General features: G+C 38.0%; 4 protein-coding genes across 4 annotated transcripts; all 4 read right to left on the bottom strand.

The window, feature by feature from the left end:
- Nucleotides 1–461: 461 nt before the first annotated feature.
- On the bottom strand, nt 462–6,654 carry rrm2b (ribonucleotide reductase M2 b). The gene is made up of 9 exons (XM_088328736.1): nt 6,114–6,654; nt 4,871–5,020; nt 4,687–4,803; nt 3,093–3,226; nt 2,896–2,990; nt 2,397–2,530; nt 2,222–2,326; nt 2,030–2,143; nt 462–975 (listed from the first exon to the last, which is right to left on the bottom strand). Exons 1-9 carry the CDS (start codon nt 6,180–6,182, stop codon nt 823–825), a joined length of 1,071 nt encoding a protein of 356 aa, XP_088184862.1. The 5' UTR covers nt 6,183–6,654; the 3' UTR covers nt 462–822.
- A 3,964-nt stretch (nt 6,655–10,618) lies between these two features.
- LOC148370924 (nuclear transport factor 2-like) lies at nt 10,619–13,865 on the bottom strand. The gene is made up of 5 exons (XM_088328738.1): nt 13,709–13,865; nt 12,457–12,577; nt 12,314–12,385; nt 12,003–12,101; nt 10,619–10,922 (listed from the first exon to the last, which is right to left on the bottom strand). Exons 2-5 carry the CDS (start codon nt 12,571–12,573, stop codon nt 10,797–10,799), a joined length of 414 nt encoding a protein of 137 aa, XP_088184864.1. The 5' UTR covers nt 12,574–12,577; nt 13,709–13,865; the 3' UTR covers nt 10,619–10,796.
- A 362-nt stretch (nt 13,866–14,227) lies between these two features.
- bloc1s4 (biogenesis of lysosomal organelles complex 1 subunit 4) lies at nt 14,228–20,207 on the bottom strand. Its single transcript, XM_088328737.1, has 5 exons — nt 19,789–20,207; nt 17,006–17,077; nt 16,834–16,935; nt 16,533–16,667; nt 14,228–15,050 (listed from the first exon to the last, which is right to left on the bottom strand). The coding sequence occupies exons 1-5, from the start codon at nt 20,107–20,109 to the stop codon at nt 14,946–14,948; spliced, it is 735 nt and encodes a 244-aa protein (XP_088184863.1). The 5' UTR covers nt 20,110–20,207; the 3' UTR covers nt 14,228–14,945.
- Nucleotides 20,208–21,623: 1,416 nt separating this feature from the next.
- Nucleotides 21,624–54,238, bottom strand: pard6gb (par-6 family cell polarity regulator gamma b). Its single transcript, XM_088328735.1, has 3 exons — nt 53,921–54,238; nt 48,407–48,629; nt 21,624–22,959 (listed from the first exon to the last, which is right to left on the bottom strand). The coding sequence occupies exons 1-3, from the start codon at nt 53,990–53,992 to the stop codon at nt 21,971–21,973; spliced, it is 1,284 nt and encodes a 427-aa protein (XP_088184861.1). The 5' UTR covers nt 53,993–54,238; the 3' UTR covers nt 21,624–21,970.
- Between the last annotated feature and the right edge of the window lie 6,591 nt (nt 54,239–60,829).

The following is a 60,829-nucleotide window of genomic DNA, read 5'->3' as shown; positions in this document are numbered from 1 at the left end:
GTGCAGCTAATGAGATGAGATATATATATATATAATATAGTGTCCCCTGCCCGATGATTGCTGGGATGGGCTCCAGCACCCCCGCGACCCTACTGAGGATAAGCCTAATGAGATGAGATATCTATTTATATATGTGTGTGTATGTATGTCATTATTACCACATTTTCTTTCTTAAAGTTTATATATATATATATATATATATACACGGACACACAATTATTTTTTATATAGAAAGGACATTTTTCAACTCAAAGTTTGCAGTTTAATTCTGAAATACAGTGTTTGAAAGTCTATTGTTTGAAAAAGTATTATTTTAATGAAACTTTTTCATAAGTATGTATAAAGTCATTAAATGTTTTCAACCTCTATTGTTTTATCTTAATTGTCATTAAAACATTGATCTTTTTGTATAAAGTGCTAAAGTATTTCAAGTTTTGGAGCAAGTATTAAAAAAACATGGATCTTGTTTCACAAAATATTTTTATTTGCAGAAAATAGATTGACCCAATACAATTTTAGAGGTACAAGCTGTTGTTGCCATTTCTTTGGATAGAAGACAGTAAAATAGTAACAACAGTCAATATGGTCTTGGCTAAACAACGGACACATTGTTAGCATATAAGCAAAGCAGGGAAAAAAAAGGAATCCCCAAAACATCTAAGAGCTTTTGAAAATAAATTAATGCGGTCACACACAAATCAGATTTGTTGTAATTTTGTAACATTTTGTAACACTAAAAGTTCATTGATGTGTTTATTTTCCTGTTTACAAGTCGGACTGCATAAATAAGTTAAATATTTCTTTTTAAAAGGCTTTTTTTTTTTAGAAGTCTGCATCCAGAGTGAACTGGCAGTCCTTGTTGCTGGACATGACCCCAAATCTTTGGTACTCGCCCACTCGTTTCTCAAAGAAATTGGTCTTCCCTTCCAGGGAAATGGACTCCATGAAGTCGAAGGGGTTCTCGGATAAGTAAACCTGTAAATAAATAAATACATAAATAGAAGATTATTTATGCTTGCAAACCATCAGGAATTATTGTGTTTGTTACATAGCCCATTAGAATTATTCTGCTAACCAAAACAGTAGCACCTACTTAATTACAGAAAATAACCTTTATTGGTTGCAAGGGTCATTAGCAGTCCAGACATTTGCAATATTTGCAACATATTAAATTTGCATAATTTGGGTATTTACAATCAAATTGGCGTAAATGTTACACCAAATCAGAGGTGTCCACTCTGAAGCTGAGAACTACTATTTTTTTACCGATTCAGCAAAGGTAAACCAATTTGATATGCAATTCAACTGTTTTTATGTTATCACTATGTCACTACTATGTCATTACCATTTTACAATGCTGGTAATTTTCTTCTTATCAATTCTCCCTTTTTTTACTAAGAATTAGTCATACAATAGAAAATAATTGTCTTCGTTAGACGTGGCACTCCAGGATAACATAATAAAACACAATCAAGAATTTGTTTTTTGTCACAGTTTGTTTTCCTGTATGTATTTAAGGGTGAGGATGAGACAAATGGCCTAATTCATCCAGGTGGGGTTTGGGTGGAATGGTCTTTATTGTCATTGCTAACACTTTAGTGGACATTGTTAAGACATGGCACTTTAAGATAAAATGTAAGAAAAAACTTTGAAGAAAAAAAAACAAGATTGAAAATAGTAATAGGATTGATAGATAATAATAGGTAGAAATATTACTTATAAGTTAGCGCTTGCTAGGTTTTCTTCCGGTAAGGGGTCTTTTTGGGGTGAGGAACAGGCAGAAATGGTAGGATCAATCCAGGTGGGGTGGGAGGTAGTGCTCGCTGTGTTAGTTCAGGTCAGGTCAGGTATGGGAGCACGCACCGCTAAGGCACTTCGCCGCGCTCACCCTACCACTCAACTCCGCCGGCCTTCTCCAGGCCATCGCCCAGGCAGACGCCCGGCTCATGCATGTTAAATGTTGCTATACGCATTGTATCGAATGATTTTACAGAGTACTTGGATGTGAAGACACCTGTTAAATGATTACCTTGGCCATTCCAAGGTCAACAAGAAGGCGGTCAGCCACAAACTCAATGTACTGCTTCATTAGGGAAGAGTTGATTCCAATTAGATCCACAGATAAGGCCTCGGTGAGAAATTCCTGATTCGGCAAAAAAAAATCCTTGTTATTTATAAGTGCATATTGGGCCCTGGGGAAAATTGGCGTTTATTGGCCAACCTGCTCAATGCTAACAGCCTTGGTGATGATGTCCCTCACCCGGTCCACGGAAGGCTTCTTTACCAGGTAGCTGTACAGCAGGCAGGCAAAATTGCAGTGTAGTCCCTTTAGAGATATCACAAACTGCTACGTTAACGACTCGCCTTAACGACAAATCTTCACTCGTTTCTTTGACCTCATCTCGGCTGATGAGCTCGTTAGAGTAGGTGAGGCCCGGCATGAGGCCTCTTTTCTTCAACCAGTAGATGGCGGCGAAGGAGCCGGAGAAAAAGATGCCCTCCACCGCCACAAAGGCCACTAGACGCTCGCCTGTCACAATAAACCACGTTCGGTCATTAATTTTCATTGGTGGGAATTTAACTCCTTAATGTTCCCAAAAAGTTCTTAAATTAATCATTGATTTCAATGGAGAAAGATGAGATGGGTAAACGCAAAAACAGGCCCAAAACATAGGATTTTTTGTGTGTGCAGATTTTTCCCTTAAGATAAAGTATCCTTCTGTATATTGTGTTTACATTTCTTTAGTATTAAATACCCTTTGGCAATTTTCCATGTTTGCACTTTTTTTTTAATAATATGTATCCTTATGTGTACTTTATTTACATTTTGTTCAATAATAAGCATTTTTTAAACTGAGAAGACTGATTGAAACCCAATTGAAAGTTAAATCTCACCAAAGGTGGCGCTACTGTCACTGATCCATTGCAGCGCCCAATCGGCCTTGCGGCGTACACACGGCAACGTCTCGATGGCGTTAAAGAGATAATCCCTGCAAACAAAACCAAAAAACACGTATTGGACGAATTAGCTCCAAAAAACATGTTTATCAACGTTGTTACTGTTTAGAAGACAAAAAAAAATTGTACGGGACCTTTCCTTGGGGTCTCGAACGTAGGTGTTAATGAGCATGCTGTACATCTCCGAGTGCACGGTCTCCATCAAGATCTGGAAGCTGTAGAAAGAGCGAGCCTCTGCAACCTGGACCTCCTGGCAGAACCTTTGCACCTGGTGGAAAAGAAAAAGGAAAAGCAAGGAGAGTTGTTTACATTTTATTAAATAAAAAATATATAAAATGGAAAATTTGATTTTGGGTGTGCAAATTTTCCTTCTTAAAGATAATTTATCCTTTTACATAATGCATTAACATTTAAACAGGTATATTTAAAAGTTCCATACCTAGGTGTCTATACTTTTTGGGAATATTAAGAATACTCTGGGGAGCCAAGGGGGGCCCAAGCCTGCAAAAGTTTGGGAACCATTGTAGTAGAGCATGGTGGCTGGACGTCGGAAGAACATATCGTCGTTCCAAAAGGGGATTCCACGGTGAAAAGGAAATACGAATTTCTAGACCTATGATTTTTTTTTAATAAAAAATTAACATTGGTATGATAGTTCATGTAAATTTCCCCAGTATTCAAATCAATGCTTTTTTGATTGGATTAAAGTTTTTTTGTACCACTGGGAGGCATTAAGTATTACACGCTGTTCCGTTACAGAAAAAACAGCCATGTTTTTTTAAAATTTTAGAGTAGTCTACCAATCACAGGAAAATCCAACTGTTTCAAATTCTTATCTTCAACACTTTAGAAAAACTAGAGTAATACTAAGTATAAATATAATTAGTAACAAAATAATAATTTAAGTAAATAATGGGACAGTTGTAATACTTGAATCATGATTATGTTCATTTTTAGTATATCAATCATGGGTAAATAAGTATTTTTTTAATCTTAGCTTTATACGCTACACAAAAAAATAATATGTATGAATATGAGTGAAAAAAATGACTCAAATTAAGTCAATATTAGACAGATCTAAATCAAAACACATTTTCAGGATTGTTCTTTTAAAGGACTTAATTCTGGAGTGATTTTTTTTCTCTCCTCGTCAACATGTTTACCCATTTTATAAAATAAATAGTTCAAACTAAAATATGTTTAACTAAATTTTCTTCTTTTGCAAGCTGTTCGAAAACAAATAAATGATTTTAATAGTACTTTTTGCAAAGTATAACCCCAAAAAAGGAACTGAATACTCAAAATAGTGAATTAGTCAATTTTTTACAAATTTTTCTTTTTGTGTGTGCATGTGATATAACTGTTTTTAGAGTTTGTAAAGGTGATAATTTCACACCAAAAACATAATAAATACAACTTTCTCTTTTTTAATCAATAGGGTTTTAAATCAAGTATTGTTTTTTAGGCAGTTTGAAAAATGGCCCTTATGCCATAGTTTGGACACCACTGTTCTGTACATTGCCCAACCATAAAGATAATCTTCTACACACGACATGGATGAACATGAAGTTCTTCATGGAATTATCATTTTTGACAACACACTTATCTTAAAACAATAAAAGATTACCAGGTAAGCTAATAAAAAACTGGTTTAGTCAGAACACTGTGTTCTTTCGGTAAACGGATTCAGAATTATTGAATTAACGCTGATTAACAGTCCAAACTCACCAGGTTCTCATTGACGATGCCGTCGCTGGCCGCAAAGAAGGCAAGAACGTGCGAAATGAAATGTTTCTCCTCAGGCTTGAGTCCGTCCCAATGCACCAGGTCTTTGGAGAGATCCACCTGAAAGATGCGTAATGTTTAATACGTTAAGGTTGGCAGGTTCTAGCATCAAATACAGGTTGTGCACCTCTTCCACAGTCCAGAAGGATGCTTGGGCCTGTTTGTACATTTTCCACATGTCGGGGAACTGGATGGGGAAGATGACGAAACGACTGGGGTTCTCTCTGAGAAGTGGTTCGTTCTCCTGGCAGTCCTCCGCTTTGTCTTTGACGCCGTTCTAGAGGAAGAAAACATAATACAGAGTCTTTCCGGAAAAAAAAAGTGGATAGCATCCTGGTATATGGCATCACGGTAGCAAAAGGAAAAACCATAGAGCGTTATCGAGACAGCCCAGAAAATATTGGCTGCTCTCTGCCCAGTCTGGAGAACATTGCATTTTTTATTTTTTTTTGAAGCACTTAGAACTCAGGTCAGACTACAAGCACTGGCTTGTAAATATTGCCTTTCTTACCCACTATTTTAAATGTGTTGATTCTTTTATGTCGTTTATCCGGGAATGCCACGATGAATCTTTTTGTATACAATCTACACTACGTTGATATCTAAGACAATAAATACTATTCTAATGTATTCAATTCCACAATGATTATTCAAAATATGATCAGAGGGCCAGGAAGAGCAAGCCTCCTAGACAGTAAATAAAAATAGATTTTTGGTAGCTTTCAAATTTAAAATTTTTGGTTTGTTTTTTTAAAACAAGAACTTTCTTCTCCAAAAAAAGTGTGCATAGAAAAAAATCAGACGTAATTAATTAGGTATGTTAAATTTATTATGGAAAAATATCCTTTTTAGAGCTTGACAAAAAAAAAAACATTGTAAAAGTACTACTAACATTAAAAATGACAATTATTTTATGAAAATGACATAACAATTGATGTACTGTAGCTGTCAAGTGAAAAAAAAACGTGTTTTACGAGGATGGGAAAAAATACTTATTCTGCCCAAAATGTATTTTTGTTTGCATGAAAGAAACCATAAATTTAATGTCACCTGATTAAGAATAATAACTACTCTTTAAATAATAAACAACTGAAGGGTGATTTAGAAAAAAAATCGGTGATTTATTTTTACGACAGTATTTCGTTTTTTTTTGTAAATTGAGACCTTATTACGTAGCTACTAGTACTTAGATATTACAACATAAAAAAGACAAGAATAACCAAACCCTTTAAATCTAAATTGATGATTAATTGTTGAAATTTGAGTTACGAAACATTTTCATCGTTTGTACCGGAATCTGTCATCTTTGTGTGTAGCTAACGTTAGCACGCTAAGCTAGCCCGAACCAATGATGACTTTTATGGTCTTACCAGTTCTCCGCAGAGGTCGTCACTCAATTGATCCATGTCTTGAGAGCTTCTAGTCGGCGTAGGTGACATCCTGGCCGCATAGAGCCAACTCCGCTGTTTCACGGAGGTTTTATTTGCTTTTGTTTGTTTTATTAAGCCATTTAAAGGGACGTCTTCTGCCTGATGATTGGAAGGGAACACTGTTGACCCCAAGAGGTAAGATACTACATTGCATGGATGGAATTAACATTAGTCGAGTTTATTTTTATAGCCCTTAATCACAAGGAGTAACAAAGGGATGCACATACCACTGATCATTGCAAACTACAGACTATAATTAAGCCATCCGTTGTTCTCTGAGATAGATCGATATATAAAAACTTTATTCATCCCCATAGGGAAATTCACATTTCCAGCAGTATCCTTGTGTTAAAAAATAAAATATGGGATATAGAATATAAAAATACCCAATGTAACATGTAGAATAAAGAGCATTTAAATAATGTTCCCAAAAATAGACACTAATAAAAATAGGGTAAAATATGAAAATGTGGGGTTGGGGTTTAATATGGGCTTTCACTCCCCCGGGTGGAGTTAAAGAGCCTCGTGGCATGAGGGAGAAATGATCTCTTCAGTCTGTCCGTGGAACAAGACAGTGACAGCAGTCTGTCACTGAAGCTGCTCTTCTGTCCGGAGATGATGTTGTCTAGGGGATGTAGTGAATTCTCCATGATTGACCGCAGCTTGTTCAGTGCCCATCTCTCAGCTATAGTTGTCAGGCTGTCCAGCTCTGTGCCCACAACAGAACCTGCCTTTCTCACCAGTTTGGATACAGGGTGATTCAAAAGTCCTGGGCACATTTGAACTCCCCACATCTCCTTAACTATGAATGGTAGTAAGATAGTGCCATATTAAAGGCAATAGCATTAAGTTTTTTGTAAGGCTATTGTTTTATTTCTTTTCAGACCCATTAATGGCGTTTACTCTACCCAAAAATGCATCTTGTGTGCTTCAATTTGCATTAACTGAAACATGGACTGTTGTCAATCGTGTATTTGCAGAACATTAAGAGAGGAAATCCATAGTGAGATGGCATGGTATATTTATAACGGATAGGTGCTTAGACAACAGGACAACCCTCAACTTCAGAAGATGTGATTGAACAAGTAGGAACTGCTTTCTTGCGGATCCCCCGTAAATCAATAACAAGAACCACAAGGAAAGTGTCCTACAACAATTTAAGAAAATGACTGCACATGACGCCTTACAAGCTTCAGTTAATCCTACTGTTGATAGACACTGATAAACCAGCTCATCGTGACCTTTGGATTGCAATGCAACAGAAAATGGAAGATGTCTTTTGCAATGAGGCTATCTTTCTGCATAAATGACAAAAGTGTTTTGTGCTATGTTAAAGAACAAGAGTCAACGGTGAGACCTACTTTAAAATGCTGTAAACTGGTCAATGGGTAAATTGAGTGAAAGTATGGTTACTTGATTTTCCAACAGGGTGGGGCTCCACCACACTGGGGCTTCAGGGTTAGAGTTTCTGTAAATCTACACTGCCAGACAGATGGATTGGACAATCTGGGCAGAATGATCATGTCCTGGCCATCCAGATCTCCATATCTCACACAATGCAATTTCATTTTGTGGGGATTTGTGTAAAGATTGGTCTATTTGCCCGTTATTCCAAGAGACGTGGCTGAGGTGAAGGCACGAATAACAGAAGCTGTTGCAACCACTGGCAATGCTGGGACACGTTTAGCAAGTATTTGACTATCAACCTGGTGTGTGTTATGTGACCAAATGGGGCTTATATTGAACATATTTGAACATTTCATGCAAAAAATAAGATTACAAGATTCTGAATTTACCATATGTGTTTTTATATCCCTTAAAGATTACAAAATATTCAAAGCCAAAATGTGCCTAAGACCTTTGGAACACCCTATATTATGTGATCACATAAAAAAAATGCGCCAAGTCCCCACCAATGCCAAGACCAAAGCTAGGCCCGTGGTAGTGTAAAGAAAGAGGCAGTTTATTTAGCAGTAATGTGGAAACAGGTCCTTGCTTTAACAGATTTTAACATCACATTTATTGAGAGCGCTGCTTATGTTGGTGTCTCTCTGAGCTTTCAACGTTTTACTTTGTATTTTTAAAGCACGCATCAACCATGAATCTAGCGACACCTGTCACATGGATCAATTGGCACGGTTTGACAAAGAGCCGTGGCGAATAAATTAACTTTTAACAGGGATGTGATTGAGAAGAGGAGAAAAAGTCTGAAACCTAGCCGGGGTTTGGGGAGAGCCCAGTGGGGGCACTGGGGGGCGATGCCCCCCCAAAGCTCCTGGGTTTTAAGCAATTTACTTGTCCAAAACCATGCTTAAATTAACAATTTAACATCTTTAGAAGATTTAAATAACAAAATAATTTGCCCACATACCTGATTTTTTTTGTAAATACTGCAAGGTCAGTTCAAATGCAGTTCAGACCCTGCAGCTTGTGCAACGATGTGGCCAATTTATGCAATTTTTCTAACGGCCACCAGGGTGCGCCAGAGCAATAAAGGAAAGAGTGAGACAGTCGGATTTGTTTGCTACGCAAGTGAAAAAGTCAGAATTCCGACTATAGTCGGAAAAATCACATCCCTGTTTTAATGGCTCAAAACCTTTTTTGGCTTAGACTTAGTCCTTTAAAATAGCCAAGACTGTATTCACCCAGGGCAGCACGGCAGCACAGTGGTTAGTGCGTGTGGGGCACAGTACTGAGATCGAACCTTCCTGTGTGGAGTTTGCATGTTTCCCCCGTGCTTGCGTGGGTTTCCCCCGGGCACTCCGGTTTCCTCCCACCTTTCAAAAATATGCATATCAGAATTATTGGACGGTTTAAATTGTCCTTAGGTGTGAATGAGCGAGTAAACTGTCTGTTTGCCCTGCAACTGGGTAGCAACCAGTTCAGGGTGTCCCCTGCCCACTGCCCGAAAATGGCTGGGATGGACTCCAGCACCCCCGCGACCCTACTGAAGATAAGCGGTGTAGTTAATGGATGTATTCACTCATACATGTCTACATAACATCACCACATCTTCATTTAAAATATGCAGACTAATTGGCCCAACCCTTAAATTAAGCAGCCAGTCAAATGTGCCCTTATAAGTAGTCTCATTTGAGATAATTTTCCTAAAACAATTCTGACATGGTATCAACTCAAGCACATCTGAGATGCATTTACAAAATGATTAAAAATACTGTAAAACTACTTCCTTACATGCATTATCTAGCCACTATTTGAAATGGAATATGTAATTGAAATGAAAAGCATGTGTGATTGAGTACATACTAGTGGTTATTTACATAATAGGATACAATAAATAGTAGTGACAGGAATTATTTACTTTCAGATACATTTACACAACTAAACTACTAGAAACAAAACACTCGAGTTACTTTTAAGGTAATAAAAAAAGGAGAAAATCATTTGGAAAACAAACAAACATGGTGATCTGCATTTAAATGGAATTCAGACTGAACGGTCATGTTTCAATGGTAAAATAAACATTTTTTATGATAAAATAATATAACAGTTTGCATGTATGTAAAAAAATATAGTTTCTATTTTATATCAAAGTGTTTGCCATGTAAATCCAGTTTTTCTTTATTAATTACAGGCTATGGGAAGGATATTATTACAAATAAAAATTAAAACTAAGATGATTATATTGTTTTAAAAAAATCTTCACCACCGATTTTTCTCAGACTAATACTGTATATATACTATATATTTAGTAGTCAGCAATGCCACATAGTAATACCATTAGATTGCCTTCTATCTGCAGAATATATTTGTAAAGAGATACATTAGAAACAAACATATTTTTTCTCAATAGTTAAAAAAAAGAAAAAAAAAGAAAGAAAATGAATACTTTTTTTATACAATATTTGGGCGACACGGCGAATAAGTGGTTAGCGCGCAGCCCCTTGATGCAGAGGTTCAGGGTTCAAGTCCAGCTACCGCAGCCTCCCTGTGTGGAATTAGCATGTGCCCGCGTCGGTTTCCTCCGGTTATTCCAGTTTCCTCCCACATTCGCGAAAACATGCATGTCAGGTTGATTGGCAGATCCAAATTGTCCCTAGGTGTGAACGAGCGAGTGTCTCGGTGTGCCATGCGACTGGCTGGCAACCAGTTCAAGGTGTCCCCTGCACCACTGCCCGAAGATAGGTGGAATGGGCTCCAGCATCCCCATTCATAAAAAAAATTTAAAGGCTATTAGAAAGTAACAACTTCAAAGATTATTATATATACTAAAATTCTATTCACTCTGCAAAAAAGATGACATCTATATTGAATAGACATATATTCGAATCCCATTTTAATTAGTTTTTCATATAGTCAATGGCTATTTTCCATTTATTGAATTTCAGGTTCCCGATCCTGGTATCAAGTACCATTGCAAGTACCGATGCCTTGGTGCTTGCCTTCCCTTGTTTTTGTGATCTTATTTGTTCGCATAACCGAGCTGTAAATTACCCAATTTTATTCAGAAAAATTCAAGCAAATTAACAAAGAAAACAAGAGATATCAGCAGTCGGATTTTTCTTTTGTTTTTAAACCTTTTGGGGTAAACTGAGACACGACATAGGGGGGCGTGAGGAACCATTGGGAGTGCGGGGATCTCTCAAGTACTCATCCTGGCATCTATTGGGTCTCCACGGGTATGTTGTGTATACCCAGGCGAAAAACGTCATTCGTGCACACCCAAGTGCAGTTCTGCGGCTTCAGCATGAACACTTGGTGGAAGGCCAGAGGCGGATCATTGTCGGTCTGTTAGAAGATTAAATACAAATATGTCAGGAGAAAAAGAAAAGCAAATATTTTGAGCAGAGAAATTCAAATTTAATTTATGCTAACCTCTGCTCTACTTTGAAAACTATTATTTTCAACCTGTTTTCTAATAGCTGCATCCCAACAGTGATGTATGGAATAATAATGTGCATTTTTAAAGAGGTAGAGGAGAGCTCATTTTTTTTTGAGTGATAGAGATGAAAGTTGCTAGACCTATTTTTTAGAGAGGATCTGTACAGACTGTTTCAATTATTTTGCATTTTGAGATCTTTAATTATTTCACATCTCTCGGAAAGAATAATACTGGATGGATCAGACACAATTGACATTTTTTTTCTAGGTTTCATTAACAGCTGCAAAAAAAAAAAAAAAAAAACACGGTCTCATCATATGCTGAAATAAAACAGTCCAAACTAAATAAATGAATGTTATAAAATGATATTACAGAAATAGAATTTTAAAATCAAATTCATAAATATTTTATTAAAGAAAAAAATTTGAAATAAATTTAAAAATAAATGTAAAAATACATAAGTATGATTCATCTTTATCTGTAAAAAAGGCGTGGTTCTCAATTGTATTTATTAAAATGTAGGTTAGAAATGTTGCCAGGTAGTTAGTTGCTCAAATTTTTGATTAAAAAATAGCAATTAAAAATATAAAACGATTTTTTTTCTTTATTTTTGTATTTATTTACATCTGTCTGTATTCATACATTGCATGTTATTTTTTCGTTCACGATAAATATTATGTTTATAAATATTATTTTTACGTTTTATGTTTTCTCACCTTGGTTAATTTATGGTTTTGGTATTTATGATCCTCCAAACATTGTGTGCACCTGAGTAATATTTAGTTGAGCACGTCGATGAGCTAATTATTGGCCTAATAGTTTTTATGTAGCATCCAGGACCATCCTTCCTTTTTTAAGATTAAGCAATTGACAAATTCTCAAATTGTTGAGTGATTGGTTGCTCCAGAAATATGCATTTCTGTATATTTAAAAATACTTAAATTTCCAAGACAAACTACTATTATAAAACACAGTAATCGTCTTACCTTTAATTGTCCAAACACCATAATAAGGATGCTGTTGTCTATCGTGGGCTGAATATCTTGTTCTGTGATAACATGCTTAATTTGCTGGAACGGCATCGTCTGTGTAGTTCCAAACACACAATAAGTTGAAATGAATTAAAACCTTGCGATTAAAGTGACCAGACATGCACATTTTTTCCAGAATAAGCAGTCATTGGGGCTACTTCTATAAGGGGTCTAGTACTTTGTGTAGAAGTTTGAATCACTTCAAAGTTAGGGGTTACATAAATAGTGAATCATTCTTCAAGCTTTGCTCTGCATACTATACTTACAGTCAGTTTGCCAGCAATGGCCTCCCTTCCATGGAATAGGGTTCCTTCCCAAGTCAGAGTAGCACCTTCAGCCTAAGACATGACAAAATGACGCGAATAATGCAGTAGTGCAGCTGCAAGCGACACAACCGAAGCAAACTCACATATAAGTTGACGAGTTCCATCCAGTTGGTGTTGTCAAATTGGTTGTAGTACCATTGCACAAATCCTTCACCAACTCTTTGACAGTCAATATCACCCCCCTGCATGACTGACACCATGGATCTGTAACAAGAATAAAGCATGATTATTATTGACAACAAATTTCAGCAACATATAGATGTTGTTGGTATACAGAAGAGATAGGAAGATGTACTCACAAGGCAAGTGAAATATTGCAAGCCTTTTATGAATGTAATATTATGGCTTATTGTTTACTAGTGTACTTTCATTGTTATTTTTCTAAGAGGGTATATTTGAATGTGCACAATAACTTGCATTATTAAAACAATAAAATACTTCAATGGACTTTCAATAAATCCAGAATGTATGCATTTTTTGAAAATTGTATTACAGAAAGTAAAGAACTTCATCACAATATTCCCATTTTCTGAAACAGTCCGGTGCATATTTTGTGGGACTTTTCTTTTATGACTTATGAGTACCAGCTCAGTAGCCTAGATGGTAAGGCGCCCGCTTTGAGACTGGGAGGTCGGTGGTTCGCGCCCCGGCCGAGTCATTCCTAAGACTTAAAAAGTGGTCGGCGGCGCCCTATGTTGGCTGCGGCTGCATCGGCTCGCTACAACGGGTCAGGTGCAATCGACATTTCGTTCTGTGTACATTGTTACACAGAATGACAATACAAGGAAATTATTATTATTATTATTATTATACTATTATTTCTGATAGGTAAAATAAATTCAGACGTCGGGCTTGGAACATAGTAAATTCGAAAGCTTTAGGGACCACTGTGGACCATTCTAGTGAGGATATTACAATTTATGGACACTTTTAATTTATGATATCAGAAGCAAGATAACGACACTGGTTGTTTTTTTTTTATTCAGGTGTGTTGGAGGAGGAATCCCGGAAAGCGTCTGGATAACACATTTCTAAACCTGACTTGGGAGCACACGCCGACCTCATGAGCACTATAACATGTAATAATTTTCTATTGTTACTGTTGCAGGATTTTGAAAAGACAATGGATACATAAACTTTGAGATGATATTAAAATGCTAAAAACATTCCCTTAATATTAGCAACAGATGCTAACTCATGCTTGAAGGCTGCCAAGAGCTTCAACTTTACGTTTATCCCGTTTGGGTCAGAAACTACCACCAGCAACTCACCTCATCTGAAAATATAATTAGATTATTTGAAAAATACGATAAAATAAATTAATATAGTACTTACACGTTTTAAGCCACTTTATTCGATAGCCGGTCAAGTCTACATCGAAATGAGACCGGGTGGGTTGAGGCAAATGGCCGACTCCCGTTCGACCTCTCAACCAAAGACGTCATCAAATTCCTAACCAATGGAGATGCGCGAAGTGCTACGCGCGGGCTTTGTTTATCTCACAGATTTGTCCAATCATGCGTCATCGATGCTTTGATTGGCCAGTGTGTAGTGGCCCCGCTCTTATCAGAGGAAATGAAAGCTGTAAAACTACAAAACCCAGAATCAGTGATCAACGCTCGACCACACGTAGTGGTTTGATTTTCGATATTCCGCCCTTGATTGAGTTTGCTTCCAGGAAAAAAAATAAACAATACATTCGGCTTTACCAAAAACACAAGTTTTATCTCCCGAAGAGAACTGCAAATCAAATAATTGTGTATGTAGACGCTACCATGGCAACAGTTCGACCCACTGGAACATTTCCGACTGTGCTGCCAATATTTTAAAAGTAAATCAAAGAGATATGAATCATGACGTCATAAAAAACCCTTTAATAATTTAGGTTGAAATATGTCAACAAAACCCGTAGCGTCTTATTTTCTTTTGAAACAAGACGTTCTGATAATCGTGATAAATAAGAGGATTGACAACCACCCTTCAGGTTCGCTTTTGGGCGTGCACAACCCAAAATACCACGTAGAACGTTTCTCAGCTAATTTTTCTAAAAGACTCAAAAAAGTGACATTAAACATAATTTCATTAAAAAAACACCAACTCCAAATTTCTATTGAAAACGTGGCAACAAAACCCGCACCTTTTCTTGTTAATACCAAGACGTTGTGATTACGTGATAAACAAAAAGGATGACGTCACACCCTTCATGTCCGCTGTTGATCGAGCCAAAAGAGTTCAGGCACTATTAAGCCAAACATAGACGTCAATATGTTTTTTTACATGTACATATAAAAGTAATATTTTGAAATGGAAGACAGGAAATACTTGAGGTCCATATTGCTTGCTGTGATTGAATCAACATACAACGGCATGCATTTTCTTCAAACAAAGAAAAACAAAACAACAAAAAAAATGCTTTTTTTTCGCAGTAAAAGATGCATCAGGCTAACAACTAGTGGAAAAAAGACAATTTAGGCACTTAACAAAACGATTACATTATTTTCACTTCAGTTCACTTCAGGGACCTCCAGTGACTTGTTGACTATAGCTTGGCTTGTGGATGTTTTCGTAGTCTTCACACGTCAGCCGGCTGCGACGTGACTATGTAGTCGTCCGTTCGGAAAACTTGAGGGATTTCTTGTTGCTGATATGACGCTGTTCTTCGTGGGCTGTTACTTTTCTAGGAGAGGAATTTTAAAAATGGTGAAAGGAAACAAAAACGAGGATGATAAAGGCAGTATGGTTGGTTTGTTGGTTGGGTCCCTTAACCACTAGGGTTGTAGGGGCACCATTCCCTAGGGCAGAGTTTTTCAACCTTTTTTGAGCCAGGGTATGTTTTTTACATTGGAAAAATTTCGAGGCACACCACTAACCATAAATGTTATAAAATGACACTGAACAGTATTTTTAATTACAATATAAATTATAATACACCCAGTTTGTACAGCACAGACACTTGACAATGACATAATATTTGCAGAAAATGATTCATAAATGTTTTATAAAATTTTAAAAAGTGACATTGGACAATTTCTCACGGCACACTAGTGCCGCGCACAGTGGTTGAAAATCACTGCCCTATGGTGTGTCTATGGCAAGTGCTGTGCAAAAAAGCCCTATTGAGTTTACAAATGGGCAGCGGTTCTGGCACCTCCTTCTGTCTATTTGTGCATAACCTTAAACAGTGGACGCCCGCAATACGACATTAATCTGTTTTGAGGTAGGGATCGCAAAGTGTAGTTGCCATATCGTGGGGATAGAAACGTATGGTAATGTGTAATGTGTTCCGAAGCAGTGATACCCAGATAAAAACACTAAAATAACAAAATTGTAAATAAAAAGTAATACATATGTGTAATATACGTGCACATATGCAATACAACTATAAATAAATATACATGTAAAGGAAAAATGAAATTATATTTTCCTTTGGTGTGACTCCACATGAGCTGGTAGAGTGGAGTAGCTGGTGTAGGGGGAGGAGACGGCGGACTAAAACTACAACTGATTTTAAATCTTGCGGGGACGCCCACATTTGATTTCTTTGCTTTAATCACATCCTTATTATCAATGATAATCCCGATCGTCAATTGGTTACGGCAATGAAACTTAGCGAGGGTAGCAATTTTTTAAAACAAAACAAAAAAAAACAACATAATTTGTATTTCTTTATTATCGCAATCTTCGTATTGTATCTCTGGTGAGCCGTTTTTACTGAGCACACATGATTCCAAACTGAATAAAGAGAAAGGCATTGTGGTTCAACCAGTGGCTAGCATAGCATTTACATTTACACGATGCAGTGATGCAAAAATAGCAAAACCGCATTATATGCAACGTCAACAATGGCAGACAAGCATCTTAAAGACGTAACTCATCATACGCACAAACACAATAAAGTTTTAGGGCACATTAAATTAATAGTAGTTGATGTCGTATAATAGGGGAAATTCCATAAAAAGGAGGGAAAAAAAACATCTCATTGCACGGTGTAAAGTCAAAACGACTTAAGGCAGGGTCACGGTATCCCAAGGGTCTACTGTACAGCATTACCTTTACTATCCCCGTAATGCCATATTCAATTCCCCATATGAAATTACAATTAAATGCAGAAATCACAGAATAAGCACAATTGTCTGAGCTGTATTCACAAATTCCTTACATTTAAAAAGCCAGGCACGCTCATTGTGCGGAAGATCTTCTTGAAAGCGCCTGGTATCGTGGCTAGTTCGCCTTCCACCTGCGTCAACTGCTCGTCCATCGCACCAACGTTGGCCCCCACCATCTTGACAAAGCCCTGGTGTCAAATGCAAGGTAATAATAATAAACTGAAAGTCGTGATTTATATCAAGAAAACGCTGACAAATAATAATGAAAACATTTTCAATATTGCAATTAACTCAATTAAAAACAAATATTTTTGTGCCTATTCATAAAGAAACTCCTTCTGACTAGTGTCTTACCTCTAACTTGTCAATGCGTCTATACAGTTGTCTCATTTCCTCAGATTTCTGCTGAATCCGAGGTAGATTTTCATTCACGATTTGTGACGTGTCGCTACGGATCTGCGGTTAAAAATAAAAGAAGTTAACAAAACTCATCAGTGAAAACCAAGCCCTAATACCTTTACCGTACCATATCCAGCATACCCACAAACTCGTCCACTCTGGTCAGCATCTCTTCTAGGCTTTTCTCCAAGCACAGAATCTGGAAAGTGAATAGTAAACATCTGTTAAGTGACAAGGCATGCTTTGGCTGAAATTCAATTATAAGGTTTTGGGGGTTTTCTCCAGGAAGGTGAAAACATTTTAACATGGGACAGGGAACGGATTGTCTTCACTTGCCTACAGCGAGGGCGTTATTACAGGTTGTCAACTATCACGGACACTTACTGAAAGGAACAGTGTTTATGATTTGACAACTGATTGTCACTGTATTAAGTCATGCAGCTGAAAATGAGTGCTAAAAAGCACAAAAAGAATGAACATTTCAGCGACACAACGTGACCAAAATGCACAATTTTTCCTCTCATTTCTTTGCCCAGCAATTCGCAGGATTTTTGCACCCCAGAAAACGTTTTTTTCTCCTATATTCTCCATACATAAGGCACACCAGACTATAAGGCGCTATAGTGGGAACGTCAACAAAACAGACAGATGGTTCAGTCAAACTTATTAGCCCCTTAACATTCCAAAGGCTCGTAAAGAAGGAAATATGTGTCTCGGACACGGTGTCTGTACGATGTCACCAATCACTCAAATGCGTCATTCCACATATCATTAAGACGGTCAAACTCTTGGGATTCAAGAAATGCCAACCATTTCTATTTTCTTTTTCACTGGCAACTTTGTGGACAGCATAGTAAGAATTTCCTTGTGCAGGGAAACGTTGTTCTTTACTCTGCATATGACAATAAACTCTTTGAATTAAATTGAATTTAAAAATAGACTCATCACAGAAACGTCAAGATCAGTCTGAAACAAGATACTGGGAAAATATAAAGCCGGGGTAGCTCACCAAAGTCGTCTTGCAGCCATCACGTTCAATAATAATACGCAACCATGGTCCTCTTACATCAGTGAGTGTAGTAAATCCAACCGTGTAAATAATATTGATCTATATATAAGGCGCACTGTATTATTAGGCACATGGTCAGCTTTTGAAAAAAATAAAAGCTTTAAGGTGCGCCTTATAGTCGTGAAAAAACTGTAATTAGCGCAAAGAGCACAGTTTTATATGCATTTCTAAAATAACTTAGCATGTTATTTCTTTGTTATTACCAGGTAAATTGTTAGAAGTGGGGTAAAATGGACTCAAAAAATTAAGAAAAACCAAAATGACCCAGCACTACAGGTACGTGGGTACCCCAACTGTCTTTAATGGGCACCCCGTTTCCTGCGGGCACCACATTGAAGAACCCTGATCTAAATAAATATTGTTTCTTTTAAAATTAAGTTTATTTACCACTAGCATGTGCTAAATAATGCACACGGTCTCTTTAACATTGAAGATTGAACAAACTCCTCTCCCAAAAACCGACTTCTCCTGGTCTTACTTAGCACAATTTATGGAGTTAAAGTACTGTATTTATTCTTGATTCCTCCAGAGACTTGGAGTGATGCTAAAGGGAGAAGTAAAAACATGATAACCATGGAAGTGTGGGTTGCAAAAGTTACACAAATCATTTACTGTTAAACCAGCCCTCTGCATACTAGGTCAAGTCACTTCACACCAAAGTAAATTTTTTTTTAACTTTTAATAATTATCTATGTTGTTATTTAATCCAATACGTGGATAATGCTCATAAGTAGTTCTTACTATGTACGATTTTGTTATTTGAATGTTTTTATCCAAGGTACCAGAGGTTAAGGACTCATTGAATAAATACCATAGGTTTTTATCACTCGTTGCGTGGCAATTTCACTTTGTAATTCCACCTAAGAACTGATTAATGCCATACCCCAGGGGTCTACTGTCATCGCATCCACTACACAGCATTATCTCCAGACACAAGAGCAGTTTCAGCGACAGACTGCTGTCACTGTCTTGTACTACGGACAGACTGAAGAGATCTTTTCTTCCTCATGCCATGAGGCTCTTTAACTCCACCCAGCAGAGTCAAGGCCCACATTAAACCACACCACCTACATTGGATATTACCGAATCTTACTGCAATATGTATTATGTAGCACTATTTAGTTACTCTATATAACACGCTACAATGGGCATTTGCACGTCACACTGGGTATTTGTATATTGTATTCTTTTGGCTTTATTATTGTACTGTTCTCAGCTCAGGGATGCTGCTGGAAATGTGAATTTCCCTTCGGGGATGAATAAAGTATCTATCTATTTATCTATCTATTGTTTGTTTCTTTAATGTATTTCCTGTTTCATCAATATTGTAGTTTTCAATAGTCTGTGGTATGTGCAGCCCTTTGAGACTTATTGTGATGAAGGGTTGTACAAATAAACATGACTTGAGAGGTCAAGACATTTTTTTTTTTTTACATATCCATACCTAATATTCGCCACCATGTTGACTGACATCTTGCCGCGACGCTGTGCTAATTTCGCACTGATTTTTGTTTGCATCTGGTGATCAAATATTCCACAATGTACCATTAAGCTAACGGAAGCCAATCACCATAATAAATTACCAGTGACAGGGTCGTGCCATTCTGCCTAGCAACAAGTGGCCGGAAAATACTGTCATGTGACCAGAAATAATTCAGCTGAGAACTAACGCTTTGCACATTTACGTAAGCATTATCGAAGATACTTATACAGTACTAAAAAAAATTAACGTTTATTTTTAATATATATCTGTCTTAGTTTTATTTTAGGAATAAATTGAGAAAACGAAAGGTAGCAGTGTTTCCTTACTAATATTTAGGCTAACTTTGTCGAATATTCACCTCTTCTCCAGCCGTTGCCCTCAAGTAGGAGGAGTAGGTAAGGGCTGTATGGACCAGGTCCTCCTCCTGCCGATCCAAAGCGCTCTGGGCCGCCGCCCCCGCGTCTTGGAGACTCGGACCGGGAGACGCGACGACGTTAGCCGCCCCCGCCGCTGCTCCGAAGCTCGGACTCTGCGAAACGGTTCCACTGCTGAGGATGTCGCTGACCATGGACAAGCTGCTAGCGCTTTGTGACACGATGCCGCTGTCCCGGCTGATTTCGGCGCTCGACTCCTCTAAGGGGGAGAGAAGGCCCACCCGGTCCACACGACGGTGGTCCATGTCGCCTGACTGGGGGAAGTGGCTGAGGTGCAGCGGTCGGTACCACCAGAAAACAACGCCAGTGTTTAGCTAGTCAGCTGATTGCGTCACGTGATGAGGAAGTACGGAAAGCCCGAGGGTAGAAAAATAATCAGCATTGAAAAAAGGAGAAACAATTTTTATTTTCGTATTTTGAATCTCTTTTATAATTGAAAAAATAGAAAATACATAGAATTACATCTTTCATTAAAACACAATTGTGTGGAGCAAAGTCACACGAAACAAGTACTGTCCATCACTCAATAAAAACACTGCAGTTTAAATTATGGCCACTGTATGTCCCCCTTGATCCTTATATGGCAAAGTGCAATTGCAGCGGTGGCGCTCAAAAGGACTGTGTGTAAAATTGAGTGCCTTCTAGTGGTACACAAAAGTTTTATCCAGCAAAAAAAAATCCTTGATTCTAATATTAGGCAAAAATACATGAACGATCATAAGAGTGTTAACTTTAATTAAAAAAAAACATGGGTTGAGAAATCCGTAGATCTTTGACACCTAGGAATCCCCACTAAGATCCGCGCCATATTTATCCTGCCGTCCAGCTGTGCCCTGGATCACTGGCCCTCGTTCGTACCAGACAATCCTTTGTCATCTAGGGGTCAAATATTACACATTGGGGCCTCAGAACGCCTCCACTTTGGTTTTTTTTTTTTGTGAAATTAAAAAAATATATATATATGTCATTTTTCTCACCCTCTGTTTTAACAGCTAGTCACCAGGAGATAAAAAAATATAAAATAAAAGTATTGCCTATTTATACCACAAATGCAATTAAATGTGAAGCTTTGTTCACGTGATCGTGTTGTAGGGAGCCCAAAGGTTACAAAAAACAGCAGTGGAAAAAAAAATCTGATTTGTCTTTTATTTCATAGCTCTTTTAACAGAAAACTATAAAACAACTAGAGAGGCGCCTTTATTATTAAAACAAAAAGTGTAATACATTTGCGTAAAAACAACTACAGAAAACGTAAATCAAATGTACGGTATCAAAAAACGATAACATTTCTAGTAATGCCCACCAGATGGTAGCGTTGATCTTTACATGGCAAAGTACTGTATAACTTAAGGTTTGGGTATACCATCGCCACTTTTTTGTGATATTGAAATGATCTAGCTCCAAGAGGTTAAAACAAGGCCTGTCCATATTAATATATAAATATATTTAAAAGTAAATCTCTCATGTGACATGCGTGCAGCCGTTGTAAAATCACATCTGCATGCTTTAAAGATTAAAAACAAAACGACCAGCTTCAAATTTGGGAGTCAAGTGTGAATCGCTGGACGTGAAAGTTGAGTACCTCAGCTACTGTGATGTTTTTAACGTATTAACTGTCTAAGAAAGAAAAAACGGACAAAAAACGCCATAATCTTGTGACAAAAGGGTTCCATTGATAATCAGAGATAAAATCTTCATTAACAAAGAGTTGTGAGAAGGAAACCTTGGTTGTGTCAATGCAAACAAACCACAATCCCGATACGTAAAAATGAAGAATAATTTATTGAAACAGATACAAGAATATCACAACAGTCAAAAAGACTCATTTAAAAGCAAGAATATCGATTTACTCTTTAAAAAACCATGACAGTATTAAAACCCCGGTTTGGTCCCAGTATTAAGAGAATTGAGCTAAAAGTGGTCACTTTGTTTTAAAAAAAAATACATAATTTGTTCAGACGCTTAATACAGACATTTATAGAAAGAAAACATGTATTTACATATTTGATCGTTGATGTGCAACTTTATTACAGTAATCATCTTGGTGAGGAAGTGGGGTAACAAAAGTCCCAATTTGATTTGGCGTTACCGATATATTCGCTGATTTTATAACGTGATGACAGTCCCGTCCTCCTCCACTCCCCCCCTAGGCAGGGTCAGGCTGTGCCTTGGGTCGCTTTTCAGCGAGCTGAGGATTTTGTGCAAGCTGCCGTTGCTGTGACGGAGAGCCGGGTTGCTGCTGTGGTAGCTGGCCTGATTGTGCTGGAGGTCTCTGAGGAGCTGGTAGTGGTGATGATGATGGTGTTGGTGGTGATGTTGCGACCCCCCGTTGAGGCTGGCCTGGGAGTGAAAAGAAGCCGTGGATACGACGGAAGGGGGGCGCGAAGGGGGACTGGGGGGGCCCATGAGGGTTGTTTGCTGCCGTGACGCCAAAGAAGCGTTCGACCTTCGCTTCAGGTTGCTCTCGATGACGATATCGGCTTCGTCGTCGCTTTCTAGCTCGTCCTGATGGGCAGGTGGCGCCGTCTCCCCGGAGGGTGCCGAAAGTGCCGGGTACCCGGTCGACCCACTACTGTCGGAGGATTGTCCCGAACTTCCGGAAATGCGGCTTCCGCGCACTACGTTGTTGCGTTGGTTTACAGGCTTGACGGTGACGATCAAATTGTGGCTGTTGGCGATCATCATGTCCGTCACTTGGTCCAGAGACTTCCAGCTCACTTCAATGCCGTTCACCTCCAGGACTTCGTCATTGACCGCCAACAATCCCGTGCTCTCAGCCAGCCCGCCGGGAACCAGTCGGGAGATAAAAATCCCGGGGACTTTCTCCAAGCCGTGCGGGGTGACGCGGACGCTGGTTCCGTCCCGGATGTAAAATCCGAGCGGTTTGTCGGAGCCGTGGCGGTAGAGACGGACGCGGCGGTGGGATTCGGGCAGGATGTCCACGTCGATAATGGAGGAGACGGGCCGGAAGTCTTGCGGCATGCCGATGCGGATGTGCGCCCTCTTGCGGTTGAGGTCGTTGTTGCGGAGGGCCACCACTGTCTTTTTCTTGCGGGTGAGGGTGTTGTTGCCGAAGTTGGTGTAGTCCATCTCTTCTGCGAAGGCAAATGGGACACTTAATACAACTGTTTTGTTTGGTCTTTAGCTGAAAAGTTTTGAGTCTCACAATAAAATTTGCTTTTTTGAGGATTAAAAATACTCCAAATGAGCATTTCGGACTGGTTTTATATATGCCCCACTTTGGGCCATTTTAGGACACTCACAGGGGTCATGTAGTCACCACTTGCGGTAATAGATTCACCTGACTGACTTGAGCTGGACAAAAATCGCCATGCAACATTTTCTGCCAAATCAGTGTAATAAATAAATAAATAAATAAATAAACAAATAAAAATCTGTAGTATCTAATACACTGCCACAAGTATATATGTATATTTTAAATAAAGTATAATTGTTGCTACTATGTGAAGTAATATGCTTATTGTGTTACCCTCTCTTCATGTTTTGTTCTGAAAGAGCTGGTTGGCGTTAGATGGATGTATATTTGTTCTATCCACGCGCAAGTATGTTTTCCAAGTCCTATTTCTTTCGTGTCTTGTTCAGTTAGAACCAATTGGTATTCAAACATATCCTCTTTTGACTCATTTTATGTTTCATTTAGGGTCTGGACATATACAGTTTTGTGTTTCATGTTTTGTTCAGTTATAGCTAAATAGCGTGCTTACATTTCATGGTCTTGAGATTATGGCTCAATTGTTTCGATTTGTGTCGGAATGTTTCTTGAGTTGTCTTTCTTTTCTGTTTTGCACTGTTAGAGTCGGTTGGTGTTGGAGAATTATGTAGTTGTATGCACGTGTGAGCAGGTTCCCTTAGTTCTCATTCTTTCATGTTCTATCATGTTAAAACCAGTTGGCATTCTAACATATCCAGTGTGGTCTTACGTTTGTGTTATGTTCAGTGCAAGCAAATTTGTGTTCCAACTTATCATTCATCTTCTTACTTTCATGTTTTGTTCAGTTAGAGCCATTTAGTGTGCATTATATGTATTGTATTCTCATATTGTCCACGTGTGGGAATGTTTCTTGTGTCGTCTTCCTTTTATGTGTTGTTCTGTTGGAGCTGGTTGATGTTGGAACATTATGTGGATGTTTTATTCAAGCATGAGTATGTACTATGTCATCTTTCATGTTTTGTTTGGTTAGAACGAGTTTGTATTCCAGTATCTTCTTTGTTGTCTTCATGTTTTGTTGCAGTGAGATCTTTTTTTGTGTTCAAACATATCTGGCTTATCTTATTTTTAGGTGTTGTTCAGTTTGAGCTAGCTAGTGAGCATTAGGTTTCATGGTACTCTCTTTGTTCTGTCCAAATGTGGGAATGTTTATTGTGTCGTTAATTTTCATGTTTGGTTCTGTTTGAGCTGGTGATGGAAGATTACATTGTTGTATTATCCAAGCATGAGCATGTTCTGTATCCTATTAGTTTTGTTTTTGGTTCAGTGAGTACCAGTTGGTATTCCAACATATCCCATGTTGTCTCCTTTCATGTTTTGTTCACTTGGAGCTAGCAAGCATTACTTTTTAAACTTTTTATGGTCTCCTTAGTTGTTGTTCTTTCCTCATTTTTTGGAATGTTTATTGTGTTATCTATTTTTTATATACTTTTCAGCGTGAACCAGTTTGTGTTTCAACATATACAGAATTTTCTACATTCATATTTTGTTCAGTTAGGGCTGGTTAGTGTGTGAACATTATGTAGCAGGGATGTGACCCGCGCCTGTCTTGGAGTACTTTTGATTTCTCTGGATTCTGACGATACTATTCCACCTCCTTGTTTTGTGTGTGTAAAGTATCTGATACGGATCGTTTTTCTGAAAATAAATCCTGTCCTAAAATGTCATGAGTCAACATTTATAGAATCTACTTCTCAGGTCACACCAGATTATGAAAAACACAAGATGTTAGGAACTTTTCCTGGGTGGACTAAGGAAGATAAGGATTTGTGATTTAAACTGCGCACCAAAAGAGTGAAATGCCCTGCAAAACACACTTGAGTAAACTATTACGCTCAACGGAAATCATCTAGGCACTGGAAATACGAAATGGATCGGGATCGGACTTTCTGAACCGTGCCAGATGGAAACGTATGCTATCTTACCACCGCACAAAGGAAGAGGTGTTATCCAAACCATGAGTCAGATTTTATTTTACAGGAAGCTCGGAACTTGAAAAAGCCAGCTGGCTTCACTCTTCCTCCCTTCTCTGCACTTTTTCGAAGACAACGCCAAAAACAATCTCGGAAAAAAGTCGTGAGTCAACCCGCGGAGAAAGCAGGTGTCCCGCGGCATCGTGTTTTCCCTTACGCTCTCGAATCTGACGTTCATTTCCTGTGTCCACGTTTCCCGTCTGACTGAGCAGATTAGATAGCGGGGGTCGAGCTTCTTCGGCTTTTGTCAAACAAGTCCGTGCGTGTCATGATCCACCTCGAGGTGCGTCGTTTCACTTTTTTTGTAACCCCCAACAAACGTGTTTTAACTAGTCGCCTTGTCTCCTCTCATTGTGCTCTCCGCCAACTGTCAAGGATTGTCCTGAAGTTGCATGAATATTGTTTTACGAAGATGTTTCATTAAGTTAAACAATATTAAGCCTTATAGACTGGTATCAGGTATCTTCTGCACTGAATGAGCAACAGAGTAACAGTAATGATCATCCATGTAAGTAGGTGGCAGCAGATTAAAAAAGATAATCATAATTAAAAAAAAAAAAATATATATATATATATATATATATATATATATTACACACACAATAATCCCTCTCTGTATCACGGTTTTACTTGTTGAGGTTTCGCTACTTTTGTATTTTCATTGTGCATTGTGTTCTGCATTCTGATTGGCTAATTAGTTGCCCCGGCCCTTTACTGCAAAATAGGAGCAAGTTTATTTTCAAATTATTATTTGACAATACATAAATTGTGAAATGTGAATGTAAAAAAGATGCCTGAGACTGTAAATTGGGATTGTACAATGTATGATACAGTATTTAATAAATAATTAAAGGTTTTCTACTTTGCGGGTTTGAGCGCAACCCCTGGAAAAAACGAGGGATTACAGGGCAATGAGTTTATATAGCGAACTACTTTTGCCTGTTCATTCAAGACATTTCAGATTGTGATGCAATATATAAATCCCTTTCTTAATAATTAAAAATATATTAATCAAGTAGCAGATCATTTTTCTTATTTCCATTTTATTTTTCATATTATACACACACAAAATCGTTAAAATGTAGTGACATTTTTTTTTATCCCAATGGCAAATCAAAACTAATAGGACTTGTAAAAAAGTGAAAATGAAAAGGAAAATATCAAAACTACATAAAAATTATTTAGCCCCCCAGCCAACCCCCCCCCAAAAAAGTTCTGCAGTTACCACATGTAAATAATTTAGCAAAATAATAATGGTTAAAGCTGACAAGTTAGTACAAATTGAAAACAGTAAATAATAAAAATAATGTTTCATTGGAAACATTTTTTGCTGGGTTTTAAAAAAATGTTTATTCAAAATATATTTAATATTATTTGCATTAATTTTGTATCTAGTTTGAAGTACTTTATGCATACCTGTCAACCTCCACGGCTCCATGCCCTTTCAAACTGTCGCATTTTCTCTTACAAAATACAAAATAATCTTACACCATTTTTTTTCCCTAACATGTTTATTTGTGTAGTTTATCATGTTATATTGTACATGTGTTTTGTTATACCATATATATTGTTAATTAACATTTTGTTGTGAGATACCGAGTTCTCGACATCAATGAGGTTTATTATAAAAAAGTTAATGAAGTCGCTTGGACGTTCACTGTAGAAGGAAAAAATACATGCAAATATAATTAAGTAGAATAATAAATTTTCTTATTCAAATTTATTAATTCATTCTGCATTAAATTATTGTTGGTAATATACTGATTAAAGGGATAGTCACAAACCTGTCTTTTTTCATTTTCTTCTTTTATACTTATACTATTTTTTTTCTTAACTTCTTTATACAACATAATAATTCGTAATATAATGCATCAAAGCAAGTGAGTTGAGCCGAAAAAGCCGGCTCTCTAAAAAGAGACGGACTTCCTTTCACTACGCAACTCGAACTCGTTTGACTTGATTGATTTGCCGTTTCGTGATAGTCGGTGTATACCGGATGGTACCCATAAATGACAAATTGTAGTTTTTCCGTACATATTTTCTTGTTTGTCGTACACGTCTTAAAATGCATAATAAACGTACTTTGTACGGCAAAGACCTACCGGTTGACAGGTATGCTTATGCCCTATTTTCAACCTAACATTGAACGTCAACCATTTAAATGTTAAAAAAAACAACAATAAATCAAGAAATTTAACAAATATATTAGTACATTTAAAAACATTATATTTACATTGTTTTATTCAATGCTAAGCTGACAAATATGGTTTGAAAATAAAATAAAATAAATAATGTTTCATTGACAAATACATGTTATTTCATATTTCATATTTATTATTTCGTTGTCACAATATGTTAGCCCATTTTGTAACAATGACAATAAAGGTATATTCTATTCTATATTGTTTTTATTCATTTTAAGCTATTTGCTCTATATTTTCAACTTGGGCTACATTGCGTATCTCGGCCATTAAAATGTTTTAAAAATCAATGTGAAATGATGTCAAATGATGATTTAGTTTTTCATTTATTTTGTTTTCTTTATTGAATATTACTTATTTTTTTGCTATTAGCATTAACTTATTCTAATCCAATACATTTAAAAAATGTATAAGTACATTTAAATTCAGTAATTTCAAATATTTTTTGATTCAATACTTGGCAGAAAATATCAATTATACTTTGTGGGCATTACTACCCCCTCGAGGACTGGAGTGCAATTGCATCAATACGCTCTTAATTCCAGCATATCAACTGTCCAACCCGTTCCGACCCGCAGCTTATTTGTTCACATTCCTGCACCCCAACAACAACCCCCCAAATCCATTGAGACCCCCCCTCCCTCATGATGGCGTGACAAAGTGTTTAGTGACAGGAGAGCCCATAATCACTGGAAAAAGGGGGGATGGGGCACCCATAGGCACAAGAGTGAATAGCGTGAGCATGATGTCACCGAACGCTCTGTTGGAGGGCAGTAAATGGTGGGATCGCCTCCCACCTTTTTTTTGATGCTTCATATAAACTATTAACACACCAAGGAGATATCTTAAATAAAATAGTGAAATAACTTTCATCATATTTGACATTCTTGGCTGGATGGAAAATATTTGTGTGTTTGTGTGTGTGTGTGTGTGTGTGTGTTTGGGGGGGGGGGGGGGGGGGGGGGGGGGGGCGATAAAACTTTTCCATTTGTATCATTGCCAAACACAAGAACGTTCTGCTTCAGTTGTGGCGTGGGTGCGTCTCGCAGAGAACGTAGGTAAACACCTGAGGAATGTTCCGGAAGGATCTTATTTTGAAATACACACCTGGAATGTACTGTATCTGCCTAGGGAGGTCAGATCGTGGTCAAACCTAGTTTGATTAAATCTTTCCGGCATTTAAATTAAGAAACATTGAGATTATTTGATGACAAAGTTTAAATTTTGTTGTGGAACAAACATTAAAACAGCACTAATGTAAGTTTTATGTCGAAAGTTCTTGAAAGTGAGGTTTGTCATTCAGGAAATTCTTCAATTTAAAGTAATTGGTCACCAGAGGTTGAGAAACACTGTTCTGAAATATTTTTACACATCAGTTAATATAAGTTTGAAAATAAAACATGAATTAAAGTTTAGAATGCGAAAAAACATTATATCCTAAAACATGTGTGATGTAAACAACAACATGGCAAAATATCAGGTTTCTGTCAGTTACTATTCCTCTCAACATGTGCAATTATAATAATAATTAGGGCTGCAACTAAATCATTTCTTAAATTGATTAATTGGACCATTACTTAATTGATGAATTGAGATTTAAAATTAAAAAAAAAAAAAAAAACACTTAAATTTCCTCCAACATTTAAATATTTAAGTTTTGTGTCCTCCTTGAAGGATTTTATACATTTGACTATAAAGGATTTTATACGATTGAATACAAGTTACATTTATTGAGTTTAATGTAAGATATTCTCTGACTGGGCTTTAGTTCAATGACAGGTCACGCTGTTCCAAATGCAGAACATTTTGACTAGGGAATTTTGATAACAGGACTCTGACGGAGGACAGCAGGCGTTGTTTTGAGAATAAGGCCCTGATGACGTAGAAACGCTCGCCATTGTTTTGAGAAGCCCCACGTTGGGCTTCCTTGGCACACCCATTGGAGGAGCCGGCACACCGTCTAGCGGGGAGACGTGGGCCAAGAAGACAAAAAGCAAGAGGACTGGTTGATAATCAGAAGATGGCTTCCCAGAGACTTGAACGACACGAATTCGACCGTTTTCGATGGAGTGCACTTATTTCAATTGTTAATGAAATTAAATCTACCCTTGTGTGGAAATGTCGGCTTTCCTGATCATCTTTTCCGTCAAGAAACGAGCGCACATAAATTGTTGGGTGAATGTAGGTTGTGTTTGGTTAATGGAGTCAGATAACTAGTTTGAACAATTTGGTAAATAGTACATTTTGATGTTAATTCTCAACATACCATAAGAGAAAAATAAACGCGAAAAAGCACTATGAAGGTAAGGACTTTTTTTTTGTATTTGATGATAAATCAGAGGTGGGTCTTGGGCAAGGACAGCCTGGTGGAGCCCATCCCTCTCCAGGCCAACAAATGTTTCCACCCGGTCTAGATCATTTTAGTAGTAATAAATATTATAACAATAACAACATTATTATTAATATATATTTAAGGCGCGGTCCCTTCTCAAGGTTTCTTCATTTTCCTCATGCTGAGGTTTTGAGTTTTTCCATCATGTAGGTTTTAGATCAAGGGATGCTGTAATTATAGTCTAATAGAATCTGGTCTGTGCAGCCCTTTGTAATTAAGGGCTATACAAATTAACATGAGTTGTGTTAACTTGTATAGCCCTTAATCACCAAGGAGTCTCAAAGGGCTGTACAGACCATAGACTATTGCAAACGACAGACTTATTTCACCATCCCCTGATCTAATACCTAAATATGGGCAAGGACAAACTCAAAAACCTCAGCATGAGGAAAATGAAGAAACCCTAACCGCACATGAGGAAATCCCCCTTCCAGGATGACCAGGCTGTAATGGATGTTACATTAACAAACAATAACACTTAAAACATAAAATTAAAATTAAACGGATGACCAGGCTGCAATGGATGCTGCAATAACTCATAATACAGATATTCTCAACATGAAATATAGGTCATTCACAAGCTATAAAATACAATTATGTTTTAAGCCTAATACATAAAAAAAGATAGAAAAATAGTGCAGAAAACAGAATATTCTATAACATAATAACAATAATTTTGTTAAATAGCCTAATAATAATAGAAATCATATATGTCTATATACATGTCTGTTTATATATATATATATATATATATATATATATATATATATATATATATACAGTGTTCATTATACCTGTGAAAAGTGATGGGTCCCGGTGACTCGCATGCTCAAAAATCTATATGTCCCAACAGAGATCTATGGGTCCCCAAAATGTAGTGTTATCGAGGTTGAAATTGTAAATCGGTGACAAATATATACCGGTAATAAAAATCTATATATTCATTCTGTTTTAATCATCAAATTATTAATTCATTTTCTGCATCAAATTATTGTTGGTAATATACCGATTTAAGGAATAACCACAAACCTGTCTTTTTTCATTTTCTCCTTTTACTTCCTTTTTTTCTTAACTTCTTTATACAAAATAATTCGTCATATCAATCATCAAAGCAAGTGAGCCGTTTGAGAGCCGGCTCTCTTTAATGAGTTGAGCCAAAAAAGCCAGTTCTCTAAAAAAAAGACGGACTTCCTTTCACTACAGAACTTGAACTCGTTTGACTTGATTGATTTGCTGTTTCGTGATCGTGTTTACCAGATGGTACCCTCATTGACAAATTTGCGTTTTCCGTACAGATTTCCTTGTACGTCGTACACGTCTTAAAATGCATAATAACCGTACTTTGTACGGCAAAGACGTACAGGTTGACAGGTGTGAATTTCTTCGCCGTTTTCTCGTGCTGGAATTATTGCCGTTGTTTATCACTTTCTGCATTATGTTTCGACTTATTACTGACACTGAAGAAATTACCAATTTTGTGTTGATTTTCACCTAGTACCAAATTTTTTCGGAGGCATACATAACCTTCGCTTGACGACAAGCACCACAAGAATGACGTAATCTCGAAGCAACGAGATCTCGTTGGCCGAGATCAGCGTGCAGACGAAAACTCGAACCGCGAGACCAAAACAACAATGGCGGATCTGCCTGACAAAAAGTTTGGAGTGCGGTAAATCTTTGTTTAAAAAAAAGTAATCGGGTAATAATGACAATTTTGTGTCAAAAAAGTTGCAACCCGGGGACGCACGTTGATTTGACACTATGCGTTCCCAGCAAAAATTATTCGTCTATAATATATATGTTTATATATCTATCCATCCATCCATCCATTATCTGCACCGCTTATCCTCAGTAGGGTCGCGGGGGTGCTGGAGCCCATCCCAGCTATCTTCGGGCAGTGAGCAGGGGACACCTTGAACTGGTTGCCAGCCAGTCGTAGGGCACACAGAGACAGGCAACTCACTCCTAGAGACAATTTGGAGCGGCCAATTAACCTGAAATGCATGTTTTTAGAGTGTGGGAGGAAACCGGAGTGCCCAGAGGAAACCCACGCAAGCACGGGGAGAACATGCAAACTCCACACAGGATGTTGAAATTCCTGGCCAACGCCTTTAATAATCAATTTTAATTAAGTTTGTGGATTTATTGTTTCATCTGTATTATTATTATTATTATTATTAATAATATTATTATTATTTAAAAAAATGAAGGGCAGGGAAGCTAGCTCCACCCATCGTCTATTTGTGCACGTCCCAGGTAACGATGACAGAAAAATGCGCCTTTTAACTTGACAAAATATTAATTAAGGAATATTATTCAAGTTTTCTATCCCAATTCCCATTTGAAGGCCGACTGACTTGTTCCTCCCCCTCTTGTGCCGCCCGTTGCATTGGCTTCCCCAAGCAAAAGTATGTCGGCACATCTGGGACGACTTAAAAATGAGGATACTTTGGACACGCGGGGGCGGGGAAGGCAGTTTCAGGTTTAGCCTTCTCAATGGGTGTTAAACCCCCTCCCGTACCTCAAACTTCCACAGCTAGCAATTAATGCATGCTAACATGACGGCCTAATCAAATGAGGTTAGCATCTGAAGCAGGGAACCCAAAAAGAGTAGTGGATGTGGTAAACATCAAAGCAGGAACATTCCTTTACACGTTTCCTCGATTATGTGATCAAAACTTTCCCCTGCTGCTTTTTTTTAAGGGTCATGTGGTTTTAAAACCCTTGCGTTTTTGCAGCTGCCATCTGGTCTGCAGGTACAAGTCGCACCCAAGTTATGGAGTTATAAATAAAAGCCAGAATGAAACATGGTTTTCCATTGAAGATTATTAGCAATAGCTTAAGGCCAAATTCAGTCCAGATCAATTTTCTTGTCGCCCTCTTCTAACACACTTAAATCAAATGATCAACCGTTCACTGGCTGCTCACGAGATGGTCATTTGATTCAGGTATGTTGGGGAAGGTCATCAGAGAAAACAAAATAAAAATACCATACAGAACTGGAAGGAATGTCCCAAAAAAGTTTTTCCACCCAGAGTATTGTCCGATATGATCTAACTTGTTTAACTTCTCTTTTTAGTGGGTTCGGCTTACTGATGTTTAAATCTGGATGATTTTGGTCCCTATGAGTGGTTAACAATATCAGTAGATGAGCCAAAAAGTCAAAAATTAGTCTATAACCAAACAATTACTAAATTAATAGACTATGTCTTATAATTGAACTGTTAGAAATTCTCTACATCTTCAGAATGAATATACAAAGTATTTTGGTCACAATTAATTAAATATGATGTTTTTCAAAAAATCCTAAGCGTTGGTCAGCTCTGACCATTAATTGATTTTGATAATATTGAATAGGTTTTTGAGATGTTTAAAAGACACGATTTTGGAGGAATATGGTTTTAACTTGAATTCTGTGGTTTACTTTTACTTTGGGTTTTTTTCCAATTTTCTGACACAGTATAAATTTATGTCTGCTATATTGGTTGAATTAACAAGATTTCAGTTTTATACCACAGACAGAGAAACACGTTATTTTTGTTTATATGAATGGATAAAATAGTTGTAATTAATCTGTTGTTAAAAAAATGTGTGTTGCATCCTTGTTTGATTACCTAAATAATAAAAATTTTAAAAAAAGAAGGTATTCATTTTCGGAAGAGTTTATTATTTTATTTCAATTTAATTAGCCAATTAGTTAAAGTCATCTATAAAAATCCTCAAAGACAATGTAAATAACAACGTAACTAAGGTCAATCCAGCTGCCTTAATGAGAGATTAATAGAATACATATACATGGTAAAGTGACAGAATGTAATAATTCACCATTAAAGACTGTTGAAGCTCTAGCGGCTAGCGGGGAAAAGCTACTAAAATGGCTATTTAAAAGATTGCAAGCGCAAAGCAAAATTTGTCTAGCTTTATTTACACGGAGCAGTTAACCATAACAGAGATGAGTAGAGGCTAGTGTAAGCCATAGCCTGCAGCTAAGTAACTAACACGAGTTGCTAAAGAAGGAAACATTGGAAAACAAAGTCTGAATGAAGGGACTCAGTGACCATTACATTTCGAGTGCTAATAACACCACTCCGAAAAGCAAATTTAGCAAAATCCTCTTTAGGAGTAGGAGTAAAATGGCTGCCCAACATGTCAGCTTCTGGGGCTTTAAACAAAAAGCGGCAGTTTTTGCAGAAGGACAATGGACTAGAAAAACCCATGACGCCCAATTGATCATCTCTTTGATATCTGCTAAATATAACCGGTAACAAAGTTTTTAGCCCCTGGGGTCCCTCGCTAATCTTTTTATGGGCTGGCTAGCAGATGACGGACGGCTAGCAGACGAACGGGATTAGCCGTGCACATGCTGCAGGAATGCAGAAGGTTGTGAGGTTCAAGCCAAGAGAGATAAATAAGATAGAAAGGAACGAATGACTTATTTGCCAGAAGGCGATAAGTGAGGGAGTGAGCTACGGTATACAGTAAGAGAAATGTTTGATATTTTCTATATATCTAAGCTAATGCAGCGTTGCGCTATCATCTGGAGTCATTCAGCATATTCATAGAGTTTAAAAAAAAGGGAAAGATCAAATAAACACATTGCGACTTGAAGGAAAATATTTTGAAGCAAAGTTCAAATAGCTCTGTCATATTATTATTATTGTTGAAATGATAAAAGCTTTTGTTGTATGCACAGAGTATGAAGTTGACACAGCTTGAGTTTTCTGCTGAACTACCCGTAAAATCGGGAATTCTACCTCTTTTTATATGAATTTCTCTGTTTAAATGCCACAGACTAGGGAGCAACTTCAATATCTTAATGTTGTGTTTTCTTAAAAATAAAAAAATAAACACTTTTATTTGTAACACGGATTTTTATTTCTATAAACAAGATTAGAAGGTATTGTCTGAAAATGGTTTTGTTCATTTGTTCTCGATTTACATACATTTCTCTTCAATAGAATAATATCAAGCTTAAAACAAGCAGATTTTTGTTATCTGGCAGTTTACTACCAAGTATTTTAAATATCTAAAATGACCAGATAAGACAATTTTGCTTATTTTAGGTAGTCAACTTGTCTTACAATTAATAAAAAATACCCCAAAAGATCAACATTCTCTGCAAAAATGCAAGAAACTTGTTTTTTGGGGGCTGCTAACCAATAAATAAGTTATTTTGTGGAAAAGGTGCTTGTTTTGAGTAGTTTTTCTAATATTTGAAGATGTTATCTAAAAATAAAAGACAACACGCTTCATTTCTGCAAAATTGTACTATTTAGGAGACAATATGTATTTTGCTCACTTGAAGAAATATCAACATTAGAAAAAAAAGTGCTTTAAAAAAACAAGCAAAATAAGCAGCATGCAAAAAAAGTACTGTATTCTCTTATTTTACTTAACATAAGAATTTATTTTATTGAGTTGTATATCAACGATAACTCAATTATTAGCTACCCAAAAAATTCTCACCCCAAAATTGCTCCTTTGAATTTTTTTTTATACTTGAATAAATGTTATCTTAAAAAGAGAGAAATTTAAAAAAATATGTTTTCTACCACCTTAAGAAAGACAATACTACAAACTACAATGTGCTTGTTTGAGACATGAATGGGTCAAGTGTGAAGTGTATTGTAAAGTGCTTTGGAGGTCCTCAGTGTGTGGTAAAGCACTATATAAATGCAGTCCATTTACCATTTACTTGAAATCAGCTAAATGTTGTGCTAACGGGTGAAGACTTTGGATGACATATTATTTTTCTCTGTTCATCAAATGCAAAGTTGCAATGAAATCCAAATCAACAACTTTTAATACAATTGAGAAAACAGACACTGAATGATTTTGTTACACCAACAAAAAAAATAAAGATTAAAATAAATGTTAGAAAATTTACAGATCACACCAGGGAGATTTGGCAGACACTTGAAGTTGCGGTTCCAACAGTAGCCCGAATGCCTCAAATGAGGTAAATATTACAAAGACCTCCTCCAACACAATCTGAAACGATCATAGCAAAAAAACCTTCCTGCGCGTGCTGACACACATCCTTAGGCTCTTCCTGCACATCCTCCCCCGACTCCCTTTACTTATTTCATGCACTCAGCCTGCCTGGGAGTCTTTCCACACCAGTTGAAATGCACCTATTGTTTTTCAGCAGCCATGAAAAGTCCTACACAGGTCCTCCCTCAATCCGGACATTTTCCTTCCTGGACCATCCCGGAGTGCTGAGGTGGCCTGATTTTAGCTGACAGAGTGTTGCCCGCATTGTTCTGTGTTGTAACAATACAATGGTCAGGCTGGTAAAGGCACGTTCAAGGAGAAGGGGGCAGTAAGCGTGACAGATTGTCCCATTGTTTTAGCCTCGTGACCTATATACTGTATATATGAATGCTTGAGGAGCTAGCTGCTTCAAAATCATCTGAAGGATCTGCTACCAGAACCATCCTTATAAGCTAGGTTTCAGTTATATAACTTGTAAATTATGAATATACCTGGAACATGGCTGTAGAAGAGGGGTTCTATAAAGGTCCTGAAGACAACATTAGAGCTCAAATTGGTGTTTTTTGTTAATAAAGCGGTCGATATAATGCAAACCTTCATTAAATTGGAGGACAAAAACACTTTGTAATTGACAGAAAAAAATTCAGACACTTAGTAGAGTCCTTTAAATCCCTGGGTGAGCCAGGAGAACCGTACAGAGAGTCATCAAATTAGCCCAAATCCTCAGGTGTTCCCTGCCCAGGCTCTCATTACCACTTTTATGATATTTTTACCCTGGAGTGCAAAGTCGAATCTCAAACAAAATAGACTACATTGTAATTAATGACAATAAAGACAATTCCATTCTATTCTAAAAGGTGGGCATCTGTCAACAATGGGCAGTTGAACTCTCCCTGCTTTGGAAACAAAACAGTCCCAAGTTAGAGAACTGAAAACAGAAATTTGCTTAAGATCTGTAGCCAAGCCTGAAAATTGCCCATTATCATGACAGCAAAGGCACATGACGTGTTTGTTTAGATGAATAGAACCAGTGCCCGTGGACACAATCCAAAGGACAGAAGGAATCTAATCCAACCTCCTTGGACTCACTTGTGTATGGGAGTTTTACTGGAGAATAAATTACCTCACTTATTTAAAAAGAAGAGTCCGGGAGATGTGTCCCTCATAGATTGTATACACTGCAATTTGCAGGAACTTCTCTTCTCTAACCCGCAATGTGGCTTGGTTGCAGAGCGAGGCCGCTTTGTAATTATGGCCTCTCAAAATATCCCCTTTTCACTGCGACCAAGTTCACATAAAACGTCTTTTGGATGCAGTCCTGCAGCTCTTAGAGGATTACTAAGACTTGGATCCATTGGAAAAAGACAAGAGTCAAGAGTCATTATTCTTTGAAAAAAAACACATTTTTACCTCATGCTTCTGTTGTTGAGTGCGATTTTAGATGCATTGTCACAGAATGCCAGGCCTGCCTGGAGCTGAGCTGTAATTAAAGAGTCCAGCAACTCCACCCACTCGGATCCCACTAAGAAAGCGCTCTGAACCCAGCTGCATTGATTCAACCACGGTGCTCAATCTGTGGACTTTCTGATGAAGCTCTTTAGAATCAAAACTTTAAATTTTACTGACGGACAGAGACAACAGGGAGGGATAAGTCCGGGTTGAATGAGATCTATTGAATAATCAATAAAAGCGGTTAATTCGTTTTATGTGCCAATATGAATTTGTAAAATCCTTTTTGCACGGCCAGATGGTTTGGTGGTTTTTCAAAATTTAAAACCCGACACTAGACGTGCGGGGAGGGGGCTGATTAACTTGTATATCACATGCTTCGGTTTTAAAGCCCATAAAAATGCTGAGCTTGTACAACAGACTTTAAAGGCCAACACTAACTTATTAGTCAATTGTTTGTCTCCTAGACTACTACACCCATTACTATGGGCAAACTAAACAAAAAAAATCTGTATAGTTGGGAAGAAACCTATGGCAATTACCGAAAGTTTTGAACCCCCAGATAAAAATATTCCAATAATAAAATAGTAGATACTAAGTATTACTTGCTTGTAATTAAATGTGCATATCATTAAATAACATTATAAATGTTATATACATGTAAAATAAATAATGACTTGAACTGGAACAGTGGAGTTAGTTGGTGGATGCAACCGAGGGAGGAGGCGTTGCCTTGAAAATGAAATAGAGTTACAAACTTTCAATTGCAAGGATTGTCATACATTGCGAACATTTCCTTTAATCAGCTCCTTACTTTTGGTCTACTCTTTATTCATATTGCCAATCATTGATACATGTTTTTGCTTATCTGTTTAGAATCTTTGCAAGCTTTGGACTGATAGCAAACAAATACAGTTAAAAAAAAATGTAGTATTGTATCGCCAAACTGTCTGGACAAAGCAAGCAAGATTCTGAAATGAATGAAAAAAAGGTATCTTGGGAGGTAGTTCAACACATAGCATATTATCATTTTCATAATGACACAAACCAATAGCACACAAGCATTTTATATAATTTCGATAAATAGCACGCAAAATAATTTCTTGTTAATGTGTTATAGCGTAAAATTGCCATAAAGAAGGGCCGAAAAAACAATTTCACATCAAAAGTGAAAACTTCAGATTGGCGGGAACGGCGTATCCCAGGGGTCTACTGTATCAACAACTACTTGGGTAGACTTTAACAACACTACCAGTATTTCAGCATTTTTATGATTGAAAAGCAAAATTGCCCCAAGCTAAGACAAGACCATGGAGTTATGCAGATGAATCACAGGGTTATACCCGTTGGACTGGAAACATGGATGTAGGCATGTCGTAACAGTCGTCTATGTAATGTGAAATAACTCCTCACATCAGATACTACGGAAATGTTGCCTCAACATAAGTAAACTCAATCACAAGACACTTTAATCAATCTGAAAAAAAACTTTAAAAGCTTTGATCCAAATCGCTTTTTTGGTTAGGAAGACAGTTTATTTGAGTCGAACAAACCCAAAAACAAAAACCTTCACCCCATCCGACAATGTCTGGAAATTTCCCTGCAGGGGAGTAGGAGGCAGCAACAAGAAAGAAAAGGTTGGAGGGGGGGAGTTGGTAGTTGGGGTCGTGGTTCAAAGCTTGGTCGTAAAGCAAAATTAAAAGCCTGGGGGATACACAAACACCATTGCGGGTTTGCCAAACATAACAAATCTGACGGGTTTAATTAAAAAAGACCTGGGGCCTCCCCTTTTTAGAGTTCATCACGGTCTAATGCTGGTGGTAAATGATCCAAAACCGAACCAGTTTGGAACAGCCGCAGATTCTTTTGCTTGTGCTACTGATTTACAAGATGGATCACGCTGAGATTGCAACATTTACAAAACCTGATTTGACTTTGGGAGGTTTTGCCCTGCTGCTTTTTACTACCTGGGCCACAGACCTTTCCGGAGTAAGGACCTGTTTCGAAAAGAGACACGGATTTATTCTCCAGGCACGCGCAGGCGCAGATGGTGGGAACGGTCCCAACAGACGGTGAAGCCATGGTTCTCATTCTACTGCCTTCAAAGTATCTGCTACCAAGGCAATGAGCGTCAGGAGCCAAAAATAACACCCCGCCCTTCTACAAAAAGCCGAGGAATGACACTCCTGTCATTCTTGGTACGTTTCACGGCTATGTGCTGCATTATTCCTGTAATACTCCCAATGGTGTGAGCCAACAATTGGGTCACAAACTCCCATTTCCTGGGGGGCCACCCTAGCTTAGGTCTGCGTGAGGTTGGGCCATATAGTGTTTTCCACAAGAAAAGCTTAGACAAAATCACTGTTCTTGAATTGTAATAATATCTATTTTATTGCTCCTAAACAAAACGAGATCTAAAAATAAACAAAAATAATACTAAGTATCAATAAGAAAATAAATCAATCAAACAACAAGTAAAATAACAGAGCAGGCAATAAAGACTCAAACTAAGTAAGACCTATGTGGACGTTGCATCCATTGTGTTTTTAGTTTCAGTTTAACAGCAGTGACTAGCTCTCCTTTCCCCTCCACGCGGGGCATCAATTCAGGTTAAATATTTTGAGATTACGGTGCCAGAAAATTAAACGGTTGATTATTCAAGTCAGCTAAATAGTTGAAACTTATAGTCTCTGATGTGTACGTAATGTCACGTGTAAAACCAAAAAGCAGCTAGCGAATCATATTGCAGGACAGGACCTACATCAATCTCTAACATTGGCGTGTGAATTTTAAGCATTGCGTAAATAATTAGCACAGAGGTGGCATCCGATATCAAACTATCCAAACCATCAAACCCCCCCCAAACCCCATTTGAGACACTGGTCCATATAATTCGTAGACATCTAAAAAAGTTTCCTTTAGTCGTTTTGTCCTGGACTTACAGGAACTTTCTTCTTCAGACACGTTCTCGCATTTTTGCTTACATGGCAACAAAGTAAAGACTTCAAACCACAGCATAGCCCACAACCTGCCCACTTTCTTCCCGGTTGTTTTTGTGCTTCTACTCTAGCTCGTCTGCAGACATGGGGTTCAACAACTGACTCAAGCTTAAGCTCTGTTGTCTGTCTCTTAAGGTGAGTAAACCCTTGAGGGGGGTCATAGAGATGAAGTGGCTTTCAAGTGTATGGTTCCAGGCAGGGCAGAGGCCTGGGAGTTTTGCTGGTCATGAAACAACCAAGCTTAACTCTTTATCTGTCCAGAGACAACACTTAATTAGGAGTTGATAAAAGACAGTGTTGACTGTGTTTACAAGAATCAGAATTCCAGTTTAGTAAATGGGGATTTAACAGTCTAATCCCCTTACAAAACCGGAATATTTACGTAACAAAAGGCAATTGCAATAATGTAAACACACTCATACAGTGTCCAATTAGTTATTATAACTGCAGACTTTCTTGAATGGAATCACTTATTTTAAAAAATAGACAGTGTTCACAGACAAATTGAAAAGCTTGGTTATCTGAGAGGGATTATGAGTTAAATTGAAAAGGTGGCTTGGGCAACTAGCTCAGACACCTCAGTGAAAAAGGTTCCGCACGGGGCCCAGGGGGAAGACCAAGGACACTCTTATAAGACTATGTCCCAGCTACCCTGGGAACATTCCAGGATCCTATTGGATGAGCTGGGCGAATAGGCTCGGGATATAGAGTCACTGATGAAATCCGACCTAAAAAAGCTAATTCAAATGTTTGGATGGTTAGGTGGTCACAGAGTACTGTTTTAGGGGCTATAGTGCATCAAACCCGACCAGTTAGGTACCCAACCTTGTAGAGATTAGTATAATAGCCAGAGTCAACAAGAACTAAAACTACTGTAAATGGTCACCAGACGCTTATCAGACAAGACAGGGTCAACATATTCCCTTTGCTGGCAGACCGGCCAGTATTAGGAAGGATGTCCTTCACACTTCTCATGGTATGCCTAGCACGCAAGTTAATCATCCACAAAAAAGGCAACAAAGCATGTGGGGATTCATTTTTTACTTCCCAGGAGGATCACAATAAGCAATGGTGGCTGATATCGATTAACAGTTTTTACTTGTTCAGACTCTGTGACCTAGCACTTGCATGTTGGCAACCAGTGTTTTTTTGACCGGAGCACTAAAGACAAACAAACCCTTTGGTTGATGTATAGTACAGGAGACCCCGGGATGGAGCGACATCATTTCACGACGTTTTCACTTTACGATGTTGTCAAATGGTGTGATAATCCTTGCAAATGGAAGGTATAAAATCAGCTTTCATTTTAATCTGTCGCCTCCTCCCCACTCTGCTTCCACCCGCTATCGCACTGTATCAGCTCACATCACACAAAAAGTAAATAAAATATGATTTTTACTTTAGATGCATACTTATTTATGTTTTATCAAATGCGTCTTTCCATGTGTGAAGTATTGACTATACACTATTTTGTTAACGTTTTTGTTTTGAGTACAAGGCGTTTGGAATGTTATGTCTTACAATAGGGTCCTTACCCCCGCTAAAATGAAATTTCACTTCACGATTCCCACCTCAGAACGGATTCATGTCGTATCCCAGAAGTCTACTGCAGTTGGCGGAGTCCCTGACACAAAAGCAAAAGCCAATTAATATCACCGGAGCGCCCCAGTGCACATTGACGACGCCTCAAACCAAACAGAAAATAATCCGATGAGAATGGATCGAACCAAAACAACCAAGCTCCAAGACAAGTAAGCTGACATTCCTGCCCAGAGGAAATTGGACGTCTACCTGCGGTCTAATTTCGTCAGAAACAGCAAGGACAATAAATCCTGGTGGTTTAAGTGCTACAAAAGTGCGCCTCTTATATGAACTTGACACTCTTGGTATCATGGAGAAAGGAAAACATTTACAGCTTCCTCTCGGCTTCCATGTCGGTTGAACAGTCACATAAAGGTCAGGTTCTTATGCAATACCAAACCCCCACAGGGCAAAACTAATTGGACTAATTGGATGTCTCTGCTGCAGAGTGTCTCCACCCGCTTCTGCTGGTACCACCTAAAACTGTCTTTCTGGTACATTCCGTGTGATCTCAAAGCAGCTGCATCGCCTTGCCAAGTTGTTGAGTAACCGCTCCTTGCTCTGCGCTCCTGGACTTGCTTCAAAGTTTTATCTTTATTTCGATTGTCTCCGACCTCGCTGCTCTGTTGACGTCAACTCTCAGCTTCTCTGTCTCTTTATTGAAAGTTTAGTCTGAGTTGGAGCATGCACTTCTCCTGCGTCTAACCCGAGTTGGCAAAACAAGCCTTGATGTTATACTTGCGCAGAACTGTAACTGCGAACCGTGGGTGGATATTTCATGTGTGACAAAGATAATGCTTTTAACTCGACTAGAGGTCCAGTAAAGGAATGATAGTTTTATCGTTCTTGTTATTGGAATTGGCTACGCACTCTATCGGTAGTTATCACAGAATGCCAGGATAGACGCCATTAAAGTATCAGGTGACATGGACAACACAAGGAAGAACATGAAAGGAAATATAAATTTTAGTGATGTAGAACTGGTTTTATAGTCTTGGTTTCTAAGAACAGTAGACCCCTGTGATACGGCATCCCTTCCTTACAAAATTTTCACTTTAATTAAGGTGGGTTTTTTTTTACTGTCCCTCTTAACAGCAATGTCCCCCACTATAAAACTTCATTAAATTATTTTGTCTTCCCAAAAACTTTAAAATTTAAAATGAATTGAGTCTTTAAGATGCAGGTCGGCTATTGGTTGACGTCATATCAAATGATAGACTGCTATTGGTTTGCATTATGAAAATACAGATACGCTATTGGCTGAACAAACGCCAACATTTCCTTTCCCTCCATTCAGTTTACAATTGTGAGTCATTAATATAATGCTGTATTTGTTTGGTACTGTTTTGTTCACTACGGTTCCCAAGTCTTGCAGTGATGCTATAGAGGGAAGCAAAAACATGATAACCATGGAAAATTAGCTTGCGATGAGTAACAATCCTTGAAAGTGGAAGCTTTCAAATCAGTTTTAATTGTAATTTGTCTTGCGACTGGCTGGCAACCAGTTCAAGGTGTCCCCTGCCTACTGCCCGAAGACAGCTGGGATGGGCTCCAGCACCCCCGCAACCATACTGAGGATAAGCAGTGCAGATAATGGATGGATGGGTGTAATTTGTCTCCTTCTGCTCTGTATCTACCCGCTACTCCACTGAAGATCAGGGTAAGGTGCAGTCTGTAATAGTCTGTGCGGCCCTTTGGGACTGCTTTTAATTAAGGGCAATACAAATGAACATGACTCGACTGTACCAGCTCAGGTCACAAATTTAATTGTTGTTTTACCTGTACAGTATATTTATTAAAAGAGGTGATAATATACATGAACATTGCACATAAGTGGTATATGCCATATACTATTTTGTTATTTTAATGTTTTTATCTGGAGTACCGGGGCGGTTGGGAAGGCGTTAGCTAACTAACATAGGTTCCTATCCCCCGCTATACATCAATTTGGGGTATCATAGGGGTCTTCTTTTGTCCTATTACTTCACAATGCGTCTATCATAACACCACTAATATTCTTTCTTCTTCAGCTCGAATCAATTGAGATATATTTGAGGAAAAATGAACAAGGTCCATAAGAGTAGAATGGGCTAAATAAGTTGGCTCAAGGAAATCTGGGCTACATGGGTTTCCTGTCCATGTTATCTTTGGCCCGGAATAAACAAACGCAGGCAGCCCTTCCTAATGTAGCCACGACCCAATTTTCAGGATTTGTCAAACAAATGGCAAGAACTTTGCGACAGAGAACCCACGGATCAACATTTTCAAAGATGTAAGGTGTTCTTTGCTTCTCAAGGGTTAAATGTCATCACAATTTAGTAATGTTGTGGAAGTCGTCAGGAATGAAGGTTTGATGTTTGTGCTGTTACGTGACCTCCATTCTGCTCTTGTTCATAATGTCAGCTATTACAAGCAGTAATTTTAGCACTCCCGTAAAGTTTTTGTGGTTGACTCACATTTTGGGAGGTGCCGTTTGCCAAGAAATGACAGGCTGTTGATTTTTGTCGAAAAGTAGACCGGCTTGACCAGATTGGTGATGCGGGGGTGACGAATACGTGCAAACATGTTGGGAAAATATTTTTAAATTGAGGGGAACAATATATAAATTTCACCAACACACAAGTCGACTTAAAAGTGGTGTGCACATATGGTGCTAGAGCACCTGCCCTCATTTCTTTTTTAAGTATAAAAAAAAAAAAATGATTAAACTGATACTGACCGACTGGTTCTTTTACAAAACATGCTTTGTAAAAACACAACCAAAAATTTGTTGATATTTTTTTCCTTATACGATCGCTTACTTGACATAACTGACCTACGGTTGACCTGATCATATTCTTTTGAGTCAACCAAACCTAAAAAAAACCCAAGTGCGGTCTTTCATCCTCCGCTCATTGTCCGATCAATCCTTTCTTTATTCTACCCGCCGCGGGGTAGCAACAGGTATCCTTTCAAGCGGCACGTGGGACACTGATCTCGCGAACAATGGCCGCCTCACTCCACGAAAGACGAGAAGGTAACCGTGTGATCACGAACTGATTGAAGTTTGTCTTCCTGATGTTTGCATTGAATACTAGAGTAAAACACTCGGAATACGACATCTATACGTTCTGATCAGTTTTTTTCAGTTTTTAATCTTTGACACATGCAAATGAGGTTGACTACAATTGTGCAATGTTTGTTGTTTAGACCATTTAGAACTGTTTACAACATTGTCACTTTCGGCCAATCATGTCGCTGTTCTTCCACTCCCGCACTATTTGGTGCGGATTTGCTTTTTTGACTTTAGAGATTTAATAAAAGGAAAGAGCCCAAGGGAGGAGCTTTAGAACAGGTTGGGATTTCTTATGTGGAGGCTCGTTCTCCTGTTCTTGCAAGTTTAAAATCAATAGATGTCTTCTTTCCTTATTTTAAGTGTCTACTAAACATTAAATGTACAAAGATTGCAAAGTGAAATTGCCGTATAGCAGGGGATTGGATACCTATGGGTAAGATGTAGTTAAAGTAATCTGAATCCCCAGTACTCCAAAAATAGAACAAACAGTAGAAAAATTGCTGATGTATAATATAAGTGCATATGATTATAAAACATTATAAATAATGACATTTTGTTTACCTTTTGTGTGACGTGACTTGAGCTGGCACAGTGGAGTTAGAGGGTAGATGCATAGGAGGGACGAGATGGTGAAATAAGAATGAAAAAGATTTGAAAACATCCACTTGTGATGAAATGAAATGATCTGCATTTATATAGCGCTTTTCAAGTCAAGACTTTCCAAAGCGCTTTACAGTGTGCTTCACATTTCCCAATAGTGATGATTGGCATGCCCTTAGAAGGCTTAGCTGGTTTGATTGCTTTCTTGTTCTTTATGATTTTCCCAATGGTTGATTGGTTGCGGTCATATTCCTTATCAAAGGAAACGATTTGTATGACATCTATGTATTTCTTATTAATTGCAAGCGTTGCTTCCATTGTTATCATGTTTTGCTTTTAGCATAACTGCAAGCCTTGGGACCCATAGTGAATAAATACTGTATTCTACCCTAAACTTGTTATTTCCGAATGTGGTATTTTTGGCAGGGTAACCGTCCCTCCGATACAAATTATGATGTGATGTCAGAGTGACAAATGACATAATCAGTGCTACACATTGTCAGCCCAACAAAGAGGAGTGTGTGTGTCTATAAAGTGGATGACTATTTCATGCGTCACTGGTGTGTGTGTGTGTGTGTGTGTGTGTGTGTGTGTGCTCGAGATAGCCGTGACATTCGGAGATGGATGGCTCGACTTCTCATTCAATAGCATAAGAATGTGTGCAAACTTTTTAAATAAATTCTAAACAGGTGCATTTGCATACACTTTAGCAGGCAAGTTAGGGAGTAATTCAATTCGGAATGGGCGGGAATAAGACAAGTAGTTCTCACTCGGGCTGACGGAGCGTCGTCTTTGTGAGCTTGCACAAATGGCCATCTCCCCTTTCATTCCAATCTTTTGTCTCCTAGTAATGTCTGGTATGCCGGGATACGAGCTTTGCTCAATGACCTGATTTCTACGAGCTTGAGTGTGGATAAGACGCAGACAGACACGTCCAGCCAATCAGAGGTCATTAAACACACATTCACACGCACAGAAAGAAGCCTTGCAAGAGGTACACAACAAAGGCGTAAGGGGTAATTGGATTAGGAAATATTCTGACAGGAAAACGTGACTAGGGTCCAGCACAGTTATTTCCAGTCCAGATGTATCAAAGTCATTTTTATTAAAAAAATCATCCTGAGAAATATGGATTTTTCATACCATATTTTTCATATAACCCCGAAACTTAAGAAAAATGTGACCAGCACATTTGTGGTCATTTTCCTAAAGCAAAAAGAAAAAAAGACAAATCCTAGGAAATGTATTGACTTTCTTGACTGGCTTTGACAAAAGCATTAGAAGCTATTATTCTTTCCCACAATGCTAGTAATAGCAGTAATCGGGGTTCCTTCAACTTAATCGGGACTACACTTCCCTCCATTCAGGACATTGGCCAGAAGCGCTGCCTATCCCATGCTAAGAACATTATCGGGGACCCCTCTCACCCCCATCATGGACTGTTCACTCTGCTAGCCTCTGGGAAGAGGTACTGCAGTGTGCGGTGCAGGACCACCAGGTTCCGCAGTAGTCTAGTCCCCCTGGCCATTAGACTGTTAAATGGTCAATCTAACATATAGTTAACCTAAACCTTAACGGCTGCTAATCTGACTTTTTGCACTACTGGCAGTTCTTTATAGCTTGCCACTCCTTGCACATTTGCTCTCTGCACTATTGTACTTACAGCGTTAATGTTACAGTGTTAATGTTACTGTTTACCTGACTTGTTAACCTGAATGCCCATTTTGCACATCTGGTTAGCTACTCCTCTTGCACTATCGGCACTATGGTAAAATACTATACGTAGCCATAATACAATACAACTTTTACTTATATCTGTACATTCGAGGAAACTGTGCGGGTCAGATGTATCGACATTTCGTTCTGTATACACGTGTACTAGAATGACAATAAAGTAGATCTGAATCTGAATCTGATTAAGGCAGGGTAGATTCAAGAATTTTTAAGGCTTCTTTAATGCCTTTTGAAATTAAATTTAAAACCAAGTCTACAATAAAAAAAACAATAACACACAATTGAAACAGACAAAACAAATAAAAACAAATATTTCTTGCACACAATTCATCGTGCCTCGTACATATCACCTGGCACAGCTTCTAGCCATGGCAAAAACCTTTCGTCGGATAGCCACTTCCCATTAAATGTAAACTTCTCCCACGGTCCAAACTAAACACCTCTGTTGCTAGGTTTTGGTCCGTGACACTAGCATTTTCCGCGAAATTGTTGGTATTACCTACTAAAATGTTGCTAAAAACAAAGGTAACCACCAAAACAATGCCATTTGTTAAAGTCGCTAGCGGCTATGTTACGCAACATATGAGCGAAATCAGGACCAGAGAAAAGAATATACCCTTTCCACAATGTTATGGTCCACAGCACTAGCATTAACTATTACCATGTTGTTAGCCACCAAAACAATGCATGCTGGTAATGTGGCTAGCGTACATGTTACCCAACATATGAGCTAAATCCAGACCAGGGAAAAGAATAGACCTTTTTTATTATGCTAGCATTAGCAGTTGTGCTCCATGACTCTAGCATTTTCAGCTATTTTTGCATTAAAAATTACAATAGCTTTCAAAATAATGAAATTTTGTAATGTGGCTAGCAGCTTTGTTAGCTAAAATTGGTGCGAAATCCAGACCAGGGACTGGTGGAAAAGAATAGAGACAATTTAACGAACTTTCCATTTAGTTAAAGGATGAAGAACCTAAAATAAATACTTCACTGTCTATTACCGCATACCGAAACCATTGGTAGACAGAATTCTGATAATGAAATGACACATTTTTACAAATTGCACCAAAATATATTTTTTCTTCATATTAATTTGGGGGGCAATATCTTAATTGTTGAAGGGCAACTAAAAAAAGCAGCCGATACCGGGATCAAATACCGTTAAGGGAATTATAGCTTTAAAAGGTTGGTATTAATACTCACCCATAACCATAGAGATACAATTAATGATGATGCTAGGGATAGTACTGGGACTAAATAACTAGTATTATATAAACAATATCCTTCCAACATATCCAATTACCACAATATTTGTTTGTATTGCACCCTTACCTTGTCTCTGTATAAAAATCCTCAGCAGGGGGTGCGCAGTGGACACAGCTTTGCAGAAATTATCATCGTTGTTGATTGGCAGCAAGTCTCCGTGCACGTCGGCGTAGCCAATCATCACCTCCATGTTAGCGATGCGGTGAATGTGCAAGATCAGCTTGTAGAACTCCTCGAACTTGCCCGGCTTGTGGCGGTCCAACGAGAAACGGCGGAACTCGGCGCCGTACTGTAAAAAAACAAAACAAAAACAAATCAGAGAGCATTATTAGCAGTAAATTTGGCTTGAAGTGAAGTGAAAAGTGAACGTGAACTTTAGTCAACCGACTATAAAGTTTGTAATGCACCTAAAGCTAATGTATAGCCACATTAGCTATGTAGAAGTAGACACTGTTGTTTTACATATAAATTCCATGCTAATTTTACTGACCTAGCTTTGATGCCATATTCTTAAGATAACGATGCATTTGAAATAAGCAAAATCTTTATTAGCTTAGATATCACTGTGCTAATGCTAACATTACTTTTTAAGATGCCATACTCTTAAGATGGGCGCCACCATGCTGTACTTGCCCAAGACACACCACAAGAAATGGTGCCCCGACGACCTTAGTGGTTAGGGATAAACCCAACCCAAATATTTTAATGCTAAGAATGCTACAACACTTTTGAAAAGACACAATCTTTATTAGCCTAGATATCCTAATGCCCATTGTTTATTTACTTTTTTTAATATGCCATATCCCTAAGCCAACAATGCTACAATACCTTTGAATTGAGCAGCATCTTTTTGGGCTTACATACGCTAACGTTAATGCAAATGTTCCGTTTTTGACTGGCTGTTAAAGAGGCTTTGTGGAGCGTTTTTGCTAATCCAACGTCGACTCACAGTCTGAAAAGCGAGAAATGCCACGGCAAGGTACGAATGCATGCCTCAGCAGACCAAAACAATGCAGCACAACAGGAGCTAGGCAGGAAAAAAAAGAGGACCAAAATAGAACAAGGAGCAGTAGAAGATGAGAGCAGGATTATGCAAGGATCACATAACCTATTTAAACATTTTAGCAGTTAACAATTTTTTTTCTGATGTTGAACAATATTCAGGCATTGTTCTAAGTTAGATTTTGTATTTTGTGCACCTTTTTCAGAGTACAGGACATTACTGTAGTGCTTCTTTCTGCCGCTACCGGCGTGTGGCGCTGTGAGAGGTCACCCAGCATCTAGCCCAAAGAAGAAATGCTCTTCCTCTTCCTAGCTCGCGTGTAAACATTCTATACTGTCTCTGTTTTTACTATCTTCAGTGCGCGAAGAACTTTGACATTTTTATTATTTAATATCTCATGCATCCATTCAATATGGTTGGTGTAGAGTGTAAAAAAGAGGCGAGACGTTTCTTTTGAAATGAAAGTGGTATAAGAAAGATTGATGCGGTTGAGAAAATGGTTGGAATGCTTTTTTTCTGCCACTTTATACCACGGTGGAGGACCTTTTGAAGCGCATCTTCCAAAAGTCAAACTCAACTTTATAGAGCATATTAATTTATGAAATGTTTATTCTTCAGTACAATACAAGTTACTTATACAAGCCTTAAACATACATTCCATACAAAATACAGCACTGAAGCAACTTACGAACAAATTCAACTAACGAACGATCGTCTGTAGTGCAGTTCTGTGATGATTGACGAATTGACTTAGAAAAAACAAACCATCCACCAAGCCATAATGATATTGGTGTATCACAGTAAAGTAACTATACTATAAAAGTGAAAAATGAGAAAAACAACTAACATCATACTATTTTAATAACCTCTATGCCTTATAGCAGGGGTCGGCATCCTATGACACGCGTGCCAGCAGTGGCACGCGAGGGGTTAACCAGTGGCACGCGAGCGCACGACAAAATAATAATGAATAGATTTTAAAAATGCGCATTTTTACCTTAAAATTTAGACATTTTCAGTTGTGCGCCGTGTTATTTAGAGGCTTTACGTTAGCTCCTTCTCTTCTTCGTATGTCAGTGTGTGTTTGCGCCGCGCCTCGCAGAGGAGAGATCCGTGTTTTAACCCAGCCAACAAAACACGCGCGTGATAAATGAACGAATCATGATGGCTCTTCAACCGAAAACATCTCGTTCTTTCCAGCTTGCGTGGACAGACGAATTTGTGCAAAAAAAGACCGCGCTGTTTTGTGCATTATGCCTCGAGAGCGTTGTACCTCGCACAGCAAGTGTTAAACGCCATTACGAGACGAAACATGAACATGATTTCAGGGATGGGTCTAACATGGCAGCAACATTAAAATGCGCAGTGTCCAGGTACGGCAAAGAAACACAGACCCTGAAGACCTTTGTCACTGCTAAAAACGCCACCGCTGAAGCAATCCATCACATTGCTCACTGCATAGTAAAGCATAGAAAACCATTTACTACGAATATTTTAAAGAAGCGCGTGTGTGTTTGTATGCGTGTGTGCGCGTGTGCGCGTGTGTCCGTGCGCGTGCCTTCTGCTCTGCTGCTGTTATTTCAAGTTTAGATATTTTCTGCAACATGATATCATTGATGAATGGTATGGTAGCTGTCCATAGCACGTGCTTTTTGATAGTAGTTCATTGTTAATGAAGAATGGTTGATTCTGGTTACTTCATATGGCAAAAAGTTGAAGTCATGGATGGCTACAGGCCTTTCCACTTGTTATTCACATTCATTTTTTTTAGTTGATTGATGAACAAGAATAGTGGGGGATAAATTGGTCAGTTATAGGATTAAAATGTATATCCATGTTGCATATTTGGACTGGTGTAAAATTACAGCTCTGTTGGATATTTTAAAAATGTGCGAGTCATTAATCTTGGTATTGCACACTGATTTACAAGGAAACTTGAAAGTGGCACTTCACACCAAAAGGTTTGCTGACCCCTGCCTTAGAGGGACACAGTATTGTTACAATGTTGCTCTGCGGTTTTCTCCCACATTCCAAAAACATGCATGTCAGGTTAATTGTCCGGTCCAAATTGTCCCTAGGTGTGTCTGAGCGAGTGAGTCGTCTGTCTCTGTGTGCCCTGCGACTGGCTGGCAACCACTTCAGGCTGTCCCCTGCCCACTAACCGAAGATAGCTGGGATGGCCTCCAGCAACCCCGTGACCCTACTGAGGATAACCGGTGCAGATAATGGATGGATGGATAGATGCTGCTATCTTGTGTAGTGCATCAAAATGAAGTGCTAAAAAACACAAGGAAATATACAAACTATCGAGACACAAAATAAGTAAAAGGCACCATCTTACTAGTATTTTTGTCCCAGCCTTTTTGAGTACCATTAGAAGCAAGATGGCCGCCAGATATGTCACCTGCCTGTAGTTGAGGCTCATGTTATATCAGATATATAAAAATATTTTGACATACAAGTATTTTATCAAATTCACATTTATATAACAGTTCACGTTCTTTACAATTATTATTTAAATGTATATTTTTTTGATGACTGAAGCTTTTTTAACACAAGGACGCGATAAATAATACACATTGTCCCTCGCTACAACGGGTCAGGTGCAATCGACATTTCGTTCTGTGTACATTGTTACACAGAATGACAATACAAGGAAATTATTATTATTATTATATTATTATTAAACAAGTGGGAATATAAAACAGCTGGTGATGTAACGCCTTGCATGCATCTTCAGTTTAGCATAATCACGTCGTGTTCAGGCTCGTTTGTACCCTCTGGGCTTCCTTTCTGTTTTTACAATAGAGATTACCTTTTTTTTTTTAAATAATAAAACACAATCTCAGACAAACCAGTTTTTTAAGCAGGCTGTTCATCAAATGCATGCACAAACTCATGTTGAGTTCCTCTCATTAGCCAGTGATCATACTATAGGATTCTTTAAAAAAACCTGATCTGCTAGTTTCCAGTGTTTGTAAATGTGCTTGGATTAACCTCGCAGCGTGGAGATTCCTTCCAAACAGCAACCCCCGACCCAAACAATCCAACCAGGCCTGTGATAGAAGCTTCTAAAGTGAGTGAAACCAGCTCCGATCGTCCTGATAGGTTTATCACAGGAACAACAAAATGCTAACGGGACATCATGTGTGGCATGACAGCTGCAGGTGACAAGACATAAACATGCTAAAGACGCTGCAGAAAATGAATATTTAAACGTTGTGATATCTCACTTGCAATGTATTAACACAAGTGTATCGCTTTTATTTATTAGATTACAGTACACACCGAGGTTAAGGCATCCCTAACTTAAGATGTTTTTATATTACGATGTGGAATGTTTTTCTTCGGCCCCCTATTACAGCATTTACTTCAATGTACAACAACAACAAATGCCTCCAAAAGATACACAGCATCATGGAGAGGCCGATATGCTCCAGGCTGAATTACCTCCCAGAATGCTTTTCTCTTCATTTAGTTCAGAATCTTGTGTATCAAACTTTAGTTAGTCTAACTAGGAGTCTGCAAAATAACAGTGATGGTAAAATGAAAAGAAAAACATGATAAGCATGGAAACAAAGCTTGCAATTTTCGAGAAATACAAAGAAGGCGCGTGAATCGCTACTTTGCTAAGGAGTATGGCTGTAAACAATCCAAGATCGGGAATATTTTTAATAACAAGGGCGCAAATATTTCAAGGGCATAACAATCTTCGGATGTGGAAGTTTTAAAATCAGTTCTTATTTCTCGTCAACCCCTTGCATCCACCCACTGCTTTTCTGTACAAGCTTAAGTCACGTTACGCCAAAGGTAAAAAAAAAAAAAACAACAACATAATTTATCAATGTCGTATCTTTAAGGTCTACGTTAAAATTATAATGTCAAGAAATTATTTCAATTTGCTTTCTATTAATTGGAAAAACAGTTTATGATTACTTTAATGGAACAATGAAATGAAATAGTTTTCCATGCCTATGGTGATATTAGGAGAACTCTCACCGCCAAATCCTATTTTAAATAAAAATGCTTCAATATCAACTCAGTAAATGGGAAAATATTGGCAATAAAACCAATAATTTAATAGTAGAATACACATAAGAAAATGCAATAGAGGCCGTTTTTGTCATTGATATTACTGGTATCACAATTTAGCTTTGGCAACACTGAATTGACAATAAAAATGTCTAATCCCAACTCAATAAATACATGAATGGAGACATAAACAGTATATTTAAAATATTTTTGAGCGACTTTCCTCCCTTATCAATCATTCAACACGAGTTCAAAATAACCAGGACACTTGAACTAAACGCAATGCGCCACAAATCTGAAACATTAATATTCCAATTTAGACATTTTATGTTTTGGAGGAACTTTTTCACATTTCCGAGATGAATATCACTTTAAAATTCATTAAAAAACACCATTAGTCTAAAAAAAATGAGTACTTAAGTCAAATAATACCGAGTAGGCGTTCAAATGTACGGACGAGTGCTCGTTTTTTTCGCTACCACGCGTTTCGGATTTATACACGCCAAACAAAAGTTTAAGAAAATAAACCAATGTAAATCACCCACCTTGCTCTTCACCTCTACGGCGTTAAGATCCACGTTCCGTAGAGGTTGAGATCGATTAAAGCTCCGATTCATTTTGATGCTTCTAAAAAAACAAACTCAAGTAGAGAAGGAAAAAAACTAGTGCCCGCCGAAAAGGGGGCTCCCAAATCGTTCGACTCTTGAAAACGTCTCCCCTGACGAAAGGCTTCGCGTATATAAATCGGAGAAAAACTTTGCTCCACCTTCGAGAAAAAGAAGACTTTCCTGTTCAAATGAACGGTGAGCGACTCGCCGTGCGGACTTGGGGAGGTTCGGTTGAAGTTCTGAAATGACATCAGTCATCCTGAAAAAAAAAGGCTAGCGATGGGATCCTGTGATGCTTTCACAATAACTCGTCCATTACCCCACAAAGTGCTAATCCAAGTTCCGTGCGAATAATTTTGAATTGAAATTAAGTATAAATAATAACGTTAACAAATTAAGTATTTAGGGTGTGAATTAAACAAAACAATATGAATATTTAAAATCTTCAGTGCATTAAAATATTACAACTCTAGATGTTCGTGAACGCACCATTCCCTAGTGTCTTTACGTTTCTGAGCTTTGGGTTCACTTGTTTTCGATAAAAACCGGGCAATAACAAAAACAAATCTAAATCAATTTAAATTGTTATATTTTTGGGGGTTTATTTAGGCTAATGACATGACTGGCGTAGATGTATTTACAAAAACTCCCATGCATGGGAATCTTACAAAATTAACTCAAATGACTCCGAAAAACAAAAACTGGACAATTAATTTTACTATAATATGGCTTCATAATACAAATATTATTATCAAGAGTGACATTTTTCAACAAAGTTGTGAAAATCTGTTATCCCCAGTTCACGTTGAACGGATATTTACGACAGTTTACCACAGTTTACGGACACCAGAATATCATAATAAATGATAGTGCGACACCACGTGGTAAACTAGAATCAGTACAAATGTACTACTTTATCTCAACTGGCTGCACCTAAAAAATGACCGCAAGATGTCAGTACTTAATCGGACATAAAATAAAAATAGAAAACGATTTGACATTTAATTAATCTATTTATACGCTCCGTTGATGTAATTACCTAAAAGTTTCCCCCTATTTAACAGTTGATTGATTTTTTGTAATTAATGCCGGCCAAAGTAAGAAAATAATTCTTAAACTATGCAAATATAACTGCTATGTTACATATTTTAGGGCTTTTAAGTTATAAGTAAAGTTTAAAAAATATTTACAGTACATATTGTAATTTTGTAATTATTATTTGCAAAGCCCCAAATAATATTATTTTTAGCCATCATGTGTATTAAATTAATGCACATATGTCAAACTTGCGGCCAGTCGGTAGTCCAGCCTGTATGACAACACTGAGAGGAGTGCAAGATAAAAATGAGCCGAAGCTTTAAATCTCTCTCTCACTCTCTCTCTCGCTCTCTCTCTCTCTCTCTCTCTCTCTCTTTCTTTCTTTCCCTCTCTCTCTCTTTTCATCCAGTTCTCTCTCTCCCTCTCGCTTTGTCTCTTTCTTTCTCAACAATATATATATATATATATATATATATATATATATATATATATATATATATATATATATATATATATAATATATATATATATATATATATATATATATATATATATATATATATATATATATATATATATATATATATATATATATATATATATATATATATATATATATATATATATATATATATATATATATAGGGCAGCGCGGCGGCGCAGTGGTTAGCGCATGTCCGGCACAGTCCATGTCTTGGAAACCTCCTGCGTGGGTTCAAATCAAGCTCCAGACTTCCTGTGCGGAGTTTGTATGTTCTCCCCGTGCTTGCGTGTTTTTCCTCCCGGCACTCCAGTTTCCTCCCACATTCCAAAAACATGCATTTCAGGTGAATTGGCCATTCCAAATTGTCCCTAGGTGTGAATGAGAGAATGAGTTGGCTGGCAACCAGTTCAGGGTGTCCCCTGCCCACTGCCCGATGATTGCTGGGATGGGCTCCAGCACCCCCACGACCATACTGAGGATAAGCGGTGTAGCTGATGAGATATATATATATATATATAGATAGATAGATAGATAGATAGATAGATAGATAGATAGATAGATAGATAGATATAGTATATATTATTTTATTTTATTATTATTTTTTAGACCAGCAAAGCTCTGAACCCGCGAACGTGGAACCGCGAAGTAGCGAGGTCCCACTGTACTGAGCTTGTGTGCGCATATTTGGTTGTGTTTTACTGTAGCGAATGTCAGGCAGCACATTTACGGTAATTTCTAACTTGACAGTTACTTTCAGTGTAACACGCTACTTTTTGGTGTCAGCAATCTTGAGGATATCTCAATTACTTTTTAAATGTATTAATTAGTAACTCTAATTAATACATTGCCTTGCAACAGCATTGGCCCCCAGAAACTTTTTGACATATTGCCACATTTTAGGCTTTAAACTTAAAGCTGAAAAACTCAAAATATATAATTGTGACATGAAATCAAATAATTTCAAACTTTTATATTTACAAGGAACAAAAGGAAAACCAAGTGTTGCAAAAATATCAGGCCCCTGTTCTCTCAGCTCAGCCAATTGACTCCAGACGTTCCCTGATGACTTCGGAATGGTCCAATGTAGACCTAAATGATTACCAGGATTAACAGGGTGACACTGGCAGAAACATCTGTTGGGAGTCTGCAAGAGACCTAGGAATGGGGCACAGGACACCTTCCAACAGGACAACGACCCTAAACATCCAGCAGGGTTGTCTAAACTTTTCAGTAAGGGTTGTCCAAACTTTTTGGTAAGCTGAAAATTTGTGAGGGCTGACTATTCAGCCTGGCAATCTTTGAAAAGTCTTTAAAAAAATTCACCCTTTGTGAAAGGTTCGCAGTGCTTGGCATCAGCGTTCAACCTCGTACCTCGCCTTTGTAGAATTTTCATTTGACTCGCAAGGACACGAGAAAAAGCGCTGCTGTGCCGGTAACACAGCTTTCAATTGCTTCATGTTTCACAACATACTTTTCCACGGCACTGTACCTGTTTTTTTCAGGAAAGCACCCAACTCCGATGATGAGTACTGTACTGCCTGGTGTACATTTTTTAGCGTCAGTTTGATAGCCTGGCCTCTACAGGGTGCCATTTCCACATTCAAAGTCAGCCACTAAAGTGGGCAGGGGGCTCTTCATCCTCCCCTTCACACTCTTTTATGTTACCCTGAGTGTGACGCCGGACGACATGTTGTGGGGCTTTTGGGGGTCCTTCTTGTTCCCCTCAAGGAAAACACCCGCCATCTGGTCTGGGACGGGGTCGAAGGTTAACTCTCTGGTAATGAGGATGGCGTTGCCACGGCGATGAAGGAGAGGATGATGGCAGCCAGGCCGAATCCGTCCACTTCCTGAGTGAGCATTAAACATTAACGAGTTTGGCACTCTAGCACAGAAACGGCCGTTAATACGAAAGTGAATATTTGTATCAGTGTGAGCAAACATTCCGGTTCGGATTTGCCCTCGGATCTGTGCCAAACTCGTGATGTTTGGCAAATTATTAAATGAAATGCCGAGATAAGCTAATGCAGGCTAATGTCATATTCTGTATGTATCGAACTTTTCGGATGGGGTCTTGCTCGAAGCTAATGTAACACAGTGGTACCTCTACATACGAATTTAATTTATTCTGGGAGGAGCTTAGTGACGTGAAACATTCGTGAGTAGGGATTCCTTTTGAATGTAAATGGGCTAATCCATTCTGAGCTCCGCAAAAGTATATTTTTTATAAGAAACTCTAAAAGAGCATCAGAACATTAAACAAATACATACATCAATTACCTTCTGGGGACCTTTCACGTGTTAGACAAATAAGCTAACCACTGCACTACAAAAACACAAAATTAGATTACCACACAATAAACACAAAACAAGAATCACAAAATGTAAAATAAAATAAAATAAAATAAAGAAATCCTAAACATATTAAAGTACTTTTCCCTTTGACCGGCCTCTGTTTACTGGTCCTCAGCAGTGTTTTTCGTCCTGCCTTTCATGAAAAACGAATCCAATGACGTCTGCTTTTGCCAGCTTTTGACAATCCATCTGAAATGCTCGAGGCAGACGTCATCATAATTAGCCGACCTGTCATCACTTTTTCTGGGTGATTTATTTCCACAAATTCTGAGACTTCATGGATTTTTTTTTTTTTTTTGCCAAATGTCTTTTACTTGAGCTGCATCCTCCTACTTGTCATCTCTAAACTTCAACTGCGCGGCGCTGTGTGTTCTTATGCTTTTCTATTATCTCTTACTTTGTTTTGATGGCCGGAAAAAAGTATTTTTTTCTTTTCTCCTTGTCCACTTTTCTGCATGTTTTCGTGGGGTCCATTGTGAGTGATTGCTCTTCGTGTTGGCACCAGACAGTGGACTGTTTACAGAGCAGGAAGGGGAAACAAAGAGCATGCAGGCATTTACTCAGACGCACGGGTTGCCAGGTAGAACTCTGGAAGCGGCGAATGGCAGTTTACTGTATTTTTAATTTTGAATCCTAAAACACTTTTGTAACTAGAGGCAATGTTTCCCTGTTAAGGTATTTTGTCACCTGAAACTTTTGTATGTAGAGACATTTGTAAGTAGAGGTACCACAGTATATGTATCTAGCTACCATCTAATACACAGGTGTCAAACAGGCGGCCCACGGGCCAGATCAGGCTTGCTGAGGGATTTAATCCGGCCCGCGAGACAACACTCAGAGAAGCACAAGAGAAAAAAACAAGCTGCAGGTTGGAATATGTCAACTTGATGTTGCCAAAGCCAGGTGCCTCTCACAAAGACACTGCACTTGTATTTATTTCTGTCTCTCTGTCTCTCTGTCTCTCTGTCTCTCTGTCTCTCTGTCTCTCTGTCTCTCTGTCTCTCTGTCTCTTCCACACCTTTTCTCCCACTCTCTGTCTCTGTCTCTTTCACTCTACATGTCTCTCTTTTTCTCTTCCTTTGTTGCTCTTTGTCTCTTTCTCTCTTTGTGTCTTTTTAACTTCTTTTGCTCTAACTTCATTTTTTCCTTTTCTCTCTTTTCTCTTTCTCTCTTCCTACCCTTTCGCTTTCTTTTCTCTTTTCTCTCCTTTCGTCTTTCTATTTCTCTTTGGATTTCTTTCCCCTTCTCTCACGACTTCTCTTTTTATCTCTTTTGTTTCTCACGCTCTCTCCCTCTCTCTCTTTCTTTGTCCCGCCCTCTCTCTTCTTTTCCCTCCCTCTTTCTATTATTTCTATATCTCTCTTTTTCTTTCTCTTTAATCTACTAGTCCGGCCCCCGACAGAATGTTTGTTCTATCGTGTGGCTCTCGAGTTAAAATGAGTTTGACACCCCTGATCTAATACATGGGTGTCAAACTCAATTGAGTTGGGAAGCTAGGATCCAGGGGAGGTTGGGTCAAATGGTGTTTTCCACAATAACAGCGCTGATAAAAACATTCCGCTGTTCTTAAAAGGACAGTGTTTCTTATTTATATTTCAGTGTTTTGCTGATAGCATTTTAGTAAAAGCTAATTGCATAAACATATCTAGCTAGCTAACTAATATCTTGGAAGCTGATGTAATACATATGTAGCTTGCAAAAGGCTAATACATGTATTCAGCCAGTGAATTAGCCGTAAATTGTTAAAAGTTCTAACACAATTTGGCATTATTTAGTCAATTATTTGATGAAATAGTGAAATAAGCAAACAGTAAAGGCATTAAAATATAATATAAAACAAGGCAAAAGTTAACACAAGTTGAAACAGCGTATTGATTCAAGCTAATGTCTTATGAAATGATCTGCATTTATATAGCGCTTTTCAAGTCAATGACTTCCCAAAGCGCTTTACATTGTGCTTCACATTTCCCAATAGCGGCCGTGATCTGTGCAGCCATGTAAGGCGCTAACCTGCTTATTGGGGGTATTGGGGATTCAGTGTCTTACCCAAGGACACTTCGGCATGTAACACGGACAAGCCGGGATTCGAACTGGGATCCCTTAATCCTAAAACGATCGCTCTACCTCCTGAGCTACTGCCGCCCCTTATAAGTATCTAACTATCCAGCTCGAATCTTGCTAGACTGTAATGTAATATATGTATCTAGCTAGCACCTAATATATGAATCTAGCACGTCAATTGGCATTGAATTGTAACAAATCCATAGCTTGACTTGGTATATTTAGCCATTTTCTTGATGAAATACTGATAAAAGCTAACAGTAACTTTGATAAAATATTATTATCAGGTAAAAACAAAGCAAATGTAAATACGAGTTGGAAAAAAGAATGACCCTGCTAACATCATCTTGATGGAAGCTAATGTAATACAATATATAACATACCTGTCAACCTGTACCTTTTTGCCGTACAAAGTGCGTTTATTATGGATTTTAAGACGTGTACGACGTACAAAAAAATCTGTACGGAAAAACGCAAATTTGTCAATGATGGGTACCATCCGGTATACACTGACGATCACGAAACGGCAAATCAATCAAGTCTAAAGAGTTTGCCGCGGAAGCCTCTATTTAGGTATCGTTTTTTTTTTTTGTTGTTAACGAAGCGAGCAGTTTGATGCAACTGTGCGCATGCGTCTGCCGCCTGGGGATTTTCCACCATGCATCATCCCGAAAAAAAAATATATATATATGGTGTACGATTATTTTGTATTATGTACGGGAAAATACGACAGTTTGTACGGGCATGGAGCCAAAGAGGTTGACAGGTATGATATAAATCTAGCTACCAGGTAATAGAGGTGTTAAGACAGCCAATTAGCATTACATTTTAACAGTTCTATTATTGAATTTGATAATATTTGGACAATTATTTGATAGAAAACTGAATAAAGTTAACAGTAACAGTCCTAA

The sequence above is a fragment of the Urocampus carinirostris genome, chromosome 2 (assembly GCF_059441175.1).
Source record: "Urocampus carinirostris isolate Australia breed hairy pipefish chromosome 2, RoL_Ucar_1.0, whole genome shotgun sequence".
Lineage (NCBI taxonomy): Eukaryota > Metazoa > Chordata > Actinopteri > Syngnathiformes > Syngnathidae > Urocampus > Urocampus carinirostris.
The sequence above is the reverse complement of the archived record's forward strand: the minus strand, read 5'-3'. Positions and strand labels throughout refer to the sequence as shown.

Excerpts from the sequence above, each read along its gene's own strand:
- pard6gb (XM_088328735.1), bottom strand. The coding sequence starts at position 53,992 with ATGAATCGGAGCTTTAATCGATCTCAACCTCTACGGAACGTGGATCTT. Across the intron at positions 48,630-53,920 it reads CCGTAGAGGTGAAGAGCAAG|TACGGCGCCGAGTTCCGCCG; the intron begins GTGGGTGATTTA and ends GTTTTTTTACAG. Across the intron at positions 22,960-48,406 it reads GATTTTTATACAGAGACAAG|AAGAGATGGACTACACCAAC; the intron begins GTAAGGGTGCAA and ends TTGCCTTCGCAG.
- bloc1s4 (XM_088328737.1), bottom strand. The coding sequence starts at position 20,109 with ATGGACCACCGTCGTGTGGACCGGGTGGGCCTTCTCTCCCCCTTAGAG. Across the intron at positions 16,936-17,005 it reads TTGTGGGTATGCTGGATATG|ATCCGTAGCGACACGTCACA; the intron begins GTACGGTAAAGG and ends TTTTAACCGCAG. Across the intron at positions 15,051-16,532 it reads GCGTGCCTGGCTTTTTAAAT|AAAAGTAACAGCCCACGAAG; the intron begins GTAAGGAATTTG and ends TTCCTCTCCTAG.
- LOC148370924 (XM_088328738.1), bottom strand. The coding sequence starts at position 12,573 with ATGGTGTCAGTCATGCAGGGGGGTGATATTGACTGTCAAAGAGTTGGT. Across the intron at positions 12,386-12,456 it reads TGGAACTCGTCAACTTATAT|GCTGAAGGTGCTACTCTGAC; the intron begins GTGAGTTTGCTT and ends GTCATGTCTTAG. Across the intron at positions 10,923-12,002 it reads TGGTGTTTGGACAATTAAAG|ACCGACAATGATCCGCCTCT; the intron begins GTAAGACGATTA and ends ATCTTCTAACAG.
- rrm2b (XM_088328736.1), bottom strand. The coding sequence starts at position 6,182 with ATGTCACCTACGCCGACTAGAAGCTCTCAAGACATGGATCAATTGAGT. Across the intron at positions 2,531-2,895 it reads TGACAGTAGCGCCACCTTTG|GCGAGCGTCTAGTGGCCTTT; the intron begins GTGAGATTTAAC and ends TTATTGTGACAG. Across the intron at positions 2,144-2,221 it reads AGGCTGTTAGCATTGAGCAG|GAATTTCTCACCGAGGCCTT; the intron begins GTTGGCCAATAA and ends TTGCCGAATCAG.